This window comes from Muscardinus avellanarius, assembly GCF_963383645.1.
Source record: "Muscardinus avellanarius genome assembly, chromosome: 11".
In the NCBI taxonomy this organism is placed as follows: Eukaryota; Metazoa; Chordata; class Mammalia; order Rodentia; family Gliridae; genus Muscardinus; species Muscardinus avellanarius.
The window spans coordinates 70,189,125-70,252,346 of NC_137797.1; the positions used below are offsets into that span (position 1 = coordinate 70,189,125).

Here is a 63,222-nt window from a genome sequence, read left to right on the forward strand (position 1 = left end):
CATTGTCCTGTATCCCCCCCTTAGTCAAAGAGGTCGGAATGAAAGGTTTGAGCCGCTGCCCAGCAGGGGGCGGGGCCGGAAGCTAGGAGGCAGAGCCCTGTGATTCCCAGAGGAGACCACGCCCCTCGATTTGAGAGAAGCCCGATAGAGACAGAGAGGTGCGCTCTCCCCCACTAGCCCCTGTGGGCCCGCGGGGGCTGGTGGCCGACTCCCCACGAATAAAGGCATCCATACCACCTATAATGGATTTCCGTGTGTATCTGTGCACCAATGGGACCCGCCACATCTTTATTTATTAATCAGTAATTAGATCTTTTCTATCAAAGGAATAGTTTGACTTGGGCTCCATTTTGTCAAACTGCCATGTGTAACTTTACTGTGCTTGTATTTATGTAAAGATGGCATTTCCTGGAAGTTGTTCCAGTCCCTCTCCCAGCATGCCCTTCAGCCAATGGCGTGAAGATCCTGAGGCTCTGTTCCCACCAATAAGAGCACAGCACAGAAAACCCCCCCAGCCAAATAAAAAGCCCAGCTAATTCCCTCCATGTTGTTGTTGCACACCTGACTTTAATGGTAGCAGAATTCCTTTGTACAAAAAGTAAAATTCACCCTGTCAAGTGGCTTTCAAATATGTGTCTTTTTTTTTTTTTTTTCCTTTTTGCAGACTGGGGATTGAATCCAGGGGCATTCTGTCTCCAAGCTACACCCCCAGCCCTTTTTAAAAAAAACTTTTTTTTAAAAAAACAGGGTCTCACTAAGTTGCAGAGGGCCTCACTAAGTAGCTGAGGCTGGCCATGAACCTGTGATCTTCCTATCTCAGCTTCCCAAGTACTGGGATTACAAGCGTGCACCAATACCTCTGGCTTAATGTTTGGTTTTTAATTGTTTTGTCGAGACGGGCGTGGTGGAGCACGCTTGTAATCCCAGCATCTGGGAGGCTGAGACAGGAGGATTCGGGTTCACAGACAGCCTCAGCTACTTAGTGAGGCCCTCTGCAACTCAGTGAGACCTTGTTTCAAAATAAAGAATAAAAATAGGGCAGGGGTTGTAGCTCGGAGGTCGAATACCCCTGGGTTCCATCCCCTGACCCGCAAAAAAAAAAAAAAAAAAAAAAAAAAAAAAAAAAAAAAAAATTTTGTTTTGTTATTCCTTATCTTGAGTTGTGCTAAACATTATCTTCACTTATGCCATACCTTCAGTAACAAGGGAATTGCAATTGTTTGAGATGTTGATGTGGGTTCTTATTATTAGCTAGTTTAGAAAAAAATAGCCAGAACTATACTGCTATGAGTTTAAGCAATTTTATTATTACAAAGGTAGAAAGAAGGGACAGAACAATAAAGTGTTGCATCAGAGAGGATGCAGTGGAGTGCTTTGAAAGTCAGACACTGAAGTTTTTGAACACAAAAGAGGTTTTTGTTTTTTCTCCTTCAGTACTGGGGATGGAACCCAGGGGCATTCTGTCTCCGAGTTACACCCCCCAGCCCTATTTTTTATTCTTTATTTTGAAAGAGTCTCACTGAGTTGCAAAGGGCCTCACTAAGTAGCTCAGGCTGGCCGTGAACCACAGTCCTCCTGTCTCAGCCTCCCAGATGCTGGGATTACAAGTGCGCCAACACGCCTGGCTACAAAACAGTTTTTATAAGGATTCATTATCTCCTTCCTCCCATCCTGCTTAGCCAATAGTCTTTTTACCTCCCCTGACCCATCGCAGGCATAAGCCCACAAATTATGTACGTGGTACAAGCCTTTCTTGTTAGATTTATGACGAAAATATGTTATTTGGTTAGCGAGGTCAGGGGTTACATGGTATGTGCCCACTTTGGAGAGGGCCTGTACCATCCACCCATGTCCTTGGGGAGTTTTTAGCCTTTTTCTACCTTTGTTTGTTAGAAGTTATTTATTATGTTGAAAACTTGTCTTTAAAGTATTATGAAGGCTTTGGGCTATAACTCTTGTGTACTCGGTAACTAATATAGGGTTCTCTTAACTTTAAACTACTGAGAATTTAGTGTTTGTTTTAATATTCCATGTTTAGCCGGGCTAACAGCTTTTAGTTGACTGAAGTCAATATTGGCTGCAGCTCTTGGCTGACAGCTGAGAGGAAGAGATAAGGATTTTATTGTTTTGCCAAAGTATGAAAGCTTATTCTTATTAGCAATTAATATAGCTTTTATTATCAATCAGTACAGGCTCAATCCCCATCAGAATAGTATGAGCTGTGGTAGTCTGGAAAGTTGATCACATGGTGGGCAATTAAGGTGGAGGCCAGTGAAAGGGTAGCTGTGAGCTGGGCGTGGGGGCCATGCTTGTAATCCTAGCATTCAGGAGGCTGAGACAGGAGGATCGCACTTCACAGCCAGCCTCAGCTACTTAGTGAGGCCCTCTGTAACTTAGTGAGATCCAGTTTCAAAATAAAGAATAGCTGGGCATGGTGGCACACATTTGTAATCCCCGTGCTTGGGAGGCGGAGTCAGGAGGATTGCTCAGGTTTGAAGCCAGCCTCGCTGGCTTAATAGACTCTGTTTCCAAATAAAATATAAAATAAGTCTGGGAGCATAGCCCGGAGGTAGAAGGGTTTCCAGGAACCCCAGTACCACACACACACGAAATAATAATAATAAAATAGGGCAGGGAGTACACCTTGGAGGTCAAATGCCCCTGGGTTCCATCCCCAGTACTGAAGAAAAAAAAAAAAAAAAAAGGCAGCTGCAGCTGGACACGGTGGCACACACTTGTTGTAATCCCAGTACTTGGGAGGCTGAGACAGAAGGATCATGAGTTTGGTTTGAGGATAGCCTTGGCAAGTAGGAAGACTCTTAGCAATTAGTGAGACCCTGTTTCAAAACAAAAAAATAGCCAGGCGTGGTGGCACACGCTTGTCATCCCTGCGCTTGGGAGGCGGAGACAGGAGGATCGCGCAGCTTCGAAGCCAGCCACGCTGGCTTAAGAGACCCTGTTTCCAAATAAAAAAGTATAAAATAAGTGTCTGGGAGTGTAGCCCAGAGATAGAAGGTTTTCCAGAAACCCCAGTACCACCAAAATAAATAAATAAATTTTTAAAAGTTTGGGGGTGTAGCTGAGAGATGCCACATTCACACACAGAAAGGGCAGCTGCCTTGCTCATACTATCCTGAGGCCGACATGGTTGGCAGCATTGAGTCAAAGGAGCGTGTTAGTTGGGTCGAGGAGGTCAACACAGGAGAGGGGACAGAGGCGCGCCGGCTCCCTGCGTGGTAGGAAGGAGAATGGGAGGAGGAACGAGTCGCAGTGGCCTGGAGGGCGCAGAGGGAGAAGCGCGCTCCCTGCCTGTGAGCGTGTGTGCAGAAGGTAATGCCGGGAGCAAGGGAACGAGGCGTGCGTGTCTGTGTGGGGGATGCGGCCACTCTCTGTAGGGCTTTGTGAGCAGGCAAAGTGACAAGTCTTGCTGCAAAAAATAGTAGAGATTCAACAGATTCATAAAATGGGGTGTGTGGCCAAGTCGGGACTCCGCACAGGGCCTGGGGCTCCTGTCTTTCCTGGTCTTCACTGCTCCCCTGCGCTGGCAGGTCCTCTCTTGGGACCACTCCCGTCAGCTAGTGCCGTCTGGGGGGTGGGCGGCCTTCTGTACTGGGGAGCTTCTGTCATCTCTGTCACGCCCTGAGTGAGCAGCCTTTCCTCTGTGGTGCAGGCTGGATTCAGTGGCTTGCTTCTAGCAGATGGAAGGTGCAGAATTAAGGTTTGGGTGTGCTTTGAATGTGTCTACCCTGAAGGTTCCTGTGCTAGAATTTTTGCCTCTAGTGTGGTACTGTTAAAGTGGTGGGTCTTTGAGAGGTGGGGCCTAAGATGGGAATGGTGGTGAGGGCCCGCAATCCCAGTGACTCAGGAGGCTGAGGCAGGAGGAGCCCTGGAGTCCAAGATTCAAGAGGTGGGGCCCAGTGGAAGATACTTAGGCAACGGGGTACTACCTTCAGGAGGAATCATGCTAGCTCCTTGAAGCGAGTTGTCCTGAGAACGGGCAGCTGTAAAGCAAGTCCACCTGCTGCTTGGCTCTGCAGCATGCAGCTCCTTCCCTTCCCACCTCACTGCCATGCTGGACCACAGCAGGAGCCCTCCCAGAGGCCCAGCAAATGGAGCCCCATCTTGGACTTCTTGCCCCCAAACTGTAAGCTAAATAAGCCTCTCTTCTTTATAAAATTTCCAGTGTCAGATATTGTTAAAACAGCTGTTATGTGAGATGTAAGACATCCCCTAAAGAGCTCATTTGTTAATATTCAAGGTTGACCTAGTGCAGTCATGAAGGCTGCAATCCCAGCAGTGGATAAGCCACTGAACTGGATTTCCCTGGGTGGCGCCTGGGTGGGTGTAGCTGGAAGAGGTGGACCTCTAGGTGGGACCTTGCAGGCTATATAATACATGGCTCCTCCTGCCCTCGCTCCCTTCTGCCTCCCTGACCTGAGCACAGCATGTGCGTGCTCTCCCTCTTCCCGCTTCCTGACGCCATCCCTGAGCTCTGTAGTCCAGGGCCTCACATAGACTGAACCCCAAACCGTAAGAAAATACATCTTCTTCCCTATAAATTACATAGTCATTCGCTTCAAGGATGTTGACCAAAACAATACAAAATGGGTTGACTCAGTGGACTCCTGCTTCTAAGATTAAGTTTGGATCTTGTCTTTTGAGCATCCTGGGTGCCGTCGCTCAGAGGCAGGTTGGCCGCCTGTTGAGGCAGAGGACCTGGGGGAAGGAAGGGTTTACAAAGACCACACAGCTGGCTGTGGTGGCGCATGCCTGTAATCCCAGTACATGGGGAATGCAACAGGAGGATCGTGGGTTCTTATCCAGCCTCAGCCACTTAGGCCCTGTTTCAAAATAAAATAGGGGTGGGCATGTAGCTCAGAGGTAGAATTTCCCTGGGTTCAATCCCCAATACCATAATAAATAAATAAATAAATAAATAAATAAATAAATAAACCATCTGGTCACCTCTGGCCTTCTGGGAGGTGGGGAGGCAAACAGGAAAGCGAGGGGCTTATCTTCCAGTAAGGTAACAGCGCAAAGTAAGGATCAAAATTGTGTAAAAGTCAAGCAGGCTGGGCGTGGTGGCGCACGCTTGTGATCCCAGCATTCCGGAGGCTGAGACCTGAGGATTGCAGTTCGTAGACAGCCTCAGCTACTTAGTGAGGCCCTCCACAATTCAGTGAGACCTGGGTTCAAAATAAAAAATAAAAAATGGAGCAGGGGTGTAGCTCAGAGGTCAAATGCCCCTGGGTTCCATCCCCAGACCCCCACCCCCCGCCAAAAAAATAGTGTAAAAGTCATTAGTTCCCAAAACCCAATTCAGCTGCCTTTGTCGTTTGTTTCCCTGACTTAAACTGCCAGGGTCCAGCCCTAGCAAGAGTCGGGGGTCCGCGAGCGGTGGAGTGCGGAGTCGGCGAAGCTCGGCGGAGGAACAGCACACAGACGCAATGGAGAGTGACGCTGCTCTCTTTAGTTTACATTTTCGCTCTCTCTACTTTCGGTTTTGGCAAGCATTTTATACTTTCTTTTTTTGCTACATTCTACTCTTACAATTTTTTCTAGAATGAATCCATCAGTAAGTATACAAAGAACTAATACATCAAGGCAAGGTGACAAACAGCCAGTTTCTTTTTTAAGGGAACATTTCCTCTTACAAGCAACCAAGGAAAAGATCAGAAGTTTATTAACTACTAACATAATATCATAACAATATCCCATACTAAGCATTAAATTGTCTGATTGATATACATCATTGTTTTTAATCAATAGGCACTACTGAGGAGAGGAATGTTTCATACTCTCCCATGTCCCAAGGCTGTGCCTGGTACCCATCTATTCTGCTGCTGTCCACGCACCCATTGTACAACCAAAAGGGGGTAGGGGGTCTGGGGGGTTGGTAGCCACTCTACCATAGCCTACCTCTGAGTAAACATGCTGGCTTAGAATTCATAACGGTAGGAACAACTTGTCTTGCCTCTGTTTTAGGTTTATTGTTAATATTTGTTTGAAAAAGGCCTGGGGAGGATCGGTTGCCTTTAAGGCCTGTTCTGCTTGTTATTGTCTGAGTCTTTATAGAATTCTTGTTAGGCCCCTAAGTGACCTCCCTCTCCACCCGGAAGGACCCCGGGCCCCTGACCCTGGGCGGGTGGGCAGGCGCCGGCGGGGCGCCCCTAGGCAACCCCCTCTCCACCCGGAAGGACTCCGGGCCCCTGACCCTGGGCGGGTGGGCAGGCGCCGGCGGGGCGCCCCTAGGCAACCCCTTCTCCACCCGGAAGGACCCTGTAAAAAAGGAAAAGAAAAAGAAAAAAGGAAAATATTGGAGAGGGGTCAAGGAGGTGGCGGATGCCAGGATACTGGAGATGCAGACAAAACTTATCCAAATGAACTGGAATTATTGGAAAAATTCCCCGCTAAGGAGGACTGCTTCTTCTCTACATTGTTAAGAATCTTGGACATCACCTATAAGGAGAGAGACTTTAGCGGAGACCAAGGAGAAAGGCGGTGCTGAAAGCGGTCTCCACGTTGGCGGTGGAGAATTGTATTCTGGAGAAGCAGAAATCGGAGCCTACCAACCTTATTTATTTATTTTTTATTTTTTTATTTTTTGGAGAAATTACACCAAAGGGTGAATGCTACCGTCGCGCATGCTTAGGAAGATTGGACAACATTCAGAGTGAAAAAAGAGCTTGGGAAAGATTTGAAATGGTGGAGGCAGTGTCAATGGCAGTGGCCAGTACTCAGGGGAGGCAGAGATCTGATATACTACACCTGGAACTTTTAAAGTAATGACCCCAAAGGCAGAATGCTACCACCACCACACACCCTCGAGAACGTGGGACAAATAGTTGGGCGAAGAGGGTGCTCGGATTAGAGCCTGCCGAGAGGTGAGGCCGGCGATGGACACAGCAAAGCTGGGATCGGAGCCTGCCGTGAAGCAAGGCCAGTGCTGGGGCCTCCAAAGCCGGGATCGGAGCCTGCCGAGGGATCAGGCTGGTGCTTGGGCCAACGGCCGGCATCGGAGCCTTCTGTGAGGCAAGGCCATTATTGAGGCCTCTGAGGCCGGGATCAGAGCCTGCCGAGGGGTTAGGCCAGTGCTGGGACCTCCAAGGCCGGGATCGGATCCTGCTGAGGGGTTAGGCCGGTGCCGGGGCCACTGGCTGGCATCGGAGCCTTCCGTGAGGCAAAGCCGCTATTGAGGCCTCTGAGGCCGGGATCGGAGCCTGCCGAGGGGTTAGGCCGGTGCTGAGGCCAGCGAGGCCGGGATCGGAGCCAGCCGAGGGGTTAGGCTGGTGCCGGGGCCAGCGAGGCCAGGATTGGAGCCTGCTGTGAGGCAAGGCTGGTGCTGGGGCCTCCGAGGCCGGGATTGGTGCCTTCCATGAGGCAAGGCCATTATTGAGGCCTCTGAGGCCGGGATCGGAGCCTGCCGAGAGGTTAGGCCGGTTACTGGGGCCAGTGAGGCCGGAATTAGAGCCTGCTGCGAGGCAAGGCCGGTGCTGGGGCCTCTGAGGCTGGGATCAGAGCCTGCCAAGGGGTTAGGCCGGTGCCGGTGCCAACGAGGCCGGGATCAGAGCCTGCCATGAGGCAAGGCTGGTGCTGGGGCCTCCGAGGCCGGGATTGGAGCCTCCCAAGGGGTTAGGCCAGTGCTGGGGCCAACGGCCGGCATCGGAGCCTTCCGTGAAGCAAGGCCATTATTGAGGCCTCCGAGGCCGGGATCGGAGCCTGCCAAGGGGTTAGGCCGGTGCTGGGGCCAGCGAGGCCGGGATCGGAGCCTGCCATGAGGAAGGCTGATGCTGGGGCCTCCGAGGCTGGAATCAGAGCCTGCTGAGGGGTTAGGCTGGTGCCAGGGCCACTGGCCGGCATTGGAGCCTTCCATGAGGCAAAGCTGCTATTGAGGCCTCTGAGGCCGGGATCGGAGCCTGCCGAGGAGTTAGGCCAGTGCCAGGGCCAGTGAGGCTGGGATCGGAGCCTGCCGAGGGTTAGGCCGGTGCCGGGGCCAGCGAGGCTGGGATCGGAGCCTGCCGTGAGGCAAGGCTGGTGCTGGGGCCTCTGAGGCTGGGATCGGAGCCTGCTGAGGGATTAGGCCAGTGCTGGAGCCAACGGCCGGCATCGGAGCCTTCCGTGAGGCAAGGCCGTTATTGAGGCCTCCGAGGCTGGGATGGGAGCCTGCCGAGAGGTTAGGCCGGTGCTGGGGCCAGCGAGGCTGGGATCGGAACCTGCTGCGGGGCAAGGCTGGTGCTGGGGCCTCTGAGGCCGGGATCGGAGCCTGCCAAGGGGTTAGGCCGGTGCTGGGGCCAGCAAGGCCGGGATCGGAGCCTGCCATGAGGAAGGCCGATGCTGGGGCCTCCGAGGCCGGGATCGGAGCTTGCCGAGGGTTTAGGCCAGTGCTGGCGCCAGCGAGGCCGGGATCGGAGCCTGCCACGAGGAAGGCTGATGCTGGGGCCTCCGAGGGATCAGAGCCTGCTGAGGGGTTAGGCTGGTGCCAGGGCCACTGGCCGGCATCGGAGCCTTCCATGAGGCAAAATACTCATCTATATCTTATGACAAATGTAATTTTTCTTTCTTTGAAATTCATGCATATGCTTTTAAGTCATATCTTAAATTATTGAGAGTATTAAATTAAATTAAATTAAAACCAGATGCTTCCCCTAATCAGCAATAACTAGGAGGAAAGGGGCAACAGGCAGAGGTTGAGCTATAGAAAGGGCCCTATAGTGAAGCAATTAAGGTGACCAATCAGAGGGTATGGAATAGGGGAGGATGGAGCCTCTTTAAAAAGCAGGAGGTACATAAACAAATGTATCAAAGTTAATCACCAAACAAGCATGGGATCGAGGGAGGGGAGGGAATGGGATGGGGGCTGGATGAGGGCGTGTGCTTGTATATCCTCTCAAGTCTTATATTCCAATGTGATGTATGATTACAATGCACCAATAAAAATAAATTAAAAAAAAGAATTCTTGTTAGATCGGTTATTAGGAAATTTAAGTGTAACCCATACATAAATGTTAAAACTTCAGGGAGTAAATCTTGAATTATTTTAAACAATTTGTGGCCATTAATAACACAAGTCTCAGGTATCTATTTGGTAACAAGGTCAATTCCAAAAACCCCCAAATCCCCATGCCTAATACTATTTCCCAGAAGGAGATGCCGCGCGCCTGTTCCAGGGAATATCTGCCGTGCAGCATTCCTGCCAAAATGAGCCTTGCTCAGCTTTAGACTGGGAAGAAGGTGCAGCATTAAACCTTCTTATTTCGCCTGGCGTGGTGGCGCATGCTTGTAATCCCTGCGCTTGGGAGGCAGAGACAGGAGGATCGCGCTGGTTAGGAGCCAGCCTCACTGGCTTAAGAGACCCTGTTTCCAAATAAAAAAAATATAAAATAGGTCTGGGAGTGTAGCCCAGAGGTAGAAGGGCTTCCAGGAACCCCAGTACCACCAATAAATAAATAAATAAACAAAAAAAATAAGCCGCCTTATTTCCTATGCCCTCGGCTAGTCCTTAGACTACAGTCATAGAAAGCCACTGAACCAGGCGTGTCCTTTGAAAGAGTTCTTATCCAGTGGATTTTTTTTTTTTTTTTTTTTGCCACCACGCCTTTTTCAGTGGATTTCTGTGAATGTAGTTTAAGGACTAGCCAAGGGCCCAGTGGAGAGGCCTCCAGCTATAGCCAACAAGGAACTGCAGTCCTCAAACAGCCAAGAAAAAACAGTATTATCTAACAGTTAATTATAGCCTGAGCTGAGAAGCGATCCTTCCTTGTGATCACCGTTAGGGTGCAGCATAACTCTGACTGCACCCTAACCACCACCCTAGAAGAGGCCGGAGACAGAGCTGCCCAGAGAACCAACCTGCCTCCCTCCCTCCCTCCTTCCCTCCCCTCCTACCTAAGATTTGGGCTAATCTCTTAGGAGCAACAGACAATACATGTGGTTTCTCCCACCTTTGAAAACACGTCCTCCGTATCTCTTGTTCCCTCTATAGCAAAATTTTACCTAAACCATTTATATTTATATTTTCCCTTTTCTACTTTCTTACCTTTTGTTCCCATTTGTTTTTTTAAAATTTGTGTTGTTTCTTATATGTTCTTAAGAACAGAAGCAGGGCCTCCTCCTCCTCCACCATTACTACTTTTCTTCTTCCTCCTCTTTTTCTTCTCCTCCTCCTCTACCTCCTTTTGTGGTATTGGGGATGGAACCCAGGGGCATTCTACCTCTGAGCTACACCCCCAGCCCTATTTTTTATCCTTTATTTTGAAACAGGGTCTCACTGAGTTGCAAAGGGCCTCACTAAGTAGCTGAGGCTGTCCTCGAACCGCGATCCTCCTGTCTCAGCCTCCCAAACGCTGGAATTACAAGTGTGCACCACCACGCCCGGCAGGACTTTCTATTCTTAGAGGAAGTATCCTATCACTGTATAGACTGTATTATTATTTATTTAGATATTTTGTGGTACTAGGGATTGAACCCAGAGGCACTTTACCTCCAAGCTATACCCCCTCCCAGTTTTATTTCTTATTTGAAAACAGGATCTTGCTAAGTTGCCAAGGCTGGCTTTGAACCCGCAATCCTCCTGTCTCAGCCTCCTAAATACTGGGATTATAAGCCTGCACCACCATGCCTAGCTCAGGCTCTTTGTTTTAACCTACTCCATCCATTAATATTTTCCAAACAAAATTAGGTAAGCATACAAACAAAATGTCTTTTAAACTCTCCAAATGAAAGCTTAAGAGGCTTGGTCACAGAAGATGAGGGCATTGGTGCCTGGGTCTGGAGTACAGAGAGGGTTTCTTCTTTTCTCGTTGTTTCCTACTCTACTTGGGGTATGTCTAAGTTAGGGTTAGAAAAAAAAATTTGAAGAGTCAGGCATGGTGGTGCAGTTTGTAATCCCAGTACTTGGGAGGCTGGGACCGGAAAGTCACGGATTCATGGTCAGCCTCAGCAACTTAGTGAGACCCTATTTCCAAATAAAGTATAAAATAAATCTGGGAGTGTAGCCTGGAAGTAGAAAGCCCCTGGGTTCCACCCCCAGTACCACACACACACACACAAAAAGAACATCATTGCTACTTCTTTTGAAACCCTGCGTATCCTGACCCTTATTCTCTTTTTTCTCTCCCTTAGAAGCAACTAATAATCCTGATTTTTGTGTGTGTTTGTGGCACAGGGGATTGAACCCAGGGGCATTCTACCTCCAAGCTACACTCCCAGCTCTACTTTATTTTGAAACAGGGTCTCTCTAAGTTGATGAGAGTCTTACTACTTGATGAGGCTATCCTCAACCTGCAATCCCCCTGTCTACTGCTCCAGAACCACACCCTGGTTTTTACCATACTAAACAGTAGTTGTCACTGCAGAGAGTTCTGTTGGACAGCACTGTTCCAAAGAATATACTGTTTAATTTTGCATGTGTTTTGAACCATGTTAGTCAGGGTTCTCCAGCAAAACAGAACCAGTAAGAGAGGGAGATGGACTAAAGGAGCGGACTCCTACACTGACAGAGGCAAGTGAGCCCCATGGTCTGCTGGGGGCAGGACAGCCAGGGCCGAGGCTCAGAGTGGAGCTGACGGCCCGAGGACAGGGAGCCCAACAACCTGAGTGTGAAGGCTCAAGAACCGGGGAGCAGGTGTTGGGGGTAGGAGAAAATGGATTCCCAGCTCAAGAAGAGAGAGACTGTGCCTTCCTTGTTTGGGCCCTCTATACACCAGACGAAGCCCACCCCCACTGGTGAGGGAGGGGCTTCTTTATTCAGTCTGATTCAGATGCTAATCTCTTCTGGAAATAGTCCTAGAGACACTCCAAAATAATGAAGTGCCCAGCTTGGGAGGCGGAGACAGGAGGATCGCACAGGGTCAAAGCCAGCCTTGCTGGCTTAAGAGACCCTGTTTCCAAATAAAAATGTAAAATAGGTCTGGGAGTGTAACCCGGAGGTAGAAGGGTTCCATCTCCAGTACCACCAAAAATAATAAATATAATAACAACAAAATAATGAAGTAAATCCCAAGAACTATACAACTTTACCTGTAAATATTTTAATATGTACCTCAAAAACTTAATATACTTAAAAATGTCACAATACAGCTGGGCGTGGTGGCGCATGTTTGTAATCCCAGTAATTAGGAGGCTGAGACAGGAGGATCGCACAGGTTTGAAGCCAGCCTCAGCTACTTAGTGAGGCTCTCAGTAACTTAGTGAGACCCTGTTTCCAAATAAAATAGAAAATAGAAAATAGATCTGAGAGTGTAGCCCGAAGGTCAAAAGCCTCTGGGTTCCATCCCCAGCACCAAACACACACACAAAAAGTCACAATACCATGATCACACTTAAAATATGAATTATTTAATAACAACTCATTAAATAAAGCCAGCAATACACTGATACCAAAAACCAAAGGCATTTCAAGGAAGAAAACTGCAGACCAGTATCCCTCATGAACAGACACAGAAATCTTGAATAAAATATTAGCAGATCAAGTCCAGTATTATATAAAAAGGATGCTATATCATGATCAATTGGTGTTTTTCTTAGGAATACAAGATTGGTTCCGCATTAGAGAAAAAATTAATAAAATCTACCATGTAAACAGACTGAAGAAAAGCCAGTAATTGTATAAATAATGGTAGAAACAGCATGTGATAAAATTCAACATCAACTCTTGATAAAAACTGTCATGGACTAAGAACAGAAGGCACTTCCCCTCAACTGATGAGCTTTTGGTGGTACTGGGGTGGAACCCAGAGGCTTTCTACCTCTGGGCTACACTCCCAGACCTTTTTTTATATTTTATTTGGAAACAGGGTCTCACTAAGTTGCTGAAAGCCTCACTAAGTAGCTGAGGCTGCCTTCGAACCTATGGGATCCTCCTGTCTCAGCCTCCCAAGCGCGGGGATTATAACCGTGCGCCACCATGATGAGCTTTAAACTGATGAGCTTTTACAAAATAACAACAAAAAACTATAGTTAATGTACTTTGAGGAAAAGACTGAGTGTTTTCTCCCTAAGACTATGAATAAATTAAGAAAATTCAGTTGGGCCGGGTGTGGTGGCGCACACTTGTAATCCCCGCGCTTGGGAGGTGGAGACAGGAGGATCACACAGGCCTTTAATTCCTATTCGGGAGGCTGAGACAGGAAGGTCCCCATCCGGGCTCAGCAATTTAGTGATGCCTTCTACAACCTAGTGAGACCCTGTTTACAAAGAAAAAATAAAAAGGGCTAGGGGTGTAGGTCCAAGGTAGAAAGCCCCTGAGTTCATCCCCAGGACACCCCCCCCCAACACAAAACAATTGCTTAAGATTTTAGAGGCTGTATCTAAATGTTTCCACTAGAGGGCAACATGTACAAGTTGATTTAGCAAATCTCTGTAGAGCCACCCTTTAGGATACAAGTTAAACGTTCAGATCATTCTCTGAAAAAAAATTCAGATGGATGAATCCCTGCAATCCTTCCTGTCACCCCATTTCTTTCCCTAAAGAAGAAACCACTAAAGCCGGGCGTGGTGGTGCACGCTTGTAATCCCAGCATTTGAGAGGCTGAGACCAGAGGATCGCGGTTTGCAGACAGGCTCTCAGGAATTTAGTGAGACCCTGTTTCCAAATAAAATATAAAATAGGTCTGGGAGTATAGCCTGGAGGTAGAAAAGCCCCTGGGTTCCACCCCCAGTACCATACACACACAAAAAAAAAGCTCTTAGGTTCAATCCCCAGTAACCCCCCCCCAACACACAAAGACACACCAGATGAATAAAACCACAAACTTTGGAGTTCATTGGATGTAGGTCTGAACCTTAATTTACTGTGTGTCCTTAGACAAAGTATCAAAGCTCTCAGTACTTTATTTAGTTCAAATTTAAACCTTTTTTTTTTTGTACTGAGGATTGAACCCAAGGGCATTCTTCCTGCAAGCTACAACCCCAACCCTATTTTTTAAATAGGGTCTTCATAGGTTGATAAGAGTACTTGCTGAAGCTGTCCTTGAACCTGTCATCCTCCTATCTCAGCCTCCCAAATCTCAGGATTACAGGCTTGGGCCACCATGCCTGGCCCATTCATTTAACAATATTATGAAGCACTCCTGTGAACCAGACTTATACAGAGGGACAATAGCCCCTACATGTTCATAAAGGTGTGTGTGGGGCTGGTGTTAAGTTAGAATGGACTTGACTCTTAGATCCCTAGTTATTCATGCTCACAAGTACCAGCCTCAAGGATGACATTAAGATTTCTAGTTCGCTGGGCGTGGTAGCGCACGCTTGTAATCCCCGCGCTTGGGAGGCAGAGACAGGAGGATCGCGCAGGTTCGAAGCCAGCCGCGCGCGCTGGCTTAGGAGACCCTGTTTCCAAATAAAAATGTTAAAATAGGTCTGGGAGTGTAGCCCGGAGGTAGAAGGGCTTCCAGGAACCCAGTACCACCAAAAAAAAAAAAAAAAAAAAAAGATTTCTAGTTCTACAAAGTTGCCATCCTGCTTGGTTCATCATTCTTTTCCTAGTAATGTTTCATGTTACTAGGAAAAGGCCTTTACTAAATGTTTACTGAGTCAACGACGTCACCTTATTATTATCTTCACATGGTTCTTGATGCAGAGGAAGCATTCTGCAAATGGTACAGAGTAAAGAAATTACAAGACTACATAGGGTGTTTTCTTAGTGGTACTGGGGGTGGAACCCAGGGGCTTTCTACCTCTGGGCTATACTCCCAGACCTATTTAAATTTTATTTGGAAACAGGGTCTCACTAAGTTGCCTCACAAAGAGCCTAAGTTGCTGAGGCTGGCTTCAAACCTGTGCGATCCTCCTGTCTCAGCCTCCCAAGCGCAGGTATTACAAGCGTGCGCCACCACGCCCAGCTGTAACCCTGGATGTAAAAGTTTGATTTAAGCCAGGTATGGTGGTACGTACACCTTTGTAATTCCAATATTTGGGAGGCTGAGACAGGAGGATTGCAGGTTTGTAGCCAGCCTCAACAATTTAGAGACCCTGTTTCAAAATAAAAAATAAAATAGGGCTGAGGTATCACTCAGAGGTGGAATGCCTCTGGGTTCAAGCCCTAGTACTCCCCCCACAAACATGATTTAGATTGAGGCATAAGGTTAAAAACTGTTACATGCACTTATTAGCCAGGCATGGTGGCACATGCTTGTAATCCCAGCATTTGGGAGGATGAGACCCTCAGCTACTTAGTGAAACCCCTTGCAACTCAGTGAGACCCTGTTTCAAAAATAAAGAATAGCCGGGCGTGGTGGCACACGCTTGTAATCCCCGCACTTGGGAGGCAGAGACAGGAGGATCGCGCAGGTTCAAAGCCAGCTGTGCGTGCTGGCTAAGGAGACCCTGTTTCCAAATAAAAAGGTAAAAATAGGTCTGGGAGTGTAGCCCGGAGGTAGAAGGGCTTCCAGGAACCCCAGTACCACAAAAAAAAAAAAAAAAAAAAAAAAAAAAGCTAAGTGATAAAAGTAATCCCCTTCATACAGTGCTGCCAAGTCAGTGGAGCCCTATTTTATTTTTTACACTGGGGTTTGAATCAAGGAGCATTCTACCTTTGAGTTATACCCCCAAGTCCTATTTTATTTATTATTATTACTATTATTATTATATATATATTTTTTTCGTTGTACTGAGGATAGAACCCTTCAACCTCCGGGCTACACTCCCAGACCTATTTTATTATATTTTTATTTGGAAACAGGGTCTCTTAAGCCAGTGAGGCTGGCTTCAAACCTGTGCAATCTTCCCGTCTCCACCTCCCAAGCGCGGGATTACAAGTGTGCACCACCACACCTGGCAGCAAGTCCTATTTCATTTTGAAAGAGGTTCTCATCAACTTGCTGAGGCTGGTCTTAAACCCATGATCCTCCTGTCTCAACTTCCAAGTAGGCTTTTAGAGCTGAGTGTAATCCCAGTACATGGGAGGCTGAGGCTGTCCTTGAACCTGTGATCCTTCTGTCTCATATCCTCCTCTGGTGTCCAAACAAAAATTAAAATTGGGCTAGAAATGTAGTTTGGAGGAACAATGCCCCGTGGTTCAATCTCCAGTACCCACCCCAACAAACAAAAGGCTTTTAGTGAAAATTTTCATCAGAAAGACCAATCACAAATTTATCAGGCAAAGATTTCTACATAATAGACTCCTTAACAATGTCCTAAACCTAGGACATAAACTTTAGAACATATACTTTAGCTTAGTTTACTGTAACTGGTTCTGGCTGAGTCAAAACATAGAAACATATCCCCCTTTAAAACAGGCTGTATAGCCTATAACTGTAAATGTTTCCTCGCTTCTAGAAATGCACTATAGTTAGTATAATTAACAGAAAGGCTTATCAGCAAACTTGTCGCTTGTGTATCAGTCATTATATTTTATACTCAGCAAACTTAATTTTATCAAACATCTTTTAATTTCATAGACAACAATATGCAGCATATTACTAAGCACACGGTAGTTTTGCAGTGCAGTTTAAAAGTGTATACAAATTAGAATACAGAGGTTAAACACTGGTGTACTGACAGCATTTTGAACTTCAGGTAAACTGTATATAAAACTTACAATTTAAATAATAGCCAATCTGAAAACTTTACTTCCCATAATATAAAAATGATACTTTGAAATGTAATTTTTTTACTAAATAAACTATTTAAGCACTTAAAATAATCATTAAAAACTCAACATTAAAATTTATAAAGATTAGCTATAAAAATATACTGGCAGTCACTTTTCTTATAAAGGTACCATTCACTACATTACAAATAGTCTCTAGCATAAAATTGCCTTAATAGCTCTATTATTTTAGAACCTGATAAACCTTACATTAAATTGATTATAAAATCATCTTGGAAAAACTTTGGTACACATCTTCAGAAGGTTTTTAAAAAATAGTATTTCAAGGGCCTGTAAACATTTCATTCTATTAAAGCACAAGAGAATAAGTAATAGATATTCAGCTGCATATAGGATATTGAATCAAAAAACCAATTATATATTTGTAAAAAATCACCCTTGCCAGAGTAAGCAAAAACAACTATTTAGAAGTATAAAACTTTTAAATAGTTCTGTTTCCATTCTGATAAAAAAAGTTACAAAATCACCACACTCCATTCATATTCATGTACCTTAGATGCCTTTTAGGACAAATCCTTAAAAAGTTAACCAGGTCTCAAAAACCCTCTCAAATCCAACAAACAAACCTTAAAAAACCCATTTAAAAGACCTGACAGTAGAACAAGTATACATAATCAGAACACATAATTTATATATTTAGAAATGTATTGGGTTTTCTTTTACATTTGTAATTTAGAATTTATTGGTAGAAATAAAATACACAACTGAAAAAGGTAAATTTCAGGAAACAGTAAGAAATGCAAACCTATGGGGTAAACTGATTTAAAAAATTTTAATTCACCATATTTCATTTATCTGCCATTTTTTGATTGACAAGTATTATTATTTAGAAAATCCAAATTTAAAGTTAATTTCTTCTTGAGCGTGCTTAATTTTTACAGAGCTTCCAGTTGTGCCCGTAGCTTGCTGGAGGTCACTTTCTACTACAGCCTCTTGTCACCAGATTTCTTGCGTAAGACAGTTATCTTTGAGTTGCAAAAGCGTAAATAAAAATTAGCTTCACTTTTGACCTTTGAATTTATAAAACTCCACTAAAATATTCATCTAATTTTTAGGCAAGTCCACAAAAATACTTTCTTTCTTAAGAATCAAACACTTTTATGAGCATAAAGATCCTTCAAAGTTTTTAACTCTTCTATTAGAGTTTTATTTTGATTTTCTAGGACTGCAACTCGATTTTCCAGGCATTTCACATATTCTTTCTTCTTCCTGCGACATTCTCGAGCAGCTTCTCTAAATAGAAGCATTAAAAAGCGTTAGAAAGAAAAAAAAAACACTTCACATTCTTTAAGTGATAAATAACCTCTTGTAATCTCCTTTGGTCATCCCTGCCTTCCATTTAAAAAAAAAATTAAGGGGTCATTTACATTCAGTGAAATACATAGTTTTTTTTTTTTTCTTCCCTAATGATACTAGGTATTGAACTCAGAAGTGTTTTCTCCTCTGAGCTAATATGAGCTATATCTCTAACCCTTTTTATTTTAAAACAGGGTCTTGTGAAGTTAGCACATTCTGTCCTGGACCCATGATCCTTCTGTTTCAGCTTCCCAAGAACTGGAATTACAGACATGTGCCACCAAACCTGACTGTGTTGACTTTTATATATAGCTTTTAAAATTTATACAGCCGGGCATGGTGGCGCACGCTTGTAATCCCCGCGCTTGGGAGGCGGAGACAGGAGGATCGCACAGGTTCGAAGGCAGCTTCAGCTACTTAGTGAGGCTTCAGCAACTTAGTGAGACCCTGTTTCCAAATAAAATATAAAAAAGGTTTGGGAGTATAGCCCGGAGGTAGAAAGCCTCTGGGTTCCACCCCCAGTACCACCAAAATAAATAAATAAATAAATAAAATAAAATTTATATATATTTTTTGCAGTACTGGGGATGGAACCCCAAAATAAAAAGCCCCTGGGTTCCATCCCCAGACCCACAAAAAAATGTTTTTAATTAATAAAAGAATAAAATATAAGGCTGGTAGTGTAGCTTGGAGGTGAAGGTTTCATCCCCAGAACTGCAAAAGAGAAAACACAACAATCAAAAAAATAATAAGCCAGGCGTGGTGGCGCTTGGGAGGCGGAGACAGGAGGATCGCACAGGTTTGTAGCTAGCCGCGCTGGTTTAAGAGACCCTGTTTCAAAAAATATAAAATAGGTCTGGGAGTGTGGCCCAGAGTTAGAAGGGTTTCCAGGAACCCCAGTACCACCAAAAAAAAAAAAAAAAAAAAAAAAAAAGCCGGGCGTGGTGACGCAAGCTTATAATCCCTGCGCTTGGGAGGCTGAGACAGGGGGATCGTGCAGGTTCGAAGCCAGCCTCAGCTGGCTTAAGAGACTCTGTCTCCAAATAAAGTATAAACTAGGTCTGGGAGTGTAGCCCAGAGGTAGAGGGCTCCTGGACTCCATCCCCAGTACCACCAAAAAAAAAAAAAAAAGCTTCTAATGAAGACTTTTTTTTTTGCAGTACTGGGGATGGAACCCACTGGCATTCTAACTCTGAGCTACACCCCCAGCCCTATTTTATTTCGAAACAGAGTCTCACTGAGTTGTAGAGGGGCCTAAGTAGCTGAGGTTGTCCGCGAACCTCGATCCTTTTGTCTCAGCCTCCCCAAGGCTGAGATTACAAGCGTGCGCCACCACGCCCGGCTTCTCCAATGAACACTCTATAGAAGCCCCTTGCCATACTTATTTTTTTTTTGGTACTGGGGATTGAACTCAAGGGCATTCTCTCTCTGAGCTATACCCCCAGCCAAACTTTATTTTTATTTTGAAACAGGATCTCACTAGGTTGAGGAGAGCTTCACTATTTGCTGAGGCTGTCCTTGAACCTGCACTGAACTATTTGCTCAACAACTGTAATTCAATATTAAATAAAAATTAAAGAAGCTATGTATCAAAAATGATCAGTCAGGAATGTTGGCACACTCCTGTCTAAGCCTCCCCAAGTACTGGGGCTACAGGTATGCACCACCATGCCTGGCTTTTGTCGCACACATTTTTTTTTTCAGGATCCCAAGCTATATTCGTTTAAAATCAGTGCCAAGCAAGGCACGGTCGTACATGCCCTGTGACCTAGTGAGACCCTGTTTCAAAATAAAAATTTAAAAGATAGCTCAGAGGCATAATATCTCTGGGCTCAATCCTCAGTAAAATAAATAAATAAAATCAGTGCCAAACTGCCCTCCAAAGGATCTGTTCACTGTCCAGGCCAATAACAAGCAGATGAGAGTACCTGTTTTACTTTCTCTAATAGATGATATTATGAAAATTCAAAAACTTTTGCCATTATTGTACCTCCTTGCTTTATTTTATTTTCCTAATTCATGTGTAAAGTTTAGTATTATTTCATGTTTATAGGACATCTGTGTTTTTCCTTAAAGCCTCTCTCTTTATTTTTTGGATACTGAGGATTGAACCCAGGGGCATTCTATACTGCTAAGCTATATCCCCAGCTCTATTTTATTTCTTTATTTGAAAACAGGGTCTAAGTTACTGAGGGTCTTGCTAAGTTGATGAGGCTGGCTTTAAACATGGGACCTCTTGTCTCAGCCTCCCAAGTACCAGGATTATAGGCATGTGCCACCACACCCCACTTTAAGGTATGCATTACCATTCTGCAATACTTATTTCTTCCATGTAAACTTTCAGCTTACTTTGTCTAATTCCTTACATTTAACAGATTTTGAGCTATATTAAATTTATATGTGCAATCTGAACAAATCAACTTTTAATATTAATCATCTCTAAGAATATGTTTCCTAATTGTTTCAATGTTCAATGTGACATTCATTTATTTATTGTACTGGGGATTGAACTAGGGGCATTCTGCCTCTGAGCTATATCCCTGGCCCTATTTCTTTTCAAAGAGGGCCTAAATTGCTGAGGCTGGCCGCAAACCTGTTACCCTCCTGTCTCAGCCTCCCAAGTACTGGAATTACAGGCAAGTGTCATCATGCCTGGCTTCAATGATGTTAAAATGTGGATTCTTGCTTGGCTTGGTGGTGTACATCAGCAATCTCCAGTTATTGGGACCTGAGACAAGAGGATTTTAGGTTTGAGGCCAGCCTCAGCAATCAGCAAAACCCAGTTTCAAAAAGTTCTGGGGGTGGTGTAGTTCAGAGTTAGAATACCTATAGGTTCAATCCCCAGTATAAAAAAAAAAAAGTGGATCCTGCGATTCTCACTAAATTTATTAGCATATTGTGATACTATTTTTTTGTCACTGATATGAATGTAGTATTACTTCCCATTATTTTCAAGATAGTTATTGATAGAAAACCCCGTGATGGTGGTTTTGTCTGTTAACTTGATTGGGTCTAGGGATTCTTTTTTTTTTAAAATATATTTTTATTTGGAAACAGGGTCTCTTAAGCCAGTGAGGCTGGCTTCGAACCCGCACGATCCTCCTGTCTCCGCCTCCCAAGCGTGGGATGACAAGCGTGCGCCGCCACGCCCGGCCTGGGTCTAGGGATTCTCAGATAGCTGGTGAAGCATTATTTCTGAGTATGTCTGTGAGGGCTTTCCAGAGGGATAGCATTTGGGTGGGCACTTACCATGTGGGTGGGCACCACTCAATCCACTAAAAGCCTGAATGGAACAATTATGTCCTCATTTGCATTTCTGCTCTTAGGAACATTCTTTTTTATCTTTTTGCAGTACTGGAGATTGAACTCAGGGGCATTCTACCTCTGAGCTACAACACCAGTCCCACTTTTTATTTATTTTGAAGCAGGGTCTAACTAAATTGCAGAGGGCGGCCATGAACCTGTGATCCTCTTTTTTTTTTTGGTGGTACTTGGGTTGGAACCCAGGGATATTCTACCTCTGAGCTACATTACCAGCCTGATTTATTTTTTGCAGGTCTGGGGATGGAACCCAGGGGGCATTTGACCTCCAAGCTACATCCCCTGCCTATTTTTTTTTAATTCTTTATTTTGAAACAGGGTCTCACTAAGTTGTAGAGGGCCTCACTAAGTAGCTGAGGCTGTCTGCGAGCCGTGATCCTCCAGTCTCAGCCTCCCAAATGCTGGGATTACAAGCAAGTGCACCACGCCCTGCTCCGATTTTTTTTATTCTTTATTTTGAAACAGGGTCTCACTGAGTTGCAAAGAGCCTCCTCACTAAGGAGCTGAGGCTGTCCGTGAACCTCAATCCTGTCTCAGCTGATGTGTTATGTCCAGCTCATGATTTTATGTCACAGTTTGGTAATTCTTCGAGTATTTCAGACTGTTTCATTACTTGTTATGGTGATCTTCGATTTACTATTTTAATTGTTTTGGGTTCTCACAAACTGTGTCCACACAGGTAGCAAACTTATCTGTGTGTTCTGACTGTTCTACCAAATGGCTGTTCTCCTGTTTCCCTCCTCTCCTTGGACTCCTATATTCCCCAAGATACAGCAATGTTAAAATTAGGCCAATTTAGCTTGTAAATCCCAGCATTTGGGAGGCTGAGACAAGAGGATTTTGGTTCACGGACAGCCTCAGCTACTTAGTGAGGCCCTCTGCAACTTAGTGAGACCCTGTTTCAAAATAAAGAATAAAAAATAGAGGGTGTAGAATGCCCCTAGGTTCCATCCCCAACACACACACACACACACACACACACACACACACACACACACACACACACGCCAATTGATAACCCTATAATTGCCTCTGATTACTCAAGTGAAAGAAAAAATATATACCTCTCACTTTAAATCAGAAGCTAGAAATAATTGAGCTTAGCGATGAAGACCTATCAAAAACTGAGATAGAGCCGGGCGTGGTGGCGCACGCTTGTAATCCCCATGCTTGGGAGACAGAGACAGGAGGATCGTGCAGGTTCGAAGCCAGCCATGCTGGCTTAAGAGACCCTGTTTCTGAATTTAAAAAAAGTACAAATTAGGTCTGGGAGTGTAGCCCAGAGGTAGAAGGGTTTCTAGGAACCCCAGTACCACCAAAACAAATAAACAAGAACAAAAAAAAAACCCAACCCCCCACAAAAAACCCAACCCCAAAAAACAAAACAAACTGAGATAGGCCAAAGGCAATGGAAAAGTTATTTTTTGTCATACTGAGATTGGATCCAGGGGTCTTCTATCTCTGAGCTACTACTCCAGCCCAAGGTCTCACTAGGTTAATGAGTCTCACTGCTTGCTGAGATTGTCTTTGAACCAGTGATTCTCCTGCTTTAATCTCCCAAGTACTAGGAATCAAGTGCGCATCACCAATGCCATCTAGGGCTTTCATAGTTAGAAGTTAATGCCTTGCTTCAATGAATAGGCTCTTATTATGGGCTAATGAGTTGGTGACTAGGTTGAAGACAATGTTCATTTACCATTCCAAAGATCCTAAAGCCCCTAAGAATTATACTAAATTGTGTGCTGGCTATAGTAGTCACACTTGTAATCCCAGCCAATTGGGAGGCTGAGGCAAGGAGATTGCAAGTTTGAAGCCACCTGGGGCAACTCAGACTGTCTCAAAATGTTAAAAAGGCTGGGGTTAAGACGGATGTGATGGTACATGTTTGTAATCCCAGCATTCGGGAGACTGAGACGGGAGGACTGAGGTTATTCAACAGCCTCAGGTACTTAGTGAGGTCCCTTGCAACTCAGTGAGACCCTGTTTCAAAATAAAGAATAAGCCGGGCGTGGTGGCGCATACTTGTAATCCCTGCACTTGGGAGGCTGAGACAGGAGGATCGCATGGGTTCGAAGCCAGCCTCAGCTACTTAGTGAGACCCTGTTTCCAAATAAAATATAAAAAGGGTCTGGGAGTATAGCCCGGAGGTAGAAAGCCTCTGGGTTCCACCCACAAAAAAAAAAAAAAAAAAAAAAATAGGGCTGGGGATGTCGCTCAGAGGCGGACATGCCCCTGGATTCAATCCCTAGTACCACAAAAAGCAAAAAGGAGGCTGGGGCTATAGTTCAGTGATAAAGTGCTTACTTAGCATGTGTGAGGCCCTGGGTTCAATCTGTAGTACTGAGGGGGTGAGGGAAGAAGAAAAAAGAATTATGTCGAGTGTGGTGGCACATGCTTGTAATCCCAGTACTTGGGAGGCTGAGACAGTAGGATCACAAGTTTGCAGTCAGTTTCAGCTACTTAGTGGGGCCCTCTACAACTTAGTGAGACCCTGTTTCAAAATACGAAGACTGAAAAAAATAGGGCTGGGGGTGTAGTTTGGAGGTAGAATGCCTCTGGGTTCAACCCCTAGTACCACACACACACACACAAAAAAAAAAAAAAAAGAAAGAATGCTAAATCTCCTGTGCTTGTGCTCTATAGAACAAAGCCTGGATGACAGCACATTTGTTTACAACCTGGTTTACAGAAGCCAGGCATGGTAACACATGCCTATAATCCCAATACTTGGAATGCTGACACAGGCTCACAAGTTCAAGGCCAGACTCAGCAACTTAGACCCTGTTTCAAAATAAAAAATAAACAGGCCTGAGGAAATGGATCAGAGGTAGAATGCCCGTGGGTTTAATCCCTAACATCATAAAAAGAAAAGCCCCCAAACTGTGGCTTACAGAGTATTTTAGGTCTGCCATTATCACATTATTTGTCTACTGCTCAGAAACAAAGATTCCATTTTTGCTCATTAACAGAGTATTTGGTCACCCTAAGAGTTCTGATGGGGATGTACAATAGATTAATGTATTCATGCCAAACAACATAACATCCATTCTGCAGCCCCATGGATCGAGGAGTAATTTTGACCTTTAATTCTTATTTAAGAAGTACATTTTAGCCTGGTGTGGTGGCACATGCTTGTAATCCCAGTATTTGGGAGGCTAAGATGAGGATCACAAGTTTGCAGCCAGCCTTAGCACCTCACTGAGGACCTCTGCAACTTAGTGAGACCTTGTTTCAAAATAAAAAGTAAAATAGGAGCCAGGCATGGTGGTGCAGTTTGTAATCCCAGTACTTGGGAGGTTAAAACAGAGGATCGCAGGTTCACAGCCAGCCTAAGCTACTTGGTGAGGTCCTCCACAACTTAGTGAGACCCGGTTTCAACATAAAGAATAAAGCTGGGCATGGTGGCACACGCTTGTAATCCCCGCGCTTGGGAGGCGGAGATAGGAGAATCGCGCAGGTTTGAAGCCAGCCTTAGCTGGCTTAAGAGACTGTTTCCAAATAAAATATAAAATAGGTCTGAGAGTGCAGCCCAGAGGTAGAAAGCCCCTGGGTTCCATCCCCAGCACCACCAATAAATAAAGAAAGAAAGAATAAAAATAGGGCTGGGGGTGGAGCTCAGAGGTTGAATGCCCCTGGGTTTGAGCCCTTGCACCAACCCTTGAACCAATAAATAAATAAATAAATAAATAAATAAATAAATAAATAAATAAATAAAGCTGGAAGTGTAGCTCAGAGGTAGAGTGCCCCTAGGTTCAATACCCAGTAAAAACACAGACACAAATACACCACCCCCTAGTAAAAACACACACACACCAACGCACACACATGTGTTTTGAACTGGGCGTGGTGGCGTATGCCTATAATCCTAGTACTTGAGACAGGAGGATTGCAGGTTTGAAGCCAGCCGCAGCAACTTGGCAAAACCCTGATTCAAAACAATAACTAAACAAAAAAAAGAAAAAAAACAAAACAAAACAAAAAAAAACAGAGCTGGAAGTCCCAGAGCGTAGCAGGGCTTTCAGCAGCCAGACTGTTTCACAACAAGAAATAAAGCCAGGAGTGGTGGTGCACAGCTATAATTCTAGTACTTGAGAGACTGAGACAAGAGGATGGCAGGCTTAAGATCAACTTTAGCCACTTGGATCCTGTTTCAAAAAGGGCTTGGGGTAGACTGTCCCTGAAGTTCAATCCCCAATAACACACACACACACACACACACACACACACACACACACACACACACACACACACACACACACCGGGGGGGTTGTAGCTTAGTAGATTGTCCCTAGAGTCAATTCCCAGTACTGCCACCTCAACCCACCCCAAAGTAATATATTTTGTAAAGCTACAGCTGCCAAAGGATTCCTCTTATGGATATGGGCAAGTAACCTGAAAACTTTCTAGAAAGAATTCACCATTCTAGCCAAGCATGGTGGCACAGGTCTGTAATCCTCGTACTAGGGAGGCTGAGACAGGAAGGTCACAGGTTTGAGGCCAGCCTTAGCAACTTAGTAAGACCCTCAGCACCAAGATCCCATTTCAAAATAAAAAAAAAAGAGAAAAAAAGAAAAAAAAAGAAAAAAGAAAAAAAGGCTGTAGGTATAGCTCAAAGAGAGAATGCACCTGAGTTCAATTTCTTGTACCCAAACCCCTGCCCCCCAAATCACCATTCTAAATGTGATTAAAAACATTTGTGATTCAGGGAGAAGGTCAAAATATCAACATTAACTGGAGATGAAGAACCTGACTACAATCCACATGGATAACTCAGAGGGGTAAGAATTCAGTGGTGGAGGAAGGAACTAGGTGTGAGGTAGCAAGAAGACTAGAATTAGAGGAGGAGTTTGAAGATGTGGCTGAATTTCTACATTTTCATGATAAAACTTTTTTTTTTTTTGCGGGTCTGGAGATGGAAACCGGAGCATTTTACCTCCGAGCTATACCCCTGCTCTATAGTTTTTTTATTCTCTAATTTGAAACTGGGTCTCACCAAGTTGCGGAGTGCCTCACTAAGTAGCTGAGGCTGTCCGCGAACCGCGATCCTCCAGTCTCAGCCTCCCGAATGGTGGGATTACAAGCGTGCGCCACCACTCCCGGCATGGTAAAACTTTAATAAACGAGGAGCTGATTTTTATGGATGAGTAAAGAAAGTGGTTTCTTGAGATGAGACCTACTCCTGGTGAAGATTGCATGAATTGTTGAAAGAAAAACAAAAGATTTAGAATATGTTAAGTTGATAAAGCAGTGGCGAGGTTTAAGAGGACTGGCTCCAATCTCGAAGTTTTCTACTGTGGGTAAAATGATATCATACAACATCACATGCTGCAGAGAAATCTTCCATGAGAGTCTGTGTTGCAAACTTCATTGTTTTATCTTAAGAAACTATCAGATACCCCAGCATTCAGTAACCACCATCCTGATCAATCAGCAGCTATCACCACCAAGGAAAGACCCTCTCACAGCAGAAAGATTTATAACTACTGGCTCAGATCACTGTTGGCATTTTTAAGCCACAAATTAGTTTTACATTAAGGTATGTTGACTGTTTTTGAGACACAGTGCTATTGCATATAACTTACAATCTCTAGGAAGCAACAACAAAAAGTTCATGTGATTTACTTTATTGTGACATATGCTTTATTGTGATGGTCTACAACTGAACTCAAAATTCCTTGGAGCTATGCCTGTATTATTTTCATTTAATGCAGCGAATCTAAAAGAAAAACTTTGCTTAGGCAGGGCGTCGTGAAGCATGCTTGTAATCCCAGCATTTGGGAGGCTGAAAGTGAAGGATTGTGGTTCATGAACAGCCTCAGCTACTTAGGCCCTCTGCAACTTAATGAGACACTGTTTCAAACTAAAGAATAAAAAATAGGGCAGGGGGTATAGCTTGGAGGTCGAATGCCCCTGGGTTCCATCCCCAGACCCGCAAAAAAAGAAAAAATAAAGAAATAAAGAAAAAAAAAAAAAGAAAAAAAGGAAAAACTTTGCTTAGCAATGCTATTTTGAAGATCACAATAAAACTGGAAGAATTCTAGGCCATATACCATATTCAATAGAGACTGACCAGTGGAGCTGACTGACCCCTGGGAGTGAACTACATAATCAAATACTCAGTAAAATAAAACTGATATAAATATCTTCCTTATTTCTAATTATACAGTTACAACTACCATCTAGTTATATGTTTTGAGATTTGCAAAAACCTTATGCATTCTGAATATATAATTTTGCTACCTACCTGTTTTTCATCAGCCTTATTTCTCTTTTCAGCTGGGGGTCATCTGTCTTAGTTGTTTGAGATGTCAGAGTCACAGGAGAAGTCATCACCACAGTCTGTGGCAGTGAAGTGGCTGAAGGTGTGGTTCGGATCTGATATGTCTGCATATCTCCTGATGCGGCTGTATGGTCAAAAGAGTGAGTTAACGATAAGTGTCTTTAAAAGTACTAAAGTACTTCGGGACACTTTTTACAATTAAACATACTTACTTTGTACAACCACCTGGTTGCTAGGCACAAGTATTTGCTGTCCATCAGAGGTCTGTGCATACTGGAGAATTGTACCTTGCTGAGTACTGCTTGAATTTGTCATGGTTAATGTCTGAAGTCCCTGTACTCCATCTGTGCCTGGACTGGCCAACTGTAAGGCTCCATTTGGGGCAATAGCAACTTTAATCAGAGAGAGAAAATAACTAGTGTAAGGATATAAAATATACTAATTCAAAGGAATGGTGAAGGCTAGGCGTGGTGGCGCATGCTTGTAATCCCAGCATTTGGGAGGCTGAGACAGGAAGATATGGGTTCGTGACCAGCCTCAGTTACTAGTGAGGTGCTTTGCAACTCAGTGAGACCCCGTTTTAAAATAAAGAATAAAAAAAATAGGGTTGGGGCCTGTCTCAGCCTCCCATGTGCTGGGATGACAAGCATGCGCCACCACACCCGGCACAATGGCTAACTTTTTTTTTTTTTTTTTGGTGGTACTGGGGGTGGAACCCAGAGGCTTTCTACCTCTGGGCTATACTCCCAGACCCATTTTATATTTTATTTGGAAACAGGGTCTCACTAAGTTGCTGAGAGCCTCACTAAGTACCTGAGGCTGGCTTCGAACCTGCGTGATCCTTCTGTCTCAGCCTCCTAAGCGCGGGGATGCGCCACCACGCCTGGCCACAATGGCTAACTTTTAAAAAGAAAGTAAGATAGCTGGGCATGGTGGCATATGTCTGTAATCCCAGTACATGGAAGGTTGAGACAGAAGAATCACAGGTTTGAGGAAGCCTCAGTAACTTAGCAAGACTCAACAACAGGAGGATCCACTGCGATCCTCATCTCAGCCTCCAGAGTACAGGGATTATAGGCGTGTGCTACCACACCCGGCTTGCTTGCTCTCTCTTTCTCTCTTTCTTTCTCTCTTTCTTTCTCTCTTTCTTTCTCTCTTTCTTTCTCTCTCTTTCTTTCTCTCTTTCTTTCTTTCTTTCTTTCTTTCTTTCTTTCTTTCTTTCTTTCTTTCTTTCTTTCACTGGCCATGGAACCCAGGGGTATTCTACCTCCAAGCTACACCCCCAGCCCTAGTTTTCATTTTTTATTTTGAAACAGGGTCTCAATGAGTTGCAGAGGGCCTCACTAAGTAGCTGATGCTGTACAAGAACCATGATCCTCCTGTTTCAGGTTCCCAAATGCTGGGATTACAAGTGTGTGCCACCACGCCCAGTTGCTCAGAAAGATTTTTAACTGAATTTTATTGGTTATTACTACTCTCTCCCTTACAATGAAACCCCTAGAAAGTATAACCAAATAAAACTGTTTATCATTATGCAATCCTCATATAACAGATCCCTTGTGGAATGAAATTTTCTTTTTTAGATACTAGGGCTTAAACCCAGGAACATTCTACCTCTGCGCTATACCCCCAACCCTACTTTATTATGTATTTCAAAATAGGGTCTTACTAAGTTGCAGGGGGCCTTGCTGAAAAGCTGAGGCTGGCTGTGAACCTCTGATTCTCCTGTCTCAGCCTCCCAGGTACTGGGATTACAAGTGCACATTACCGTGCTTGGCTGGACCTGTATTTTTGATAAAAGGTAGTTAGACTTAAAGTTAGGACTGAAGGGAGAGGTTACAAATGGGCAGCACAAATTTCTTAGGGTGATAAAACTAAACCTTGATTATGGTGGACACTGCTACACAAATCCACACCATTTGCCAAAACTCATAAACTTAAAAAAAAAAAGAATTTTTTTTTTTTTTTTTTTGGTGGTACTGGGGTTCCTGGAAGCCCTTCTAACTCTGGGCTACACTCCCAGACCTATTTTACATTTTTATTTGGAAACAGGGTCTCCTAAGCCAGCGCACGCGGCTGGCTTCGAACCTGCGTGATCCTACTGTCTCTGCCTCCCAAGCGCAGGGATTACAAGCGTGTGCCACCACGCCCGGCTAAAAAAATAAAGAATTTTACTGAGTATAAATCCAAACAAATATCTTAAAATAATTAGCCAGAAAAATTCTAGAGTGAGGCCGGGTATGGTGGCGCACGCTTGTAATCCCAGCATTCAGGAGGCTGAGACCGGAGGATCGTGGTTCATAGATAGCCTCAGCTACTTAGTGAGGCCCCCTGCAACTTAGTGAGACCCTGTTTCAAAATAAGGAATAAAAAATAGGGCTGGGGGTATAGCTCAGAGGTAGAATACTCCTGGGTTTCATTCCCAATACTGAAAAAAAAAAAAATTCTAGGGGGAGGAGGAACTATACAAATAGTAATTAAGTATGGAACTATATAATTTTTTTTTTTACAGTTGTGGAAGGAAGGACAAAAGAACCCCTAAGAAATATGGAAGTAAGCCAGGTGTGGTGGCACACATCTGTAATCTCAGTACTTGGGAGGTTGAAACAGGAGGATTGAGGTTTGCAGCTAGCCTTAGCTACTTAGTAAGGTTCTCAGCAATTTAGACCCAGTTTCAAAATAAAAAATAAAATAGGGCTGGCAGTGTAGCTCAGTGGTAGAATGTCCCCAGTTCAATCCCTAGTATCACACACACACACACACACACACACACACACACACACACACACACACACACACACAAATACATTTTGAGTCCGGTGTGGTGACACATGCCTATAATCCCAGTATTTGGGAGGCTGAGACAAGAAGATCTCAGGTTTGTGCCATCCTCAATTTAGCAAGGCTGTCAGCAATGTAGTGGGAACATTCCCAAATAAACAAAACAGTTAGGGCTAGAGGTGTAGCTCAGAGGTACACTGCCCCTGAGTTCCATCCCTAGCATGTACCGCACATACACAAAAATTACCCTTCAATAATTACCACTATTTAAGTATGACTTCTTTCCAGGGAAAAGTTAGTTCTGTGTGTCTATCATGTGGAAGCAACTCCTATACATACTGTACTGTCCGCTGCTAGTCTGATAGATTGGAGTTGGAACAGACATAGAAGTGACAGCAGAAACTCCAGGGTTTTCTCCGTCTCCTTTTTTGCCCCGTATATCTTCAGAAGAAAGGTCTTTCAAAATTTTTCTGTGAAAAATAGAACTCTATTAATGTTGGTATTAAGAATGCTTTTACAAAAAGATACTGCTAGACCTTTTTCAATCTCAGGTTAAAAGTACAATAACTTAGCTGGGTCAGGTACTAAGGAAGAGCACTTGAATCCAGGAGGAGTTCAAGACCAGTGTGGGCAGCACAAGAGATCTTGTCTCAAAAAAAAAAGGAAAGAAAGAAGACAATAGCCATGCCTAGTGCACATGCCTATAATCCTATACTTGGAAGGCTGAAACAGAAAGATTGCAGGTTCAAGGACAGTCCCAGCAACATAGTGACACTCTCAGCAACCTAACAAGACCCATTAAAAAGGCTTGGGTGAGCTGGGCGTGGTGGCGCAGGCTTGTAATTCCCGTGCTTGGGTGGCTGAGACAGGAAGATCGTGCAGGTTCGAAGCCAGCCTCAGCTACTTAGTGAGGTTCTCAGCAACTTAAATAAAGTATAAAATAGGTCTGGGAGAATAGCCCGGAGGTAGAATGCCTCTGGGTTCCACCCCTAGTACCACCAAAAAGAAAAAAAAAAAAAAGAAAGGCTTGGGTTTAGCTTGGAGGTACAATGCCCCTGAGTTCAATCTCCAATACCATATATACACATAGACAAATTACTAGCCACCTAAACTACTGTGTCAAGAATATGTTTGTGAGCCAGGCATGGTGATGCACAGTTGTAATCCCTGTGCTTGGGAGGCTTAGACAGGAGGATCGCACAGGTTCAAAGCCAACCTCAGTAGTCAACTACTTAGTGAGGCTCTTAGCTGCCGAGATTACACCTTTCTCCTCGGCATCTGTGTGATGGTCTCCCACGCAGTTAATTGGCTGGTCCTCAACGTGAGCGGAAGCCCCGAGAGAAAGTGTCGTCTCTGGCCAAAGTACTCCCCCACTCTTAGATATTCTTTCATAACTATTATTCTTTTGGTAATGATTCTTTTAACTTTCCACACGAATTGCTCCGGTGGTGTAGATAAGGACTGTGAGAGAAACTGAGTCTGTGGAAAATAAACTTTCTGGTAATTTGTCTAAGCCTCTAAACGTCCTCGGCTTTGTTCAAATGGTAATAAAATCTAGTCAGAATTCAGATGCTGTGGAAGCATTCCAATAACAGCAATTACAAACGCAGATTTCCCCTCTATCTCTGACCTTCATCCTAATCATTAACTTACAATAAAAGCCCTAAAAGGGAGGTACCTGGTGCCTCTGTTTACCCCTCTCCTTGTGATCCTGCCTAGATACAGAGAAGATAAACTCTGGGTGTGACATCAAAGCAACCTAGTTTATGAGCAGCTAATACTGCCCAATACAATAGAGCTGAAGGCTAGGAAGATTCTTAACCTTTACACACAGTATGAGTGCTTCCCGAGACAGGGAGGCGCCACGTGGCTAAGAAATGAATATGTTAGAACAAAGGATAGATATAATAAATGTGTAAAAGAAAGGAAATATGGTGAGAATAAGAAAGGATTTTTGAATGAAGAAGAGCTTATCATAAGATTGTCCCAAATGGGAAAGAGAGAATCAGGGTAATCAGAAAAGGAAAGGATATTGCAAAGGGTCTGTGATAGGAATATGGATTATTTATAAGATGAATAGGCTTCTAATAAGCCTATCGTTTGAGGAAAAGTATTCAGCAGCTAGAGAAGTACATCTGACAACTAAATCTAAAAACTTCATGTTATTTTTTGGTGTTTATCTGCCAAACTGTGTTGTGAGCTTGCTTAAGCTTTCAGACTTTAGAAGGCAATGCGGACGACACCTGGGAGACTTCCATCACATCCCCCTGGATCGCCATATCTCCCCATGCCTGCCATATGGACTAAGCCCTAGAGATGAAAAGCTGCAAAAAAGTTAAAGAAGATTCCATGAGAGGCCTATTCTCCAAGCCCTGGGCGTGACTGTGTCTTCTGGAATTTGCCCTTTGGAACTGCCTGTCTGCAAGGGCAGCTGGATCTGCCGAAAGATCTTGAAAGATCCAAAAGATCCAGCCAGATCTATCTCTTGAATGCCGGACTAGTTTTTTTTTACTTTGTTTACATGTCATTCACTATTGTTTTGCAGTGATTGCACTCCCCTCTTTTTTCTTACTATTAATCTCACTGGTGAAGGATATAAATTTTCTGGGTTCTTGTAATAAAGTGTCAATTGCTCAAGAAGCTTTTGTCCATGTCAGATTCTTTCCCGAAGCGCCGTGAATAGGAACTTAAAGGAATTTATTTCATAGAAGGGAAAGAATCGCTGCAGATAAGTGGCTGCAGAACGGCACCCGAATCCATGCCCATCTTTCTGAGATAAATCGATCCTGAGTGGACTCAGCGGCCAATCCGATTGAGCCAGTCTGCCGCACTTACCAACTTAGTGAGACCCTGTTTCCAAATAAAATATAAGACTGGGAGTATAGTCCAGAGGTAGAAAGCCCTGGGTTCCACCCCCACTACCACCAAAAAAAAAAAAAAAAAAAAAAGAATATGTTTGTGTTTAAAAATCCATTTGTTAGCCGAGTGTGGTGACACACACGTGTGTAATCCCAGCACTTGGTAGGCTGAGACAAATACCCACAGGGCCTTTCTTTTCCTTTGGTACTGGGGACTGAATTCAGAGGCACTCTACACTTGAGCTATAACCATAGCTGTTTTTATTTTTTATGTTGAAAACAGGGTTTTGCTAAATTGCTGAGGCTGACCTTGAACCCTTAATCCTGTTTCATCCTCCCAAGTTTGCAAATTATAAGCATGTACCACCAATGCACGGTCCCAGAGGGCTCTTCTACATAGAAAATCATTATAGAAGTATAACATCTTTTCCCTTTAGGTGAGATGGCTCTGATGTGCGTTATTTCATTAATTAATAAGGTACTTCTTGTTAACTATGTAGTATTAGGAACCCTTCACTTAAAAAGACCAATTTTGAGCAGGGCATGGTGGCACACACCTGTAATCTAGGTACTCAGGAGGCTGAGACAGGAAGATTGCAGATTTGAGGACAGCTTCAGCAACTTAGGAAGACTCTCAACAACGTAGCAAGACTGTTTCAAAACAAAAAGTAAAGGGCTAAGGGCCTTGATAAATTGCTGAGGCTGGCCGAAAACCTGCACTCCTCCTGTCTCAGCCTCCAAAAGCCTGGGGTTACAGGCATTCACCACCACAACCAGCTCCGTTTTTTAAACTTTTATTTTGAAATAGGGTCTTGCTAAGCTACATTATGCTGACCTCAAACCTGCAATCTTCCTGCCTCAGCTTCACCTTCATTTCTGAAGTATATTTTCACTAGAAACAGAATGACAAGAGCCAGGCATGGTGGTGCATGCTTGTAATCCCAGCATTTGGGAGGCTGAGACTGGAGGATTGCAGTTTGTGGACACCCTCAGCTACTTAGTGAGGCCCTCTGCAACTCAGTGAGATCCCATTTCAAAATAAAGAATAAAAAATTGGGCAGGGGGTTTAACTAGGAGGTCAAATGCCTCTGGGTTTCATCCCCAGACCTGCCACAGACCTGTGTGTGTGTGTGTGTGTGTGTGTGTGCGCGCGCGCTAATGGGAACTGAACCCAGGGCCTTGTGCATGCTAGGCAAGTGCTCTACCATTGCGTTACATCTCCAGCTCTCTCTCAACACTTTTAATTTTTATTTATTTATTTTGGTGGTACTGGGGTTCCTGGAAACCCTTCTACCTCCAGGCTACACTCCCAGACCTATTTTATATTTTTATTGGGAAACAGGGTCTCTTAAGCCAGCGCAGCTGACTTCGAACCATGGTGATCCTCCTGTCTCTGCCTCCCAAGCGCGGGGATTTCAAGCGTGAGCCACCACGCCCAGCTCTCAACACTTTTAAAATGCTGTTTCACTTACTTTTATGCACCATGGTTTGAGGTAAGAAACCGTTAAGAATTCATGTTGTTCCCTTTTAAGTAATGTGCTATATTTATCTGGTTGCTCACAAGATTTTTCCTTTTCATTAACTTTTTAGAAGTTTGATTATGATGTATGGGCAGTGATTTGTTTATCCTATTATGGATTTACTGAACTTTTTTTTTTTTTTTTTTTGCGGATCTGGGGATGGGACCCAGGGGCATTCTACCTCCGAGCTATACCCCCTGCCCTACTTTTTTATGCTTTATTCTGAAACCGGGTCTCACTGAGTTGCAGAGGACTTCACTAAGTAGCTGAAGCTGTCCTCGAACCGCGATCCTCCAGGTCTCAGCCTCCCAAATGCTGGGATTACAAGCGTGCGCCACCACACCTGGCCTTCACTGAACTTTTTAAACCTGTAGCCTTTAAGTTTTTAGCTAGATTTAAAGTTTTTCAGTCATTATTTTTTTCACATATTTTTTTATGTAACATATTTTCCTCTTCTTTTGTGACTTCAGTGACACAAATTATAAGACCTTTCATTATTGTCTCACAGGTCCCTGAAAATCAGTACCCCCCCCCGTATCTTTTCACTTGTTCAAACTGAATAATATTAATTTTCAAAACTGATCAGCAATGTTTTCTCTCATTGCCATTTTCCTCCTGAACCCATCCAGTCAGGTTTTATTTCTGTTATTGTACTTCTGAGCTCTAAAATTTGTATTTAGTCTCTTTATAGCCTCCCATTTATTTCAGGAGGATTCACCCATATTTGTTAGAACATTTTGATTATGTCTCCTTTGAAGTCACATAATTCTTTGTGTGTGTGCGTGCGTGCATGTGTGTGTGTGTGTGTGGTACTGGGGATGAAATCCATGGACATTCTACCTCTGAGCTACACCCCCAGCCCAATTTTATTTTTTATTTTATTTTTTGCAGTAATAGGAATTGAACGCATGGGTGTTCTACCACCAAGCTACATCACGGCACGTATGTGTGTGTGTGTGTGTGTGTGTGTGTGTGTGTGTGTGTGTGTTTTACTGGGGATGAAACCCAGGGGCATTCTACTTCCAAGCTACACCCCCAACCCTATTTTTTATTCTTTATTTTGAAACAGGGTCTCACTGAGTTGCAAGGACCTAAGTAGCTAAGGGTGTCTGTTAACCACGATCCTTCTGTCTCAGCCTCTCGAGTGCTGGGACTACAAGCATGTGTCACCACTCCTGGCTTATTTATTTTTTGAAACAGGGTCTCACTACGTTACAGAGGGCCTCACAAGTTGCTGAGGCTGGCTGAGAATCCATTATCCTTCTGTTTCCACCTCCCAAGTACTGGGATTACAAGCGTCTGTCATCTAGGTGCTAGCATCTGGTGGTAGTCTTCCCAGGTTCTTTGTCTGTAAAGTGATCTTAGACAATGTCAATATTATGCTATCAGACTCTAGGTTTTGTTTAAATTCTACACAGAATGTTTACATTCTGGATTTGAGCAGGCTATCAATTTGGTTGTGTATAGGCTGAAAGCTCTGATTGGCCTTCTGTGGGCTGTGGTTCCAATGTCAGTTCAGTTTTTAAAGCTGAGGCATCATACTGATTTTGTTCCATGTGTACACCGAGCAGTACAGTAGCCCACATAGAATGTGGGCCACAGCTATCCTACTCTACAGTTCAGTTTTCAAAATCTACATATGGTAGGGAAGTCCACTTTTATTCTTCATTTGCTAAAGCTTTATGAGTGGATTTTGAATTTTATCAAATACTCATTTTACTGATTCTCATCTACAATGGTTTATTTCCATGTATGTTTGATGTTTTTTAACTGTATTCATATTTGAATGATCCCAATATGTGGCAGTCCAAAAAGCTTAACTTGGGAAGCTTCCTCTAAGATGTTCTAGCCTCTTTTGGAAAGCCCTGCTTACTGAAGAATCTCAGGTTCTTTTTTTTGCAGGTCTGGGAATGTAACCCAGGGGCATTCAACCTCTGAGCTACAGCCCCTGCCCTATTTTTTATCCTTTATTTTGAAACCAGGTCTCACTGAGCTGCAAGGGACTTACTAAGTAGCTGAGGCTGTCTGGGAACCACAATCCTCCAGTCTCAGCCTCCTGAATGCTCGGATTACAAGCGTGCGCCACCACGCCCGGCTCAATCTCAGGTTCTGAGTCCCTTCCTACAGTTGACATAAAATAATGATAGCCTGGTTTTCATACATGCTTCTCCCCATTTTGGTTTCAGCTCATTTATTGTATGTTTATGGTTTTTGTTTATTGGGGGAGGGTGATAGAAAATTTCAATTTGAATTATTAATTTCAATTATTTCCTATAAGCATACAATGCATTAACAAGCATTTTATCTAGGAACTTTGTTTTTTTTTGGGTGGTACTGAGGGTAGAACCCAGGGGCTTTCTACCTCCGGGCTATACTCTCAGACCTATTTTATATTTTTATTTGGAAACAGGGTCTCACTAAGTTGCTAAGAGCCTCACTAAGTAGCTGAGGCTGTCTTTGAACCTGTACGATCCTCCTGTCTCAGCCTCCCAAGCGCGGGGATTACAAGCGTGCGCCACCACGCCCAGCCTTCTAGAACTTTTTGTACTGGGAAAGCCATGGTTTGGAAATTTAACTTTTTATGTTCTTCTGATAACTGCCCTTCAGTTTATGCTGTCTAAAGATAATCAATATAAAACTACAATTGGTGTATTTCTTTCTCTTTTAGGCCTTTGATGAAACCCAAGGGCATTCTACCTCCAAGCTAGGCCACCACTCCTGGCTCTTATTTTGTTTTTAAACTACCTAAATTAATTGTTATTGTAAAAGACCAATAGTATCTTTTTATTCTTTTTCTTTTTTTTGCGGTACTGGGGGTGGAACCCAGAGGCATTCTACCTTCCAACTATACCCCCCCCAGCCCTATTTTTATTCTTTTTGTTTGTGTTTTTGAAATAGGGTCTCACTGATTTGCAAGGGACCTCACTAAGTAGCTGAGGCAGTCCATGAACCACAGTTCTTCTGTTTCAGTGTCTCAAATGCTGTGATTACAAGTGTGCGCCACCACACCCAGCTCAATAGTATCTTAAATGAATTGTCTTTGCCATTTTTTTACTTTCATTTTCTTTCTTTCTTTCTTTCTTTCTTTCTTTCTTTCTTTCTTTCTTTCTTTCTTTCTTTCTTTCTTTCTCTTTCTTCCTCCCCTCCTCTCCCTCCCTCCCTCTCTCTTTCTTTTTTGCATACTGGGGATGAAACCCAGGGGCATTCTACTTCCAAGCTACATCCTCAGCCCTATTTTTTACTCTTTATTTTGAAACAGGGCCTCACTGAGTTGCAAAGGGCCTCACTAAGTAGTAGCTGAGGCTGTCTTTGAACTGCAATCCTCCCGTCTCAGCCTCCCAAATGCTGGGATTATAAACATGTGCCACCACACCTGGCTTTACATTCATTTTCTTTTCTTTTTTCTTTCTTTCTTTTTTTATTTTGCTGTACTGGGGATTGAACCCAGGGGCACTCTACCTCTGAACTATATCCCCAGCACTATTTTTTATTCTTTATTTTGAAACAAGGTCTCACTAAGTTGTGGAAGGCCTCACTAAGTAGCTAAAGCTAGCTACATACATGTGATCCTTCATTCTCAGCCTCCAAGTACTGGAATTACAAGCCTGTGCCATCATGCCCAGCTTTATATTTATTTTCTATTTGCTTTCATTTTTTTCTTCTTGTTGAAATTTAGCCTTTAGTAGTTTCTTAAATCAGTTTGAAAATGTTTTTTACTTACTTTTTTTTTTTTTTTTTGATACTGGGGATGGAACCCAGAGGCTTTCTACCTCTGGGCTACACTCCCAGACCTATTTTATATTTTATTTGGAAACAGGGTCTCACTAAGTTGTTGAGAGTCTAAGTAGCTAAGGCTGGCTTCCAACCTGCGCAATCCTCCTGTCTCAGCCTTCCAAGTATTGGGATTACAAGTGCGTGCCACCAAACCCGGCTTACTTCCATATTTTTTTAGGGGTTCTTTTGTCCTCCCTTCAGGTGTGCAATGCTAGAGATCAAACCCAGCACCTTGCCCATGCTAGGCAAGCACTCTACCACTGAACTATACCTCTAGCCTTCACTATCATTTTTTTTTAAATAATTGTTCAGGTGGGCATAGAATTCCAGGTCAAAATATATTTCTTGACATTTAAAGATTTAAGTCTTTGTAGAGTGGTGCACAACTGTCAGGAAGCTAAGGCAGGACAGATTTAAGTGTGAGGTGAGCCTGGGGCAACTTAGCCAGATCCTGTCTCAAAACTTAAAAAAAAAAATCTATTACTAGATTAATGATCATTCCTTTCTAGGTAAACTGTCTTTTCTCTTTGGAAACTTTTAAAATGTTAGGTTTAAGCTAGGCGTGGTGGCACATGCTTGTAAACCTAGTACTTGAGAGGCTGAGACAGGAGAATCACAGGTTCATGGATAGCCTCAGATATTTGGTGAGGCCCTCTGTAATTTAGCAGTGAGACCCTGTTTCAAAATAAAGAATTAAAAAGGACTGGGGAGGTATAGAATGCCCCTAGGGGTGTCTGTCTCTGTCTGTCTGTCTGTCTGTCTGTCTGTCTGTCTGTCTGTCTCTCTCTCTCTCTCTCTCTCTCTCTCTCTCACACACACACACACACACACACACACAGGTTTACCTAGCTGGGAGTGAAGTTCAGTGTTAGTGCACCTTCCTAGCATTATACCAGGCTCTAGGTTAGATACTCAGCTTCACCAAGAAGATGCTACAAGCTGGAAGTGCCCTTCCCCATTCTCTTCTTTTGGAAGTATTACCATCTAATTCTTTGGTTAAATCTAACCTGCTGTAAACTTAAAATTCTTCAGTAGCAACTGTATTTCTTCTTTCTCTCTCTCTGTGTCTGTCTGTCTGTCTGTCTGCCTGTCTGTCTGTCTGTCTCTCTCTTTCTTTTGTGGTACTAAGGATGGAACCCAGAGGCATTCTACTTTTGAGCTACACCTTCAGCCCTATTTTTTTTTAATTCTTTATTTTGAAACAGGGTCTCACTGAGTTGCGCGAAGGACCTCACTAAGTAGCTGAGGCCGTCCATGAACTGTGATCCTCCTGCCTCAGCCTCCCAAATGCTGGGATTACAAGCACGCGCCACCACGCCCAGCTTTTATTTCTTTTTCTATATTTTTTTGGGGTGTTACCAGGAATGAAACCCAAGGATATTTTACCTGAGCTACACCCCTACCCCTATTTTATTTTATTTTTTATTTGGAAACAGTCTAAGTTACTGACAGCTTTGCTAAATTGCTGAGGCTGGCTTTGAACCTGCAATCCACCTGTCTCAGCCTCTCCAAGTACTGGTATTACAAGTATACACCACCACCCCAGGCTGCAACATTTCTAATTTTACTCATTTTCTTTTTCTTTTATGGTACTAGCTAATGAACATTCTACCTGTGAGCTACACTCCCAGCCCTATTTTATTTTCATTTTGAAACAGGGTCTTGCTAGGTGGATGAGTCTTACTACTGGCTGAGGCTGTCCTTGAATCTGCAATCCTCCTGTCTCAGCCTCCCAAGTATTGTGCCGCCATGCCTGACTTTAATTTTACTTATTTTCAAAATGTCCCCAAAGTCTTTTTTTCTAGTATTATTAGGTTATTATTATATTTATTTATTTGCAGGTCTGGGGATGGAACCTGACCTCCGAACTACACCCCCTGCTCTATTTTTATTTTGAAACAGGGTCTCACTAAGTTGAGGAGGGCCTCACTATGTAGTTGAGGCTGTCCAAGAACCGCATGGTCTCAGCCTTCCGAATGCTAGAATTACAAGTGTGGGCCACCACACCCGGCTTAGTATTAGGGTTTTAATTCCTTTATGTCTTTCATAATTTTAATTATACTTACATTCCTTTAGTAATCTCATTATCTGAAGTTCTTTATGTATTTAGTACTGTCTATTGAAACTACTGCTGCTTACTAAAAATGCATTATTTCTTTTAGTTTTTTAGTTTTTATTCTTTTCATTTTAATTTTTGTGGTACTGGGGGTGGAACCCAGGGGCTTTTCTACCTCCACACTATATTCCCAGCCCTATTTTATACTTTATTTGGAAATAGAGTCTCACTAAGTTGCTGAGAGCCTCGCTAAGTAGCTGAGGCTGGCTTCAAACCTGTGCAATCCTCCTGTCTCAGCCTCCCACGTGCTGGGATTATAGGTATGGGCCATCACACTAAACCTTTCTTCTTCAAAAGGTTATTATCTCAGGTATTTTGTCATAGCAACACAAAGCTGACTGATACATGTATTCACTGACTGTTCATTCAGTAGAGTCCAAATTCTTTAACACAATACCAAACTCTAAGTAATCTGGCTTCTGTTTATCTTTTCTTCCTAAATCTTTATTTCCTCCAGGCACCTTTTTATTAGTACCCAGGACTGTGTGCTAGTGCTTTGCCACTGAGTTACATCCCCAATCCTTTTAAAGACAGGTTCTCACTAACTTGCACTAAGTTGCCAATGCTGGTCTCCAACTTGCTGTCCTTCTAAATTACTGGGATTACTGTGTCCAGCTTCTCTAGGTCCCCCCTCCCCACCAAACCCAAAGGCATTCTACCTCTGAGCTACACGCCTAGTCCTATTTGTTTTTAACTCTTTATTTTGAAACAGGGTCTCACTAAGTTGCAGAAAGTCTCACTAAGTAGCTGAGGCTGGCCACAAACCTGCAATCCTCCCGTCTTAGCTTCCCAAGTACTGAGATTACAAGCATGTGCCACCAAACCTAGCTCCAGGTACTTTTTATTTTTTGTGATACTGGGGGCTAAAGTTTACTTATGAACTACTCACCTCTCAGCCCTTTTCTTCCCTATTTTGAAACAGGGTCTCACTAAGTTGCTGAGTGGCTCAAGTTTCTAGGATGGCGGCAAATCTGTAAACCTCCTGTCTCAGCCTCCTAAGTACTGGGATTACAAGCGTGTACCACTACTCCCAGCTCTCCAGGTATCTTCAATTCCGAGTTCCTAAAGCAAGCCAACTTATTTTATTCCATCCAGTGGAATTTTTATTACATCATTCCTCAACTGAAGAAACTCTTCTGCTGCCTTACAAAATCCAACAGATTGGCAGTGACCAGTTGGTAGTCTTATCTTATATAAAGTCCTTCCTTATTCCACCAGACAAGACTATCTAAAGTCCTACAGATTTTGTGTATGCTCAAAGACAGTGTTTCATCATTTTCTGTGTCCCACTCTCTCTACTCCTATCTCATTCCTTCTACTCCTATGTATCTGAGATACAGAAGTATTTCAAATTTACTCACTCCAAAAATATCCAACCTCCAAATGAAATTATCCAGATTATTTCAAAGGCTTTCTGTTGATTACTTCTAGCTTTCCATTCATTCACCAAATGATTACTGAGCTAGATCTACTATGAGAGAGTCACTTTGGTAGGCCCTGGGATCACAAAAAAATAACACATGGGCCATGCCCTCAAGTAGAATTCCAACAGGATAGTGATTATAGGAATCGGTAAAAGGATGCTACAGAAGAAAAGAGAATCTGGTTTTGCAGCAGTCTGGAGGAAGTAATCAAGAAAAGTTTCTGGAAAGTATATGTATGAATTATACATAATGGACAAGAAAGTATTTAAGACAAAGGAACACACATATGAGAGAACAAGGACCCAGAATCAAGAAATTCAAAGGCCGGGCGTGGTGGCGCACGCTTGTAATCCCAGCATTCAGGAGGCTGAGACAGGAGGATCACAGTTCGCGAACAGCCTCAGCTACTTAGTGAGGCCCTCTGCAACTCAGTGAGACCCGGTTTCAAAATAAAGAATAAAAGCCGGGCGTGGTGGCGCACGCTTGCAATCCCAGCATCCGGGAGGCTGAGACCAGAGGATCGGTTCGCAGACAGCCTCAGCTACTTAGTGAGGCCCTCTGCAACTCAGTGAGACTTGGTTTCAAAATAAAGAATAAAAAGTAGGGCAGGAGGTGTAGCTCAGAGGTCGAATGCCTCTGGGTTCCACCCCCAGACCTGCAAAAAAATAAATAAATAAATAAAAAAAAAAAAATAAATAAATAATAAAAAATAGGCCAGAGGGGTATAGCTTGGAGGTCAAATGCCCCTAGGTTCCACCCCCAGATACACACACACACACACACACACACACACACACACACACACACCCCCCTAGTTGAGAAAGAGGACACAGAGTAGTCTAGTTCCTAAAGTCTAAGTCCTGCTTTCATATTGCTATTAGAGTTAACTATTATTATTTGTGTGTATGTAGTGTACTGAGGACTGAACCCTGGGGCATTCTACTGCTGAGGGACACCTCCAACTATCTAAAAGTAAATATGGAAATTTAATTTTGCCAGAAGACAAGTCTAAATTCTTCAGTTCAGCATTGAGCCCTTTATAATCTGATTCCAATCTCTCTCTCTCCCCCTCCCTCCCTCCCTCTCTCCCTCCCTCCCTCTCTCTTTTTGTGATACCAGGGATGTAACCCAGGGGCACTGTATCTCCAAGCTACATCCCAGCCCTACTTTTCAGTCTTTTATTTTTTTAAACAGTCTTTTATTTTTATTTTTTCTCACTGAGTTGCAAAGTGCCTCGCTAAGTAGCTGAATCTGTCTGAGAACCCCGATCATCCAGTCTCTGACTCCCAAATGCTGGGATTACAGTGTGTGCCACTACGCCCAGCCCCCAATCTACCTCTCTTAACACTGCCTTCTTGCACACCATTTAAACTCATTTGGTGATGGGACAATGTGGAGTGTGGTATGAGAGTACTAACCTGTAAGATGGGCGCCGTGCTAGGATCCCGTGAGCTTTCTGTGAGGAGCCTATGCTGTCAGATGAGTCCTGAGACTCCTCACTTTCTGATAAAGATGATACCTAAAAAACAGGACTGGTTTAATACAGTAAAGAATAGATGGAAAAAGAACTGAGTTTTCCCAGGTGTGGTGGTACACACCTGTAATCCCAGGATTTAAAAAGGCTGAGACAGCAGTGATTGTTTTTTCTTTCTCGCGGTACTGGGGATTGAACTCAGGGGTATTCTACCTCTACGCTACACCCCCAGCTCTGTTTTTTGTTCTTTATTTGGAAACAAGAGTCTAACTAAGTTGTGGAGGGCCACAGTAAGTAGCTGAGGCTGGCCTCAAACCTGTGATCAGCCTTCCAAGGACTGGGATTACAAGCGTGGGCCACCACACCAAGCTTAGACAGCAGGTTTAGGGATAGCCTCAGCAAGTAGTGAGACACTCAGCAACCTAGTAAGACCCTGTTTCAAAAAGGGCTGGGCTTAGTTTTGAGGTAGAATGCTTCTGGGTTCAATCCCTAATGCCACCAAACAAACAAACAAACAAACAAACAAACAAAAAAACAAAAAAACAGAGATTTTAATTATTTTTTTTGGTGGTACTGGGGGTGGAACCCAGGAGTTTTCTACCTCCGGGCTATACTCCCAGACCTATTTTATAATTATTTGGAAACAGTGTCTAAGTTGCTGAGAGCCTCACTAAGTAGCTGAGGCTGGCTTCGAACCTGTGCGATCCTCCTGTCTCAGACTCCCAAGCGCAGGAATTACAAGCGTGTGTGCCACCACGCCCGGCTAATTCTTAAAATAATTGATCTGAACCAAATGTGGTGTTGCATGCCTGTAATTCCAATCCTTGGGAGGCTGAGTCAGGAAGATCAAAGGTTTGAGATCAGCCTCAGCAATTTAACAAGACTCAGCAACCTAGCAAGACCTTATTTCAAAAAAAGGGGTGGGGATATAGCCTGGAGGTAGGTTCAATCCTCAACTCCACCAAAAAAAAAAAAAAAAAAAAAAAAAAAAAAAAAAAAAAACGTCTCCTGCCACCCAAATTCATTTTCACTTTAAATAATTAAATAAATGGTAAGGTTTAGGGCTGGGCACAGTGGCACAGGCTTGTAATCCCAGCATTTGGGAGGTGGAGACCAGAGTATCGTGGTTCACTGACAGCCTCAGCTACTTAGTAATGCCCTCTGCAACTTAGTGAGACCCTATTTCAAAATAAAAAACAGGGCAGGGGGTATAGGTCAGAGGTCGAATGCCCCTGGGTTCCATCCCCAGACTTAAAAAAAAAAAAGATAAAGAAAAGTAAAGTATAAGGTTTAAAGATGACCATGATGAGCTAGGCATGGTAGCGCATGTTTATAATACTAGCATTCGGGAGGCAGAGATCAGAGGATCGCAGTTCGTGGACAGCCTCAGCTACTTAGTGAGGCCATTCACAATTCAGCGAGACCCTGTTTCAAAAACAAAAAGACTAGCTGGGCGTGATGGTGCACGCTTATAATTCCAGTAATCCCCGCGCTTGGGAGGTGGAGACAGGAGGATAGTACAGGTTTGAAGCCAGCTGTGCTGGCTTAAGAGACCCTGTTTCCAAATAAAAAAGTATAAAAATAGGTCTGGGAGTGTAGCCCGGAGGTAGAAGGGTTTCCAGGAAACCCAGTACCACCAAAAAATAAAAAAATAAAATAAAAAAATAAAAAGACTAAAAATATAGGGTGCGGGGTATAATTTGGAGGTATACTGCCCCTGAATTCCATCCCCAGTAACTAACACACACACACACACACACACACACACACACACACACACACACACACACACCCGAAACCAGCCACAGCTACTTAGTGAGACCCTGTTTCCAATAAAATTATAAAATAGGGCTGGGAGTGTAGCCCAGAGGTAGAATGCCTCTGGTTCCATCCCCAGTACTGCAAATAAATAAATAAATAAATAAATAAATAAATAAATAAATAAAGTCAGGGAATGTAGCTCAGAGATCGAACATCCCTGAGTTCAATCCTTAGTACTACAAAAATATATAAACAAACAAATGTAAGGTATAAAAGAAAGGAACAGAAGGAGAGTTTACTTCAGAAGCCCAAACTAATTAAATATATAATATAGTAGGCTCAGAGCTAATAATAAAGTCTATCCCACAAATATTCTACTTAAGTGACCAATTTCTGGTCACAATCTCCAACTTGTTTCTTTTTTGTTTTCTTTTGGTACTGGAGATTGAACCAAGGGACATTCCATTTCAAGCTATTCCCTCATCCTTTTTTATTTCAAAATAGGGTCTAAGTTGCTGAGGCTGGCCTGGAATCTGCAATCCTCCTGTCTTAGCCTCCTAAGTACTGGGAATACAAACATGTGCCATCATACCTGGATCTCCACCATTTTTTTTTTTTTTTTTGGGCGAGGATGACACCCAGGAGCATTCTACCTCTGAGCTATACTCCCAACCTATTTTTTTTTTTTTTTTATTCTTTATTTGGAAACAGGGTCTCACTGAATTGCAAAGGGCCTCACTAAGTAGCTGAGGCTGTTCTCAAACTGCGATCCTCTGGTCTCAGCCTCCCAAATGCTGGGATTACAAGCAAGTGCCGCCATGCCTGGCTCTACTGTATTTCTTTTCTTCTTTTTTTGGTGGTACTGGGAATTAAACCCAGAGAGATTCTAACTTTGAGCTACACCCTCAGCCTGATTATATTTCTTACTTGGAAACAGTCTCCATAGGTCAATGAGAGTCTTACTACTAGCTGCGGCTATCCTTGAACCTGTGATCCTCCTGTTTCAGCCTCCCAAGTACAGCACAGGTATGTACCACCATGCCCCCCTTTCCACCTTATTTCTAAACCAATGCATATTACGTGAAGATTTTGTTCTTTTGTTTTTTTTTTTTTTGGCGAGTCTGGGGATGGAACCCAGGAGCATTCGCCATCGGAGCTACACCCCCTACCCTATTTTTTATTCTTTATTTTAAAACTGGGTCTCACTAAGTTGCAGAGGGGCTCCCTAAGTAGCTGAGGCTCTCTGTGAACTGTGATCCTCAGGTCTCAGCCTCCTGAATGCTGGGAGCACAAGCGTGCGCCACCAGCCTTGCTTCTTTTGTCTTTTAAAATCACTAATGCTAACTGTTTTGGACTTGGGACATGCTAATAAGTTTGAAAAGCCTATTAGATATAGAGTTGGCCCAACTGGCAAGGACAGTGCTGAATATACAAGTCTGCAGGTCAGGGAAGGCATTTGTGCTAGATACATAAATTTGTAAGCCGGGCATGGTGGCGCACGCTTGTAATCCCAGCATTCGGGAGGCTGAGACTGGAGGATCGTGGTTCGTGGACAGCCTCAACTATCTAGTGAGGCCCGGTTTCAAGATAAAGAATTAAAAATAGGGTAGAGGGCATAGCTCGGAGGTTGAATGCCCCTGGGTTCCATGCCCAGACCCTGAACAACAACAACAAAAAATTCAAATAAGCTGTTTCACATTTTTATCATCTGCCATAAAAATGAGTTCTAGCCAGGCATGGTGGCCCATGCCTGTAATCCCAGTACTTGGGAGGCTGAGACAGGAGGACTGCAGGTTTGAGGACAACCTCAGCAATGCATTGAGACTCTTAGAAACCTACTGAGACCTAGTATTTCAAAGGTAAAAAAATAAAAGATGAGCCACCCGTGGTGGCGCACGCTTGTAATCCCAGTACTTGGGAGGCTGAGGCAGAAGGATTGCACATGTTCAAAGCCAGCCTCAACTACTTAGTGAGGTTCTCAGCAACTTAGTGAGACCCTGTTTCTAATAAAATATAAAACTAGACCTGGGAGTATAGCCCAGAGGTAGAAAGTCCATGGGTTCCATCCCCAGGTACCACCAAAATAAAAGATAAAAAAAGAGTTCTATTGTACTACTCATTTATATTTGATATTAAACCCATGTTTTGATAAAAAGGAAAGAACTAGTTACAACTATTAATAAAAATAAAATAAAATAAATATAAAGCTGGACATGGTGGCACAGGCTTGTAATTCCTGTACTTGGGAGGCTGAGACTAAAGGATCACAGGTTTGCAGCCAGCCTCAGCTACTCAGTGAGCCCTTCCACAACTTAGTGAGACCTTGTTTAAAAATAAAGAATATGCCGGGTGTGGTGGCGCACGCTTGTAATCCTTGCGCTTGGGAGGCAGAGACAGGAGGATCGCACAGGTTTGAAGCCAGCCGCGCTGGCTCAGGAGACCCTGTTTCCAAATGAAAATGTTAAAATAGGTCTGGGAGTGTAGCCCGGAGGAAGAAGGGCTTCCAGGAACCCCAGTACCATCAAAAATAAATAAATAAATAAATAAATAAAATAATAATAATGAGTGGGGTGTAACTCAGAGACAGAACAGCTTTGGGTTCAATCCCCAAAACCAAAAAAGAAAAAAAAAGACATGATGACACATGCCTGTAATCCTAAGTACTTGGGAGACTGAGACAGGAGGATGACAGGTTCCAAAACTTAGCAAAACTCTCAGGATCCAGTTTCAAAACAAAAAATAAAAAGGACTGCGGGTGTATCTTGGAATTAGAATGCCCCCTGGGTTCAATCCCCAGTACAACAACAAAAAAGGCAGGCAACAAAAACTATTCTCAAGAGATTTCAAAGGATAAAGAGTATTCCATAGAAAGCTGAGCATGGTTACACACACTTGTAAGCCCAGCATTTGGGTGGTTGAAACAGGAGGATCGTGGTTCACGGACAGCCTCCACTACTTAGTGAGGCCCTTTGCAACTCAGTGAGACCCTGTTTCAAAATAAAGAATAAGAAAGTAGGGCTGGGCCGGGAGTGGTGGTGCATGCAAGCTTGTAATCCACGTGCTTGGGAGGTGGAGACAGGAGGATCCCGAGGGTTGGAAGCCGTGCTGGCTTAAGAGACCCTGCTTCCAAAATTAAAAAAGTATAAAAATAGGTCTGGGAGTATAGCCCAGAGGTAGAAGGGTTTCCAGGAACCCCAGGACCACCAAAAAAAAAAAAAAAAAAAAAAAAAAAAAAAAAGTAGGGCTGGGGTGTGGTTCAGTGGTAGAATGCCCCTGGGTTCCATTCCTGAAGAAAAAAAAAAAAAAAAAAAAAAGAGTACTCCATAGCAAAAGAGTAGAAGCCATACATGTTAACATTCTGGTAAAGAAATTATCTGCAAACCAGGCATGCTTGTAATCCCAGTACTTGGGAATCTGAAACAGCAAGAATTGCATGTTTGTGGCCAGCCAACTTAGTGAGACCCTGTTTCAAAATAAAGAATAAAAAATAGGGCTGGGGTATAGCTCAGAGGAAGAATGCCCCTGGGATTAATCTCCAGTACTACAGTACTACAAAAAAACAAAACAAAACAAAAAAACCCAAAAAATCTATCTACATCTACATTTTGCATTTTGCTTATGTCCTAAAACTAAATGTAAAGGCAAACTTATTAACCTGTCAGACAAAATCTTAAAACAGCAAAATATCCAGACTGTGGTATAGTTTTTGTCTACCTTTAGACATTTTTTTTTTGTGTGTGTGTGGTACTGGGGGTGGAACCCAGAGGCTATACCTCTGGGCTATACACTCAGACCCGTTTTGGAAACAGGGTCTAAGTTACTGAGAGCCTCACTAAGTAGCTGAGGCTGACTTTGAACCTGTGTGATCCTCCTGTCTCAGCCTCCCAAGTGCAGGGATTACAAGTGTGCGCCACCACGCCTGGCTACCTTTAGACATTTTGACATATGAGGATCGGTTGCAGACAGGCTTTAAAAAGATTTGCAGTTTGCCAGGGGATTTACAGGTGGTGCATACCTGTAATCCTACTATTTGAGAGGCTGAGACAGGAGTGATACAGGTTGGAAGGTCAGCCTCAAGCCACTTAATCAGACCCTCAGCAACTTAATGAAAACTTGTTTCAGAATAAAAATCTAGCCAGGCGTGGTGGCATATACTTTTAATCCCAGTACTTGGGAGGCTGAGACAGGAGAATGATGGGTTTTCAGCCAGCCCCAGCTACTCAGTGAGGCCCTCCACAATTAAGTGAGAATGTATCCCCCCGCCCCCGGGTCTGGGGATGGAACCCAGGGGCATTTAATCTCCGAGCTACACCCCTTGCCCTATTTTTTATTCTTTTATTTTGAAACCGGGTCTCACTGAGTTGCATGGGGCCTCACTAAGTAGCTGAGGCTGTCCACGAACTATGATCCTCGTCTTAGCCTCCCGAATGCTGGGATTGCAAGCGTGCACCACCACGCCCAGCTTGAGAACCTATTTTCAAAATAAAAAATAAAAAAATAGGGCTCAGACCAGGCGTGGTGGCGCACGCTTGTAATCCCCGTGTTTGGGAGGCTGAGACAGGAGGATTGTGCAGGTTCGAAGCCAGCCTCAGTTACTTAGTGAGGCTCTCAGCAACTTAGTGAGACCCTGTTTCCAAATAAAAATATAAAAAATAGGTCTGGGAGTATAAAATGTAAAATAGGTCTGGGAGTATAGTCCAGAGGTAGAAGGTTCCTGGATTTCACCCCATGCACCACAAAAATAAATAAATAAAAATAAAAATAAGAGCCAGGTGTAGTGGTTCAGGCTTGTAATCCCAGCATTCGGGAGGCTGAGCAGGAGGTTTGTGGTTCATGGACAGCCTCAGCTACTTAGTGAAGCCCTATGCAACTCAGTGAGATCCTGTTTCAGAGTAAAAAATAAAAACTAGGGCTGAGGGTGTAAGCTTGGAGGTAGAATGCCCCTGGGTTCCATCACCAGTAACACAAAAAGAAAAGAAAAGAAAAGAAGCTGGGTTTGATAGCACATGCCTGTAATCCCAGTACTTGGGAGGCTGAGACAGGAAGATTGCAGTGGATCCAGGACAGCCTCAGCAAGTAGCGAGATTCTTACCAACCTAGTGAGAACCTATTTCCAAATAAAAAATAAAATCGGGCTGGAGGTATAGCTCTAAGGTAGAACTCTGGGTTTAATCCTCAGTACTACAATAAATACATAAGTTAATTAATTAATAAAACTAAATAGGGCCGGGCATGGTGGCACACACTTGTAATCCCTGCATTTGGGAGGCTGAGACAGGAGGATCCTGGTTTGAGGACAGTCAACTACTTAGTGAGGCCCTTTCCAACTCAGTGAGACCCTGTTTCAAAATAAAGAATAAAAAATAGTGCTGAGGGTGTAGCTCAGAGGTAGACTGCCCCTGGGTTCCATCCCTAGTACTGCAAAATAAATAAATAAATAAAATTAATTTAAAAAAATGAAATAGGGGTGTGTGGGGGGATGTAAGTCAGAGGTAGAATGTCCCTAGGTTCAATCTCTAGTACCATTTAAAAGGTTTTTAAGCCAGGCATGGTGGCGCACGCTTGTAATCCCCGCGCTTGGGAGGCTGAGACAGGAGGATTGCACAGGTTTGAAGCCAGCCTCAGCTACTTAGTGAGGCTCTCAACAACTTTGTGAGACCCTGTTTCCAAATTAAATATAAAATAGCTCTAGGAGTATAGCCCAGAGGTAGAAAGCCCCTGGGTTCTACTCCCAGTACCATTAAAAAAAAAAAAAGTTTTTAAAAAGAGCTAGGCATGTAGCTTAGGAGAAGAATGTCCCTGGGTTCAATTCCCAGTACCACAAACACACACACACAAAGATAGCTGAAGGGAGATGGAATGTTGTGCATAGAAACAAAGGAAGACATGCAGTTAGGGCACTTGGAAAATTGGTGGACCCCATCCATAACAGGCATAACCATGGAAATCTATTTGGAAATGGTAGATTTGAAAATAAGTACCTGGATTCCACTGCATCCAGCATGATTACAGTGGGCCCTGGTGGCCATGAATAAAGAGGGCATGGCTACCAGCTGGCGACTGACCATGGCATTGATCCCATAATGCTGACTCTGCAGGAAGACAGATGCTAGAGTCAGGAGGTTATGGAAGCTCCTACCCAGATTTCGGAGGAAGACCTGAGAGGCCAGGCAACATGTAGCAAGGTCAGAATTCCTGCAAATAGGCCCAGGGCAGGCAATTGTGAAGCTGTGAGGGAGAAGCTGAAATTGCAAGGAAACTCCCAGAATTCAAAGAAGGCAATATGAATAGCTGCTGAAGAAAGCTGCAGGGGATGGAGCCAGGCTAAAGAGCAACTAAAAGGCAGAACTACAACCAACCAAATGTTGGGGAGAGGATGCTGAAGCTCTTTGGAGAGCACATCTTACTACTGTGTGCCTCAGATACCACACAAGGAACTGCTAGATTCTGGTCTTGTTTTGGTCCCATTCCTTCTTTTTTTCCCTTTTTCTTTTTTTTTTTTTGTGGTACTGGGGATGGAACCCAAGGGCATTCTACCTCCGAGCTACACACCCCGCCCTATTTTTTATTCTTTATTTTGAAACAAGGTCTCACTAAGTTGCAGAGGGGCTCACTAAGTAGTAGAGGCTGCCCTCAAAACTATGATCCTGATGTCTCAGCCTCCCAAGTACTGGGATTACAAGTGTGCGCTACCACACCAGGCTCTAATTCCTTCTTTCTGTTCCTCTAATTCCTCCCTTTTAGAATGCAAATGTTTACTTAGTGCCACTGTATGTTGGAAGCATGTAACGTGTGTGTGTTTCTGGAGACTGAATCCAGGGCTAGAATCTACCAAAAGTTATATCCCAGCCATTTAATTTATGGTATTTTGGCTTGAACTCAGATGCATTCTACCTCAGCTCTATTTTATCTTTTATTTGAAACAGGGTTTCACTAAGTTGCTGAAGGCCTGAGATCTTGAACCCGTGATCCTCCAATCTTAGCCTCCCAAGTACTAGGATTACAGGCCTGTGCCATCATACTGAACTTATTTATTTATGGCTTTGAAACAAGGTCTCACTAGGTTGCTGAGAACTAGCTAAGTAGCTGAAGCTAGTCTTGAATCTGTGACCCTCTAACTCAACTACCCAAGCACTAGGATTGTGGGTGTGTGCCACCACACACAACTACCTAACTCCAAATACTAGGATTGCAGGTGTGCACCACCATGCCTAGCTTAACTGTTGATTAGTGTGTGTATCATACTACGGACTGAACTCAGGGGCATTTAACTCTGAGCTACACCCACAATCCTTTTTATCTTTTTGGTTTGTAATTGCTAGGTTGATGAGAGCCTTGCTACATTGCTAAAGCTGACCTCAAACCTGCAATCTTCCTGTCTCAGCATCCCAAGTACTGGGATACAGGTAAATACCACCATGCTCAGCTTCTTCACTGTTACTTCAAATTCACTTTGATATTTCCAACCACTGCTTAAATTTGAGTCAATTCTGTATATTGTTTTGATTTCTGATGAGTTAGAGTTTCTTGCTTTTTTTTTTTTTTTTTTTTTTTGGTGGGTCTAGAGATGGAACCCAGAGGCTTTTGACCTCAGATCTACACCTCCTGCCCTATTTTTTATTCTTTATTTTGAAACAGGGTCTCACTAAGTTGCAAAGGGCCTCACTAAGTAGCTGAGGCTGTCCATGAACCGCGATCCTCTGGTCTCAGCCTTCTGAATGCTGGGATTACAAGTGTGTGCCACCACGCCCGACTGCTTTTTTAATTAATAATTTTTTGCCTAAATTATGGGCATCATATGCAAGACAGTTGAGGCTGAGATAAACAGCACTTATGCCTAGAAGTAGCTACTTTTCTTTTTGTACTAGGTCATCAGTGTGAAGGGGGAGGGCTGAATCAATGTATAGAGGAATCAAGTTGGGCTGGGGTCTCAAGTGTATACTTATTACCTTAAGTGTACTAACCAGCTTCAAATCCCTAGAGTGACAGCCTAGGGTAAGAGCTGGCTTGCCAGAGGTTTTTTGGGTTTTCTTTGTGCTTTTGCTCCACCCTCAGCTTGTGTGTGTGTGTGTGTGGGGGGGGTACTGGGAGTGGAACCCAGGGGCTTTTCTACCTCTGGACTATACTCCTAGACCTATTTCATATTTTATTTGGAAACAGAATCTCACTAAGTTGCTGAGAGCCTAAGCAGCTAAGGCTGGCTTCAAACCTGTGCAATCCTCCCATCTCAGCCTCCTAAGCGCTGGGATTACAAGCATGCGCCACCACGCCTGGCTTGACAGCCTCAGCTTTAAGAGGTCTCCGTTCCTCAACCTCTAAGAAGCTCCCACTGTATTCCTGTGTAGTGGGACCCGCCCCAGAGTGCCAATGCCAAACTTGAAAGCAGCAACAGGGCAATTCTGTTCTCCTCCTCCCATCTTAGTGTCGGGTAGGTTCTATATCCTTGAGTCTCAGAGTGGCCTTTCTCCCATTAGATAACATCTCTAATGCCCGAGCCCAGGACAGTTTCTTGTCCTTGCCTCGGGGTTGCCAGGCTTTGTTTTGTTTTTCTTTTCCACTTCTTCCAGACACAATGGAAACACAGGGTTTATTCCCTTTCTCCAGTGGCTTTAAGCTCTTTCTCCGTAGGAGAAAGAGGGTCCAGGCAGGCCTATTCCTTGTAGCCAGACTTTCTGTGGTCTCTCTGCTTTCTTCAATCTTTCTTACGAGCAAGGTCTGGAGACCCCTGGAGTAAAGTCTACAAAAACGTATAAGGCTCCCGCTGTGCCTGCAGCTTTCAAGAGTTCTTTCCATACTGGATGCTGGCCTAGCGGGGAACGTGGGCTGCATCCTGCTCTGTACTACTCCATGATGAAAAGAGTAACTCTGACTTACTCCACTCTGTAGAGCAGTAGTTTATTATTACTACATTTTTATTATAATTGCCAAAGTAAAATGACTCTTATTTATAATTAACCACCACCATCTACCTTCCACAACCATAAGACACAAACTGACTAATTATGCTAATAAAAGAAATCACATATAACTTACAGAATTACAAACACATGGACACTTGAGTGTATTAACCCCATAACAGGCTCATGAGATTATTAAACACACCATCAAATGAAGTGCCCCCCTCTGCTGAGACCCAAAGGCATGGGATGTTGTCCCCTTGATTACATAAGACCTGTCATTTAAGCAGACTAGCTCCCACTCTCCTGCTGGACTTAAAGGAGCAGAAGGTGATGAAGTGAACAGCCTATGGAGAGGACCACATGGCAGGGAACTGTAGGCAGCCTCTAGGAGCAGATGAAAGCAGGATTCAGTCATCAGACAACAAAATGAATTCTGCCAAAAACCTCACTAAGCATGCAAATATATTCTTCTTTTTTTAATTTCCAGGCAGGTTAAAAGAACCCAGCCCTAGCCAACACCTTAACTGCAGCTTGGTGAGAGTTCAAAGTAGAGAACCAGCTAAGACATGCCTGACCCCACAGAAACTGCACGATAATAAATGTGGATTCTTTTTTTTTTTTTGGTGGTACTGGGGGTGGAACCCAGAGGCTTTCTACCTCCGGGCTACACTCCCAGACCTTTTTTTTAATATTTTATTTGGAAACAGGGTCTCACTAAGTTGCTGAAAGCCTCACTCAGTAGCTGAGGCTGGCTTCGAACCTGTGCAATCCTCCTGTCTCAGCCTCCCAAGCACTGGGATTACAAGTGTGTGCCACCACGCCCGGCAAATGTGGATTCTTTTAGGCCTCAGAGTTTGTGGTAATTTGTCCTGAAGCATAGAAAACTAATACACAAAAGAACTACAAACCTAGCATGCCTAAAAACCAAATTCCTTTTTTTTTTTCCTCTTTGCAGAGCTAGAAATGGAACCTAGGACTTCAAGCACGCTAGGCATGCGCTCGACCACAGAATTATACCCCCAGTCCTTAAAATCAAATTCTTGATGAAAAGTAAACATAATCCAATGTTTTTTTTTATCTTAATAAATGTTAACTCTACTCTTAAGAGTTCATCTAGGCAAAAACTGTGGAGTTCAGCCAAGCATGGTGGCGCACCCTTGTAATTCCAGTACTTTAGAGGCTGAGACAGGAGGATTGGGGGTTCAAAGCCAACATCAGCAATGTAGAGAGGCTCAGAAACCTAGTGAGACCCTCTTTCCAAATACAGAAATAAAATCAGGCTGGGCACATAGATTGGAGGAAGAATGCCTCTAGAGGTTCAATCTTCAGAACAAAACAAAACAAAAAAAGTCCCCAAAAAACAAAAACACAAAAACTATGGAGTTAACATCGACTCCTTTCTTTCTCTGTAATCACATATTCAATCAAAAAGCAAATTCGCTATTTGCTTTTTATTTTTCTTTGTGGTACTGGGAATTGAATCCAGAGAAATTCTAACTGTGAGCTACACCCAGCTCTAGTGTGCGTGCGTGTGTGTGTGTGTGTGTGTGTGTGTGTGTGTGTGTGTGTGTTACCAGGGGCTTTCTACTCCGGGCTACTCCCCCAGACCAGTTTTATATTTTATTTGGAAACATTAAGTTGCTGAGAGGCTCACTAAATAGCTAAGGCTGTCTTTGAACCTGTGTGACCTCCTGTCTAAGCCTCCCAAGTACTGGGATTCCAAGTGTGCACCAACACACCTGGCTATTTCTTTTCTTTTTTCTTTTTTTTTTGTAGTACTGGGGGTAGGACTCAGAGGCTTTCTAACTCAGCCTAAGTAGCTGAGGCTGGCTTCAAACCTATGCGATCCTCCTGTCTCAGCCTCCAAAGCACGGGGATTACAAGCGTGCGCCACCACGCCCAGCCTTTTATTTCTTATTTGGAAACAGGGTCTTGCTAGGTTGATGAGAGTCTTACTACTTGTTGAGGCCATCCCAACCTGAGATCCTCCACTCAGCCCCTCAATTACTAGAATTACAGGTGTCCACATGACCGGCTTACTAGTTGCTTTACAACTAACATACATCCACAGAATCTAATTTCATCTCACTGCCACTGCTACTACCAAAATAGTCCAAGTCACTGTCATCTCTCTCATCTACATGACTGTAACAGCTCTTAACTGATTTCTCTGCTTTCACTCCAAAATGCCTAACAGTGATCTGATTTTATTTTTTCTTCTTGTAGTACTAAGATTGAACCCAGGGAGGCAGTACTATTGAACTACACCTCCAACCCTTTACAATTTTTTTTTTTTTTTTTTGCAGTGTTGGGATTGAATTGAGGGGCTACCTCCAAGCTATTAAATAAAGAATTAAAAATAGGGCTGGAAGAGGTAGAATGCCTCTGGGTTCCATCCCCAGTACTGGGGGGTGGTGGTGAAAAAAAAAACAAAAAACAACGGTTCTGCAATATCAATGCCAGTCAATGTAATTACTCTAATGAGTATGCCTATTTCCCAATTTAGCAAAAACATTTCCAATATATCCATGATAAATTTGTTAAAATGAAGACGGTTCACGTCCAGAAACCATTAGTCTGTTTCAAGTTAGCTTGAAAAACTAAATAATTAAGTTTTCTTATGTCACAACAAAATTAGTCTGAAAAAATTCTAAATTAATTGTGCATCATATAAAGTGAAATCTAAGCCGGGAATGGTAGGGTATGCTAGTAATCCCAGCATTTGAGAGGCTGAGATAGGAGGATCACAGAAAGCCTCAGCTACTTAATGAGGCCCTGTGTAACTCAGTGAGGACCCATTTCAAACTAAAGAATAAAAAATAGGGCTGGAGCCGGGTGTGGTGGTGCATGCTTGTAATCCCAGCATTTGGAAAGCTGAGACAGGAGGATCGTGGTTTTCGGACAGCCTCAGCTACTTAGTGAGGCCCTTTGCAACTCAGTAAGACCTTGTTTCAAAATAAAGAATAAAAAAATAGGGCTGGGGTTGTAGCCAGGAGGTAGAATGGCCCTGGGTTCCATCCCCAGTACTGCAAAAAAAAAAAGGGCTGGGTGTGTAGCTCAGAGGTACAACACCCCTGGGCTCCATCTCCAGTACTGAAAGAAAAAAAAGAAAACAGAAGAAAGAAATCTACAACTCTAAGTTTTGAGAAGTCTACATTAAAATAACTCTATACTTCATTGTGAAAGAAAATAAGTGGGGCATGGTGCTACATACCCCAAATCCCAGTACTTGGAAGGCTGAGACAGGAGGATTGTAGGTTCAAGGACAACCTCTCAGCAACCTAGCAAGACTCTATTTCAAAACAGATAGCTGAGCTAGGCATGTATCTTAGAGGTAAAATTCCCAGTATCCCAACACACACAAAATAGTCTTTACAGATTAAAATCAAAGTCACCTTTTCTCTTTATATTTCAACATTTTGAAGTCTTTTTTTTTTTTTGCCTCCCCCACATTAGTAATAAGAGATCAGAAACAACGGATTATTCTGCATATATATTCTTACTTAGCTCAATACTTTGGCTGGTCCTTGTCTTACCTGTTGAGCAATGTGAGAAATACGAGCTCCCTGAACTGCTGAGCCAGGCTGAGGTGTAGTCTCTGGAGTGTTATTCTTGTGGGAATCTTCCATAATCAACTGTAAGAAAAAAAAGTCAGTTGAAATAAAAAGTGCTAAAGAATATTAAGTGTATATTATACAATCATGTAAAGACTGATCATTTGCTTTCCTCCATGGAAGGAAATTGGTAGCTATGGTCTAGAAATAGAAGAGAAGCCGGGCGTGGTGGGGCACACTTGTAATCCCTGTATTTGGGAGGCTGAGACAGGAGGATCGCACAGGTTCAAAGCCAGCCTCAGCTACTGAGTGAGGCTCTCAGCAACTTAATCAGACCCTGTTTTCTTTTTTTTTTTCTTTTGCAGGTCTGGAGATGGAACCCAGGGGCATTCGACCTCTGAGCTACACCCCCTGCCCTATTTTTTATTCTTTATTTTGAAACCAGGTCTCACTGAGTTGCAGAGGGCCTTACTAAGTAGCTGAGGCTGTCTGTGAACCACGATCCTCCGGTCTCAGCCTCCTGAATGATGGGATTACATGCGTGCACCACCACGCCCAGCACTAGACCCTGTTTTCAAATAAAATATAAAATAGGTCTCAGAGTGTAGTCCAGAGGTAGTAAAGCCCCTGGGTTCCACTTTCACCCCCCCACACACACACACTCATGCACGTACACACACACACTCTAAATTAATAAAATAAAATAAAGAATAAAAAATAGGGCTGGGGGTGTAGCTTAGAAGTAGAAAGCCCCTGGGTCCAATCCCCAGTACCATAAAAATAAATAAATACATATATAAATACATAAATAAAATGAAAGAAAGAAAGACAGATATTCTGAGCAGAAAGGAAGAAAAAAAGAAAGGTAGATTGATTGATTCTGAGCCAGGCATGATAGCGCATGCTTGTAATCCCCGCGCTTGGGAGGCTGAGACAGGAGGATTGGACAGGTTCAAAGCCAGCCTCAGCTACATAGTGAGGTCCTTTGCAACTCAGTGAGATCCTGTTTCCAAATAAAGAATAAAAAATAGGGCTAGGGTATCGCTTGGAATGCCCCTGGGTTCCATCAGAAGTACCACACACAATAAAAAGATATTTCTTGCATATTCCTTTAAATTTTTTTTTTTTTTTTTTTTTTTTTTTGTGGTACTGGGGTTCCTGGAAGCCCTTCTACCTCCGGGCTACACTCCCAGACCAATTTTTTATACTTTTTATTTGGAAACAGGGTCTCCTAAGCCAGCGCGCGTGGCTGGCTTCAAACCTGTGTGATCCTCCTGTCTCTGCCTCCCAAGCGCGGGGATTACAAGCGTGCGCCACCACGCCCGGCCTATATTCCTTTAAATTTTTTGAATTTTGACAAACATAGGAGCAAATTAAAATTTAATAAATGACATATGTACATAAATTATTGGGACATTTCCTTTTTTTGGATTTGTGATGTTTCTAATTATTATAAATCTTACAGTCAGCCAGGCATGGTGGCACACACTTGTAATCCCAGCATTTGGGAGGCCGAGACAGAAGGGTCCAGGTTCGCAGACAGCCTCAGCTACTTAGGCCCTTTGCAACTCAGTGAGACCCTGTTTTAAAATAAAGAATAAGTAATAGGGCTGGGAGTGTAGCTTAGAAGTAGATTGCCCCTGGGTTCCATTCCCAGTACCGCATAAAAAGCCTTTACAGCTACAAAATTTACAAATTTGTGCTCATGGCATTCTACTTTAATTCTTCTATAATAATGAGTTGGCAAAAAGGCCTACTAATAGGCTGGGCGTTGTGGTGCACACTTGTAATCCCAGTACTTGGGAGGCTGAGACAGGTTCAAGGAATACATCAGCTACTTAGTGAGGCCCTCCACAACTTAGCGAGACCCTGTTTCAAAATAAAGAATAAAAAATAGGGCTGAGGGTGTAGCTGGGTTCAACCCCTAGTACTGCAAAAATAAAAAAATAAAAAAATAAATAAGCACCACTACTACTAATCACATAGTTGTTACAGTTTTGTATTTATTATTTTGTGTGCATGTTTTAGGGGTACTAGGGATTGTATCCAGAGGCATTCCACCTCTGAGCTACATCCCCAACCCTATTTTACCTTTATTTTGAAGCATGGTCTTCACTAGGTTGATGAGAATCTATCTATCTGCTAAGGCTATCCTCAAACCTGTGATTGTCCTATCTCAGCCTCCCAATGCCTGGGATCAAAGGCATCCACCACCACAACCAGCTCCAGTTTTGTTTTATTTTGGGGGTACTAGGGATTGAACTCAGGGGTGTTCTACTTCCAAGCTACACTCCCATTTTATTTTTACATTTAGCAGGGTCTTACCAAATTGCTGAGGGTGGTGTCGAATCTGTGTGCAATCCTCCTGTCTCAGCCTCCCAAATACTGAGATTGCAGGTGTGTTCAAACACGGTCGGCTAGTTTTATATTTGTGGTACTGGGGATTGAACCAAGGGGCATTCTCTTTTTTTATTTTTTTTTGTGTGTGGTACTGAGGGTGGAACCCAGGGGCTTTTCTACCTCCAGGCTATATTCCCAGACGTTTTTATATTTTATTTGGAAACAGGGTCTCACTAAGTTGCTGAGAGCCTCACTAAGTAGCTGAGGCTGACATCAAACCTGTGCGATCCTCCTGTCTCAGCTTCCCAAGCACTGGGATTACAAGTGTGCGCCACCACGCCCGGCTTCCCAAGGGTATTCTACCTCTGAGCCACACACTACTCCCAGCCCTATCTTTTCTTTTCTTCTCTTCTCTTTTTCCTCCTCCTCCTCTTCCTACTCCCCTTTCCTCCTTTTTTTATTTTTTATTTTTTTTTGTGGTACTAGGGATGAAACCCAGGGGCATTCTACCTCTGAGCTACACCCCAGCCCTATTTTTTATTCTTTATTTTGAAAAAGGGTCTCACTGGGTTGCAAAGGGCCTTACTAAGTAGCTGAGGTTGTATGTGAACCAGAATCCTCCTGTCTCAGCCTCTCACATGTTGGGATAACAAGCATGTGCCACCACACTTTTTATTTATTTATTTATTTGGAAACAGGGTCTCACTAAATTGCAGAGAGCTCACTAAGTATCTGAGGCTGACAACAAACCTGGGATCCCCCTGTCTCAGCCTCCCAAGTACTAGAATTACAAGCATACACCAACATGCCAGCTTAGTTTTGTGTTTTTGAATCGCTGTTTAAAGACAATCTTAAACCAGACATGGTGGGGCATGCTTGTGATCCCAGCATTCGGGAGGCTGAAACCGGAGGATCGTGGTTGCTGACAGCCTCAGGTACTTAGTGAGGCCCTCCGCAACTTAGTGAGACCCTGTTTCAAAATAAAGAATAAAAATAGGGCAGGGGATGTGGCTCAGAGGTCAAATGCCCCTGGGTTCCATCCCCAACCCCCCCACACACAAATAAATAAATAAAAAATAAAGACAATCTTAAATTATAATTGTGGTAGACTCAGAATACAAAAGTCTAACTTTTTATTGTGAAATGCTGTTTTATAGGCTATGAACTTACAGATCAACTATAAAATGTAAAAAGTGTGTAATACCCTTTGATTTTACACACAAACCACACTAAAATGCCGTGTGTGTGTGTGTGTGTGTGTGTGTGTGTGTTACTAGAGATTGAATCCAGGGGCATTTTATCTCCAAGCTATACCCCCAATCCTATTTTTTATTTTGAAATAGGGTCTAAGTTACAGAGGGCCTAAGTAGTTTAGGTTGGCGGTGAACCTGTGATCCTGCAGTCTCAGCTTCCCAAATCTACCAAATGCTGGGATTACAAGCATGCACCACCATGCCCCATGGGGCATTATTACTAATAAAGTCCAAGCATTTCTTTAGAAAGGGAAAACAGTAGCTAGGTATGATGGTGCGCACTTAAAATCCCAGTACTTGGAAGGCTGAGAAAGGAGGATCGCACAGGTTCGAAGTCTGCCTTAGCTACGCAGTGAGGCTCTCAGCAATTTAGTGAGACCCCGTTTCCAATAAAATATAAAAAAGGTCTGGGAGTATAGCTCGGAAGAAAAAAGCCCCTGGGTTCCACCCCCAGTGCCACACACACAAAAAAAGAAACAAAAAGAAAGGAAGGAAAGAAAACAGCGAGCAGGGTATGTGGCGCACACTTGTAATCCCAGCATTTAGGAGGCTGAGACAGAGGATTGCAGTTCAAAGAGAGCCTCATCTACTTAGTGAGGCCTTTTGCAACTCAGTGACCCTGTTTCAAAAAAAAGAATAAAAATAGGGCTGGGCGTGTAGCTGGAAGGTAGAATGCCCTGGGTTCCATCCCAAGTACTAAAGGGGGGGGGGGCAGGAAAACAGTGATAGCATTTAATAAACTAGAATTACTATCAAAATGGAAAAACAAATTATGTTTAGTTAACTACAAGCCAATTTTGCTTCAATCAAGACTGTCCAACAAAAATATTCTACCAGCCACACTCATGATCTGAATTCTGGTATATGAGATCAATTATATAATATATATATATATATATAGCCATGAAATATTTGTTTTGTAATAAATAAGCTTTTTTGAGGTAAGCTATTAAATGTGTCCTATGTTCTATTTTGGTACTGGATATTGAGTCATTCTTCCTCTGATCTACACCCCCCAGCCCTAGTTTGTTTGTTTTTAATTTTTTTTTTTTTTTTTTTTTTTGGTGGTACTGGGGTTCCTGGAAACCCTTCTACCTCCAGGCTACACTCCCAGACCTATTTTATATTTTATTTGGAAACAGGGTCTCTTAAACCAGCTGAGGCTGGCTTTGAACCTGCACAATACTCCTGTCTCCACCTCCCAAGCACGGGGATTACAAGCGTGCGCCACCGTGCCTGGCTTTTTTATTATTATTATTATTATTATTATTATTATTATTATTATTATTATTATTTTGGTGGTACTGGGGTTCCTGGAAAATCTTCTACCTCTGGGCTACACTCCCAGACCTATTTTATATTTTTATTTGGAAACAGAGTCTCTTAAACCAGCGCGGCTGGCTTCGAACCTGTGTGATCCTCCTGTCTCCACCTCCCAAGTGCGGGGATGACAAGCGTGCGCCAGGCGTGGTGGTGCACTCTTTTAATCCCAACATTTGGGAGGCTGAGCCCGGAGGATGGAGGCTCACAGACAGCTTCAGCTACTTAGTGAGGCCCTCACAACTCAGTGAGACTCTGTTTCAAAATAAAGAATAAAAAATTGGGGGGGGGCACCAAGTATAGTTTAAATGTATACCATTTATGTCCAATAAAAAATTTGTATTGGGGAGTGGTGAGTTGGCTTGGGCCACCCTCCCCCGTCATGCCATTTTGGCATGGGGCTGTAACTATTTTCTGTATTTCTATCTTTCTAATAAACTTCTTTAAATCTTCAAAAAAAATTGTATTAAAAAAAAAAAGAATAAAAAAATGGGCAGGGGGTGTAGCTTGGAGGTCAAATGCCTCTGGGTTCCATCCTCAGACCCGCCAAAAAAAAAAAAAAAAAAAAAAAAAAAAAAAGGAATTTACTGAGTAAAAGTTGAACAAAAGCTGAGCATAGTGGTTTATGTCTGTAATTCCAG

General features: G+C 43.3%; 1 protein-coding gene across 3 annotated transcripts; it reads right to left on the minus strand.

The window, feature by feature from the left end:
• Positions 1 to 17,697: 17,697 nt before the first annotated feature.
• On the minus strand, positions 17,698 to 57,743 carry ATF1 (activating transcription factor 1; the record flags this gene model as incomplete). 3 transcript variants are annotated; one of them, XM_080706375.1, is made up of 6 exons in its annotated part: positions 17,698 to 17,842; positions 27,471 to 27,630; positions 27,719 to 27,898; positions 30,627 to 30,757; positions 43,398 to 43,498; positions 57,651 to 57,743. In XM_080706375.1, the coding sequence occupies 6 exons, from the start codon at positions 57,741 to 57,743 to the stop codon at positions 17,698 to 17,700; spliced, it is 810 nt and encodes a 269-aa protein (XP_080562501.1). The 3 variants fall into 3 exon arrangements, with proteins under 3 accessions (XP_080562501.1, XP_080562502.1, XP_080562503.1); XM_080706376.1 differs by lacking the exon at positions 27,719 to 27,898; XM_080706377.1 differs by lacking the exons at positions 27,471 to 27,630; positions 27,719 to 27,898 and having other exon boundaries at positions 17,799 to 17,842.
• Between the last annotated feature and the right edge of the window lie 5,479 nt (positions 57,744 to 63,222).